The sequence below is a fragment of the Mustela nivalis genome, assembly GCF_964662115.1.
Source record: "Mustela nivalis genome assembly, chromosome: 9".
NCBI classification, from domain to species: Eukaryota; Metazoa; Chordata; class Mammalia; order Carnivora; family Mustelidae; genus Mustela; species Mustela nivalis.
In genome coordinates this window covers 101,613,149-101,683,902 of record NC_139028.1, presented here as the reverse complement: position 1 = coordinate 101,683,902, position 70,754 = coordinate 101,613,149, and the positions used below count along the sequence as shown (strand labels likewise).

Below are 70,754 nucleotides of genomic sequence, written 5' to 3'. Positions count from 1 at the left end.
GAGAGCCCGATGCAGGACTCGATCCCAGGACTCTGAGATCATGACCTGAGCCGAAGGTAGTGGCTTAACCCACTGAGCCACCCAGGTGCCCTGTTCCTTGCATTTTTAAGTGGGGTTTTTTCAACCTCACATGCATCCCTAGGCACTACTGTGTAGCCCTGGCCATCTATGGGACTATGGTGTGTTATTTAAGTTTCTTTTAGTCTACATATTTTTGGTCATTTCTTTCTTTCCCTTGCAGTTTTTTTGGGGGAAGAATCCAGGCCATTTGACATGTACTGATTCTCAAAGTCTGCATTTTGCTGTTTGCACACTCATGGTACACTGCCTGCAAATTGGTGGCTGGTACCAGAGAAAGGAATGGAATTACGTTTGATTCCACAAGGCTGTTGGGGGACAGAATGCCTGCCTAGAGCTCTTTATGGGGTCAACAGTCATTAATGTACAACGCGGCATCACTGAAGGCTGCAAAATGCTGCTGTTCTGTCATTCCATTTTCATTTAAAAATGGGGATACTTGGGCGCCTGGGTGGCTCAGTGGGTTAAAACCTCTGCCTTCAGCTCAGGTCATGATCTCAGGGTTCTGGGATGGAGGCCCACATCGGGCTCTACTCAGCGGGGAGCCTGCTTCTCCCCTCCCCACTTCTCTCTGCCTGCCTCTCTGCCTACTTGTGATCTCTGTCTGTCAAATAAATTTTTAAAAAATGGGGTACTTTATTTTTTTTAACGATTTTATTTATTTATTTGACAGACAGAGATCACAAGTAGGCAGAGAGGCAGGCAGAGAGAGAGAGGAGGAAGCAGAGAGCCCGATGCGGGGCCCGATCCCAGGACCCTGAGGTCATGACATGAGCCCAAGGCAGAGGCTTAACCCACTGAGCCACCCAGGTGTCTCGAAAAATGGGGATACTTTATAAAGAAATGCTTGCCCTCATCTACTATCTTGGGTAACTGCTCTTCTCCTTCTCCTTGGGTTACCCTAGATCACATGGTTTGTCTCCCCTCTTCGGTGATAGCACTGAATTTTCTTGCAGGGATCCAGCCTTCCCTAATCTCAGCCCAAGTGAGCGAAGTGGAGCTAAGCTCCCCTTCGGACTCTGGGAGCAGGCTCAGGATGCAACTCCGGCCAGGGAGAGCACCCCCCTTCCCCACCCATGGTGACTGAGTCAGGCCAGTGAAAACACTCTTCGGGACTTTTCCAGGAGCTTTTGGGAAAGAGGCACACCACTTCCTCTGGTGCACTAAGCAGATGGAAAATAAGCTGCTGGGGACCACTTTGCCACTGCTGAAGGAAAGCCTACCTGAGAATGAAGTAAGCGAGAGGGAAGCAGAGCTCGAGAGATGGAGAGTGCATCCCCGGTAGCATTCTTCAGACACCTGGGTCCAGCTGCGCCTAAAGGCTACACTTAGACTCTTAGTTATGTGAGTTCAAAAACACCCTTTTCAGGGACGCCTGGGTGGCTCAGTTGGTTAAGCAGCTGCCTTCAGCTCAGGTCATGATCCCAGCGTCCTGGGATCGAGTCCCACATCGGGCTCCTTGCTCCGCAGGGAGCCTGCTTCTCCCTCTGCCTCTGCCTGCCACTCTGTCTGCCTGTGCTTGATCTCCCTCTCTCTCTCTGTCAAATAAATAAATAAAATCTTAAAAAAAAAAAATAAAAAACAAAAACACCCTTTTCAAAAGTCAGTTTGCAAATACGAACTGATTAATAGAATTTTCTTGCTCTTTGCTCTCCTAACCCTTTGAACTGCTCTTCTCCTCACCCAGAGTACATTGTAATTCCTTGTTTCATGCCTATCATCTGTAATAACCTACTCTCCTGGAGACAGACTCCATACCTGCCTCACCGAGCAGTCTTTCCAGCAGCTAAGCCATCTTGACATGAGTAGATAGATGCTCACTTCAGAGTAAGAAAACGGAAGACTAAAATAAACCTCCTCAGAGCAGCATACACTCTTGCTCACAGCCCCCTTTGCTTCTCCCGGCTGTGTAGGACACAATATTCCCACTGGCCACCAGAGTCTGAAGGATCCTGACACAGGGTCCCATGACAAAGCAGACCCTCCAGGGGTACATGGAAAAGGATCCCCTGACTGGGGATTGAAGGGGCAGCCCTCCACCGAGTGCTTTTAAGGGGGATGATAACCCACAAGGCTGTAAGTTAGTTCTTTATACTTGTCTTACTCTACTCCTGCATTTCGTTTGTCACCTCCACCACTCTGCCTCCTGGCCTGGCCTATGTCCTCAAACTGATATGGAAAGGAAAGCTGGTCCTGCCCATAGCCCTTGGACATCAGTCTCCTCCTTCTCAGTCGGTGGGGCTGGCTGAAGGTAACATCCAGATAGGGAAATCAAGGCCTCTGTGCCTAAGGGAGGTGGGGCTTGTGGCACGTTTTCACTGCTGGTGAGGCACCTCCAGGGCTGGGAAGCATTTTTCCTATGTATCTGCCTATTTTTCCTTGTTCGATAGTTATCACCTGGCTGCTGGGCCAAATGCCTACCTCTCTGAGAGTATGAAAGGTTGTGAACTGGTCTACAAACCAGCAACAGTGGGCAGGAAACCAGCAGCTAATTCAGTCACTAGAACCTTCTCTGCTCCTCTATTTCCATGGTCATGGAAGCCATGTGACACTGTTCAGGAGTGCCTTTGGGTCCTCGGTCTCTTTCCTTCCCTCACCAATCCCCACTTCGCTGGGAGGTGGGCCATCTGTTCTCTGTGTCCAAACAAATGGAAATCGATCCCTTGGTGGGGACCCAGCAAAAGGTGAGGAGGGGACACATAAACACAAAGAAATTAATCTTACGGACTTCACTGACCAACTACCCTCTTAGTAAGGGGAACCTGAAATCTAGTGTAAGTTCTAGAATCACACAGAACAAGATCTCAGTCTACTACTTCCTAACAGTGTGACCTCAGGCAAGTTACTTACCTTCTCTAAACCTTAATGTCTTAACCTGTCAAAGAAAGAGCTTAACCCCTACCTTGCAGGGATGTTGACAAGACAAAAGGAAATCGTGCAAGTAGGTACTTCATGCAGTGACCAGTATGTGGTTAGCACTCACTGAATGGTAGCTACCATTCCTGCTGTTCCTGCCCCAGGAAGGTTTTTCACTTTTAAGCACTCGGAGCTAAGAGGCACTAAAGGCCATGAAGCTGACCCTCACATCCCCTGCTTCCTGGGTGCTAGCCCCGAAGTTTTGTGTCCCAGAAGTGGGGGCCATACCTTCCGTTCCAAATGCTTATCCAGCCGGGCCAGAGCTTCTGTCTCTCCTCCTTGCCAAACGGCGGGGCCCAGTCCTTCAGTAGGGAACCCTACGCGAGGAGGAGAAGGTCACAGGACCAGAGGTCAGGCCATTTCAGTGATAGCTCAGCAAGTCTTGGCACCTCGGTATGGTCTTTGAGCTTTGTGGGAACTGAACCGTGTGTTCTTGGTGCTGCTGGGGCTGAGATCACCCTAACACTTCCGCATCTGCCAGGCCATCCTGGTTCTCTTTCCTCTGTGACTTTTTTTCCTGTCCTTTCCCTCATCTTCCCTATCGCAGCCACTCCTCAGTCCAGGCACAAGAGAACAATCCTGTATGCCTGCCCTATCGGGTTGGCTGGCAATGATTGCTGCTTTCAGGTGTGAAAGGATAAGTTTATTTGGGTCAAAAATGGGGACTAGGGGAGGAAGGGGAGAAAGGGTATAGTCGGGACGCCTGGGTGGCTCAGTTGGTTAAGCAGCTGCCTTCGGCTCAGGTCATGATCCCAGGGTCCTGGGATCGAGTCCCACATCGGGCTCCTTGCTTGGCAGGGAGCCTGCTTCTCCCTCTGCCTCTGCCTGCCACTCTGTCTGCCTATGCTTGCTCTCGCTTCTCTCCCTATGACAAATAAATAAATAAAATCTTTAAAAAAAAAAAGAAAGAAAGAAAGGGTATAGTCAGTAACCTGAGGGGCTGACAGACCCCCCCCCTTCCAGTGGAAGCAACATTACTTAATTTAGTATTGAGGAGCCCACTGATGCCAGCAATAGACTGTGCCTATCTCTTCTGAGTGAGAAAAGTACAAAAACAGGAGCAGAAATTAGAAACGTAACATTACATATATGAGTAGGAACAGAAAAGACTAGAGAGACATGCTCCAAAATGAGCAGTGGCTATCTCTGGGTGGTGGGGTCCTAGTGACTGTTATTTCCATTCCGGTTTTACTGTATCTTCTACATCATGGATAATATGCATCACTTTGCCAAAGACAAAAAAATCTGGTCAGTTGTTTTACAAACAAAGGGGCTCTGGGTAGGAAGTACGCACCCAGCTCCTCGAGGGAGGGCACGCCATAGGTGTCATCGTGGTTCTCCTGGATGTCGGCCCGGCAGCTCTCCATCTGCTGGCTCGTCACGGAGCCCACGGGCTTCTTGGGCAGCTCCATGCGGCTGATGATGGCCTGAAAGCGCTTGTAGGTAAGGGGTGGCTTCTGCCCGTTCAGCTCAATGATCCTGGGAATCCCAAAGCACAACTCCCGTCATGCACAAGGCCCTTCATTACAGGTCCCTGCCCACCCAGAAAAGAGCCCAGACTCTGAAGGCTTAGAGGGTGGCTTTCCTCATCCACTTAAGGGTCCCACCCCTAAGTGGAAAGGAAGGGGCAAGGGAGGCTACATCTCCATTTTACCGAGAGGGAAAATGAAGCCCAGAGAGCAGGAGCAGATGCCTCAGGTAATGGAGCAAGGCAGGGCCAAAGCTGGGACTCAATTCCAGGTTCCCTGGTGTCGACGTGGAGTCTCCTAAAGACAGAGACTGACCATATCTCTCTAATCACAGAAAAGTCCCCACTAGCCTTCTTGGTACTCAGCCTGTGTGTCCAAGTCATGGGAATCCCCATGGCGCCTTTCTCTCTAACCCAATGTAAGCCTTCAGGAAGTTCTTTGTTCTCACGATCAAGGGGAACAGAGCTGCATTCAGGTAAGAGAAGAAGATACAGGACTGAGGAGGAGAATCGAGGCCGTTTCTACAGAATGCACTGGGGCGGTCTGGAGCCAGACGCCCAGGGCTCTTCCTGTTGGCCAATAGGCAGCTTACGCAAGACCTGGCCGGCTGGGTGAGTTCACTGTGGGGCAGTAAGGCCGGCTGCAGCCTCTGCAGCACCTCCCCCACCCCACCCGCCAAGTCCTCTGGCACGTGGCTGGAGGAGGAGCTCCATACCCAGGGGCTTCTCCTGAGAACTAGCTCACGTGCAGAGATGTGTGACCTGGCTCCCTGGCAGCCGCTGGGTCCGGGAGAGGGGGGCAGGGAACAGTGACGGCTGCTGGCTTGGCGGCAGCAGCAGCAGCAGCAGCAGCAGGGTGACAGCTCTGCCAGGGAAGGGGAGGAGAGGGTTTCCTCTGCTCTGAAAGCAGAGGCCAATCTCTAGGGAACAAGGCTACTCTGTAGCTACTGGCTCCTGCAGGGAACTCTAGAGCCTCCTGCTCCACAGCTAAATGCACGGCCTGGAAACCCAGATAGCCAGGGAGCCCAGGGAGCTCGTATTAGGTACAGAAACGGCACCTATGAGAACAGAGCTCTGTTGGGAAGGGGCTAACAGGCAGGGTCCACTGAGGTGACAGAACAGCCTTCCAAGAGCAGAACATAAGTAGGAGCATGAGGAGGGGATAGGACAGCAGATTAGGAGCACATCTATGAGGATCCTGTATGGGGATTCTCACTGCTTTCATCCCTCGGCCCTAGGAAGCCTCTTCGCACCCAAACCAGGGAAAGCTCTTTATGATCTGTTCCACAGGCACCCAAATCTGGCCCATTCCCCTCTGGCTTCTAGAAAATGCCATACTTCATGTGCCAGGTGGCCCTGTTGGTAAATCTCCCAGAGTTCTGTTCAGCAGGGGCCGAAACCACCAACTCCCACAATTGGCAATCTGACCCTTGGGACCCAAGTCTTACTTGTCCAGATCATAGAGAGTATGAGAGTTCTCAGTCACCACCTCCACGCCGGCCTCCTTGGCCATCTTCATGATGGCTGCATCCCGTTCTTTCCCAAAGGGTTCGGAGTCATATTCAAAGGTCAAGCGGGTCACCCCCCATTCCTGTGGGGAGAGAAGCTATTATGCTAAGCACTGTCTGGGGAGGAGAATGCAGCTGAGGACTCAGTTCCTTCCTGGGAAGAAAGGAGTCTAGAGACCAGTCAGAATGGGCTACAGAACAAACTAGTGACAGAGATTTCTTTTTTTCCCCACCGACCCCTAGTGACAGAGATTTGAACTAGAAAGCAAACAATCTGAGATTCCCAAGGGTTGAGGAAGCCTTTGAGGTGAGGCCCCCAGCATGGCAAGAGTGGAGCCCGAGGCTAGTGGAATCAAGAGAGAGGTGGGTAGCCCCGTACATTTGCTGTGTCCCTGGGGTAGGAGAATGCAGCAGAAGACTATAAATACAATGCTCCCAGGGGAGCCGCTAGTCCCAGAAAGCAGCACTGAGTCACTGGCAGAGACAGTGGGGGGAATGATCACTGCCTCCCTCCTGCCCAGCATGCCTTTCCCAGAGCTCTTCAGAGCCCTACACACTTCTGGCTTAGTTTTCTTGGCAGACTTGTGCTATGTGAAGTGTCCTAATGGTTTCCATAGAAACACTCCCGAGGCCAGTAGCAAACAGAGCTAACAGGCTCTAGCTCTCAGAAAAGTTGGGGAAGGAGATACAATCCTTAGTCCAGAGGTCAGAGAAATCAGACCAGAAGGGCCACATATTAAAGAAGAAGGGAATTCTTTTCCAAGCCATTAGTCTTTTCTAGTAGAATATTTTAGATTTCCTTGCAATGCTGGGAGAAAGCTGGCCTAGTAAAAGGTTGTATAGATAACCCACAAAAAGCCCTAGAATATGACTAGCAAGAAGAAAACCACATTCCAACCAAAGTCTCTGGTCAAGGTCCCTTAATTCTCTAAACTCCTAGGGCAAATGTCCTGGTCATGTGGGACCTAACTCAGTCCTGTCCTGAGCAGGGCTGGCTATCCCTCATCCTGGATAATGGGACTAAGCATTTATTGAGCCCTTACTAAGAGCCAAGTTCCATGCTTAGAAATTCATATAGATGACATGGTCAGAAACTCATAAATCGGTGAATAATAATAAAAATATTATTAGATGCCATCTTCTCCAAGTAGCTTCCCTTGACCTTCGCTTTCCATAGGGTTCTCCCACATCTTGCCCTTTTCCCACCACTGCGTTTACCATATGGCAGTGAAGTTGCCCATTACTTGCCCGTTTCCTCCATTAAGAGTGTGAACTTTCAGTGCAGAAACCATGTTGTCTCATCATTACCCTAGTACCTCACTGGGGGCCTAGGACATAGTAGAAGCTCAATAAATATATGGTAGTCGTATCTGCAGGGACACGTTGCAAGGCCACCAGGGAGGCCTGCAGCTGCAGACAGTACTGAACCCCACACAGAGCGCTTTGTTTTTTCCTGCACATACTTACTTATGACAAAATTTAATTTATAACTTAGGCACAGGAGATTAACAAGACTAGTAATAATTGAGAACAATTATAAAACACACTGTAATAAAAGTTATGTGAATGTGGTCACTCTTTTAAAACACCCAGTCTTGCACCTTACACTGTACTGTGATGAGAGGAAGCGAGAGGGACACAGGTGTTAGGACACAGTGTGAAGCTAATAAGGACCTTCTGACTCTATGTCAGGAGGGGGATCATCTGCTACCAGACTCCAGGTGACAGCGGATAATGGAAACCGCAGAAAGATACGGGGAGAGAGTCGTTATATGCTGGACGACTGAATAAATGATCGATCTGTACCTCTGGGCTGTTACTGGTTGGCCTCTGAGGTGCTAGGAGGAGAGGGAGAGACAAAGCAGAGGGTGAAGACTGGCAAATGTGTTTAATGGTGTGCAGGTTAAAAACCCAAATCTGGAGCCAGAGAGCCCGGGCTTGAATCTTAGACCATCAGCTCTGGGCTTCACGACCCCAGAGTTATTGTTCCCTCATCTGCAGAACAGGGACAGCAGCACATACCTCTACGGGCTGCTGCGAGAATTCATGTATGTAAAGCACTCACTCAGAACGGCTCTTGACTCCTAGTCTGTCCTCAGAGAACACTGGCTATTTTCAGCACTGTGTGATTTCAATGTATGTGTCTGTGTGGGGAGTTTGGGGAAGTGAAGTGAATGATGAAAGATTTCCTAAGCTGCTTGCCTTGACATCAGATCTTCCCTCTGGTCTTTTCCCCCAGGAAAGGCAGGGAAAGGAGCTGGGCCGGAAAGGGGCATGAAAACGATCCCGCACTGCTGAGGACGAGGAGAGACTGTCCCAGAGCTCTCTGTCCACAAGCACTTTTGCCTCTGGGTCTTAAAGTGTGCTTTATCAAGAAAAGGGTTGGAGCAGGCGGTTGGGTGGGGGGTGGGCTAGCTACCTGGTAGGACAGACAGAAGCCTATATTGTACCCAAGTGAAGATTTTATCAACATTTGCCCCAGGGTTGCGGGGGGAAGCAGGGAGCTCCCTCAAAAAGGCTGATTTTTTCCCCCAATAAACAGAGCATAGCAAGACAGGAAACACCCCGTGCTAAAAAGGAAATCTCGTCCTCAAGCTCCTGGCATAGGAAGAGCCCTAACAAATCTCATTGGCTCAAGCCAAGAAAACATCTGAGGAAGCCAGTGGCATCCGGGGAGGAGTAACTTGCCCCATCCCCTGTCTGGACTGAGCTGGGAACCTTCCAACAAGACACTGGTTTCAGAGAATTTCTTCCTTAACCCAGTTTCCATTCTAAGTGGGCAAACTGATCAGCTTCGCTCCCAACTTCCCTACAGACCAGTGCTGCCCGGTTCCATTTTCTGAGTCAGAACATCACCTCATTCAGTCTGTGGGGGAAAGTCCAGAGAACAGAATCTCCCCGTCTTCTTTAGGACTTGGCACACTTACCTTGAATAGTCTTGGGAATACATCGGCTGGCTGTCCCCGGACTACAAACAGGCGAGAGTTCAGTTTCCTTAAACTTGTATCCAAATCTTCCAGAGACTGAAGTAAGAACCTGCAGAGCCCACACAGGCCTTTTAGTGATAATGTTAGAAGAGGCAGTCTTTTTCCTGCCAGAGCAGGGAGATGCTGGTGCATCATTAGTACGGTCCTCCAGCCAGGACATGGTGGGGGATCAGCACTGCCTCCACTGAAATTCTGGCTTGGCCACTTCCTAGCTGCATGACTTTGGGCAGTTACTTAACCTATTTAGCTTTTCTTTCTTTCTTTCTTTCTTTTTTTTTTTTTTCCTAATCTGTAACATGGAGTCGATGTTAGCACCTATCTCCTAGGATTGCTAAGAAAGGAAAATCAAACCGTGGCACAGTAGCCTGAGGTCCTGCTAGGGAGGAACAGGACTGCAACAGCCCCAGCAAAGCCTATCTACCTTGGTCCACCTTGCCTCTCTGTAACCCTGCCTCGGGCTGCACAGACGTCTACTGCTGCAGCCCCACAGCCTGGGTTGGGTCCCCAGGTCCCATGGTTTTGTTTGGCAGGGGTGTGTGGGGCTCATTCTCCAGGGCTCTGGCCACCAGATTCTCATCCCAAGAGAGAGAAAGCCTTAGAAGGTACATCTCTATAGGATATCCTCACATGCTTTTGGGGGTGGGGGCTGGGGTGGGCACCCCCAGGTACTTAAGAGGCCTAGCCTTAAGAACTGGATCACTGTGGAAAAGGAAATAGCATTTGCTGAGTGGCTTTGGTGTTTTATTTATATTTGACCACAAACATTTATCTACTGTTCAGTTAGGCACAACCACCTCTCTGAGAAATCTAACAGTACCTTTTTGTGACATGTGTTTTATTTAAAAAATTTTTTTTAAGTTTATTTATTTTTTTAAAGTAATCTCTACACCCAATGTGAGGCTCAAACTCACAACCCCAAGATTAAGCGTCACAGGCTCTACTGATTGAGCTAACCAGGTGCCCCTGACGTGTTTATTTGTTGGTTTGTTTGAAAAGATTTTATTTTTAAGTAATCTTTACACCCAATGTGGGGCTCAAACTTACAACCCCGAATCAAGAGTCACATGCTCAGGGTGCCTGAGTGGCTGAGTCAGTTATGTGTCTGACTCTTGATTTTGGCTCAGGTCATGATCTCAGGGCTGTGAGGTTGAGCTCCAGGCCCTGTGCAGAGCCTGTTTAAGATTCTCTCTCTCAGGGCACCTGGGTGGCTCAGTTAAGTGTCTATCTTCAGCTCAGCTTCATGCATGGACCCACGGCCCTGTGCTGGGCTCCCTGTCTACCAGGGAGTCTGTTTCTGCCTTTCCCTCTGCACCTCCGCTTCCCCACTCATGCTCTCTCTTGTGCTCTCCCTCACGATCGCTCTCACATAAATAAAATCTTAAAAAAAAAAAAAAAAAAGATTCTTTGTCTTTCTTCCTCTGCCCCTCTTCACTTCCCCGCCTCTCTAAAAAAAAAAGTTGCGGGGCACCTGAGTGGCTCAGTGGGCTAAAGCCTCTGCCTTCGGCTCAGTTCATGATCTCAGGGTCCTGGGATCGAGTCCCACATCGGGCTCTCTGCTCGGCAGGGAGCCTGCTTCCCCCTCTCTCTCTGCCTGCCTCTCTGCCTACTTGTGATCTCTCTCTGTCAAATAAATACATAAAATCTTAAAAAAAATAAATAAATAAAAATAAAAAAAAAAATAAAAAAAAAAGTTGCATGCTCTACCCACTACCCACTACCCACTAAGCCAGCCAGGCACTCCAACATGTGTTTTATTTTTAAAATTTTTAAATTAAATGAAATTAGCATTTTAAACAGATAATTATGTAATTCAAATTCAAATTATAAAAAGGTACATGGTAAAAAGTCTCCCCTTTATCCATCAGGAATTTAATTCCCCTCCCCAGAGTCAAACAGTGTCATCAATGTTATTATCTATCTGCTTATGCTTTTTAAGCACGTTTTCTTTTTAATTCTTTCAATACATTTTGAAGGGAAATGCTGTCTTCATTTTATAGATGAGGAAAATCAAACACGGAGAGGATGATTAATTTGCTTAAGGACATAATTATTAAGCGACAAAGCTGTGATCAGAAGCTGTGCCCCACCTCTAAAGCCTTTTTTTTTTTTTTTTAAAGATTTTATTTATTTATTTTATAGACAGAGATTACAAGTAGTCAGAGAGGCAAGCAGGGAGAGAGGAGGAAGCAGGCTCCCCGCTGATCAGAGAGCCTGATGGGCTGATCGATCCCAGGACCCTGAGACCATGACCTGAGCCGAAGGTAGAGGCTTTAACCCACTGAGCCACCCAGATGTCCCCACCTCTAAAGCCTTTCAGTGGCACACCAGACAGGACTCAGGGGCTGACCAACACAAACCTGAGTATAGGTAATCCACGCACATTTGGAACTTCTGCAGGAACTAAGCCCTGACAGGTCGGCCTGGTTCATAGACACCCCTGCTATCTACACTTCGCCATCTCCCACCCATCTCCGTCAACCACGGAAATCACTAGATTTTATTTTGAACACAATGAAGCCCTGTGCCACCTCTGCAGCACATCGCACCCCCTGACTGCTGCCGACTTACAGGAGCAGCTCCTGTTCCCAGGCTGCCACCTAGAACCAGTCCCTGCTGCTGTCTCTGACGTCAACAACGTGACACTCCCACGGCAGCGAATGCCACAGACCCACATTCCAGCAGGAGCTGAGTCCCACGCTTAGCCCAAAGCATCCTGCTAGCCTGCACAGACTCTCCAGGAGAGGCGGAGATGGGAGACTGTGGCTTTCTGAAACCCCCAGCTCGGCCTCTGTGACTTCGTTTTTGAGAAACTGACACGGTCAGAAAAGGGAAGCGAAGCCGGGAGTGACAGGAGTGACGCACTTGCACCTGTGTTGGCCTCCTCCCAGGCCACACTGTTGTTCTCCAGAGGAAAAAAGGAGAGACCTCTGTGAACAGCCTCCTTCCACCTGAAACCTGGGCCCTGCTGGGGAGAATGCCTGGATGTAACTGGCAACTTAAATTCCAACTTAAATTCAGGGCACCGGGTCCTCCGTCCAAGGCTCTCAGGAATGTCCCTGCCATGCACGCTGGTCTCCTCCCTCACAGGCCACCAGGCTGCATAGGTTTTCAGTCTGAAGCTATAAATAAGACTGACATGCACACGAGAGCTAGGATCCAGCTGCCTCCCCAGAGCTTTATTTCTAGACCTCATTTACTAAAAGGAGAAATTCCGAAGTAAGCGTCTCTGAAGCACGGTAAGTCAGATAACCCCGAGAGAGCCCTTTTCTTCTTTGACTTCTCAAAGTCTACAGCTGAGGCAGGAAGCAAAAGGCCCAACTCTGAACTCCGCAACCAAATGACAGTAATGATAACAGCAACAACTAACATTTTTAAAAAGATTATTTATTTATTTATTTGACAAAGAGAGAGAGAGAGAGATCACATGTAGGCAGAGAGAGAGAGAGGAAGAAGCAGACTCCCTGCTGAGCAGAGAGCCTGATGCAGGCAGGGCTCAATCCCAGGACCCTGGGATCGTGACCTGAGCTGAAGGCAGAGGCTTTAACCCACTGAGCCACCCAACAACTAACATTTAAAGCCACCCAACAACTAACATTTAACCAGCATTTGCAATGAACTGAACACTAGTCTACTTATTTTATATATGTTATCTCATTTCCTTCATGAATAGATCTGGGACATAGATACTATCATTATTCCCATTTCATAGATGTGGAGACGAAGGCACAGAGTTATCAAGTAATTTTCTAGTAAATGGCCACTGTTCAAACCAGGCAGTGTGGTTCAGCATCTGCATTCTTAACCACCAGCCTCCACTGCTTGACCAGAACTTACTGCCTGAGCACTGAGGCTGTGGGGTCCAGTACGCAGCCATCAAAGAGAACCGCAGCCAATGCCTTTGCCCCCAGATCCTTGCTCCTCTGAGGCTCAACAGCGGTAAATCACCCAGAAGCTTGTTGAAATGCAGAATTTCAGACCTCCAGGATAGGAATCTGCATTTTAGCAAACTGGTGATTTCGTGCACACTAAAGTTTCACAAGCACTATTCTAGGAAACTTCACTTCACTTCTAGCTTCTGTTTATAAATTGCTTTTCTTTGCTTCTAATTTGTTTCTACTAAATTTTCTCTCTTTGAGATTCTGGTTTCTGCCTCTTCTTTGGTGCTCTAGATATGATCTGTTACTTCCAACTTCCCTTTTGAGTCCAGCCCTACTGGGCTTTTTCAGGAAGGAGGCTTAAGGATTGCCCCCATAAAAGGCAACAGGCCCCTGGGAGCCCCAGCCCTAGGCAGCCAGAGAAAGAGAAGCCACTGCTATGGTGCCTTGCCTGCCAGGTGACAGTTTGGCGTAACACCAAAGAAACAGAAGCAGCGCTGCTATGGGGTCAATGCTCGCTGGGGCAGGTGGGTGCATTCTTTCACTGGAGAGAATTGTGGGCCTTTTGCCCTCCTTTAGAGCCCTCCTCTCCACATGGCCAGTTTCTCTTTACTCCAGTGAGGGTAGACTCTAAAGAAAACTGGCCTGGGCATTGGAGATGGTGGCATTTAGGGCTGGCAGCTCACTCCTGGCAGCTCCAAGCTGAGCTCACATGGCCAAAATTCAGAGCACACGGTCCTGTGCGAGCAGTTAAAGCTCACCCTTAGGATTAGACAACATGTGCAACTGAATTACATTATGTAAGTGCTCTGGAGCTAGAGGCACACAGCACTAGAGAAGACCAAACAGGGATTTCCAAAAATACAGAAAGGACTCTGTCATTCAGGCACTCCACGGGGCTAGCTAGCCCTTTAGAATAAGACAGGCAGATCTTTAGAGAAGACCTTCCCTAGAGATGGCAGATTCTGTGTTGATGAATGCTTTGCTGTTCATAGGAGGAGGGAGGACACTACTGAACTCTTTTTGGATCCAAATTGCCCTTGACCAAGTTTCTCTGCATCAAGCCAAGATTATCTAACTATATGATGATGTCATAGGCTGGCCCAGACTGGCTATGTAGGATATTAATAGAAATTAATTTATCTAAGTAAGACAGCATAAGCCCCATGGAAAAGGATGACTTAAACTCACAATCCATAGCAGGGATTGATCTCTAAGTATCACTCACTTAAAAACAGATTTATTCTTTCCTAATTTCAAAGAAAAAGATGAAGATTTTCCTCCCCTTTCAGCACATGGAAACGTTCCTCAGCAACAGAACAGCGAAATGACTCTCTTGAGTACCTGGGTGAACAGCTCAGAGAAACTTTGATGTCTTCCCCAATAGACTACAGTTCTCAATCCCCTGCTTGCTGACTGAGACCCGACCAAATCGACATTCTCTCAGTGACTAGCTCCCAGCACTGGGATGAGAGACACATTGTTCTCACCAGGCATACTGGAGTTCCTAGTTCACCTCATTTATTAACTCTGAGCTATATGGCCCAATATTTCTACCAATTCCTCCTGTTCTGGAAGCTCCTGAATGCACAGGCAGCACAGAGCTAGGGAGAAAATGATGTAAATGAAGGGTGCAATAAATTACTGTCAACACCAGTCGAAGCTGCAGGAGCAAGAGGAAGGCAATGAAAACCCACACTGAGTACCATTTTTAAATTTAGAAGCTGATCACCCCCGCCCCCTGCCTTTTGGGTGGTTCTTACTGCAGTACATCCTTCCACATAGAGCAAATTTGGGGGAGGTGGGGCTTGGAAAAATGGCAAAGGGCTTAGCCAACTAGTGCTTGACAAAAAAGTCCTGAGGCTCACTGAGCTACAATTAGCCCATCAGCTTCCCACTACCACCAAGGCAAGGAGTATGCCAGCCTTTCTGCTCTGCTAATATACATATTTCTTGGTTGCCTTTCTCTGTCCTCTTTGACTTTGGAAAGTGCTATGCATGGTTATTTTAATCGGATTCATCTGATGAAAAATGCTGTGCAGGAGCTAGCATAAGAAGTGCAGGAGGAAGACATCTGAGATCTTGATTACCCCCCACCTCTTGCAATTGGTCCATGACCCACCCTTTCTAGGGAGGCTTCTCAGAGGCAGCAACTGACATATCTGCAGAGCTAGGATGTTGTGCTGCAGCACACTTGTCTCAGATCACTCCCAGCTTCAAACACAGCCACCGAAGATTACAAAGACTGTAGTTATGGGAGGTACAGCTCGCTCTGTCACTCCTGCAAACCCCAAATGTGTGTCAAACAGTCGCAGCTCTGCCCTGAGTCTGATCGTGGGAGCAGAGTATGGTGGGGGTGGCAGCAGCGGGTCTGTTTCCAGGCCCAGAAGCAGTTAATCATATTTGATCTGTTTTGTGTTTTTTCACCCCTTTCTTCTGAATGCCAAAGATAATTAGCCTCCCTGGCGAAGCACTGCAACCCATTTCCCAAGCTGTCAGGCTCAGTCCAGTCCAGTGCTTCTCAGGCTTCATCGCACATGAGAGCTTTAAAAAGCCATAGCCTAGACCCATTAAATCAAAACTGGGGGAGGACGGAGTCAGGCATTTTTTAAAGATCCTTTAGCGATTCCCATGATGCTGCTCTAGTCCGTCTCCTATTTTATTTATTTCGTGGTATTTAGTTCTGCTAAATTATGGTTGTTTACTTGTCTCCCTCTACTAAAACGCAGGCTCTAGGAGCTCTGGACACAACTGCTTGTTCACTGCTGTGTTCTAGCAACGCCCAGATCAGTGACTGGCAGATACTAGGCACCCATTAAATCATTGTTCAATTAATATCTACATTCTTACATGGTCTCTGACTTTAGGATTTGACTAAGGCATCTGAGCTGCCACATTCCTTTGTCTCCTTCACTTGCACAGTCACAAAAGAGAGACCCATAAAAATCCATAAACACGTAGCTCCTAGCAAACCTGAGTTTAATCAGCAACAGAGGTTTTGTTGTTCATTTTTTAAAAGATTTTTATTTATTTGACGGACAAGGATCACAAGTAGGCAGAGAGGCAGGCAGAGAGAGGAAGGGAAGCAGGCTCCCGAGCCAAAGGCAGAGGCTTTAACCCACTGAGCCACCCAGGCGCCCCTTGTTCATTTTTAATCTCCACTATCACAAACATGCAGGTAGGCCTATGCAATGTCCCCCCAACCCTGGTAAAACAAAACCAAACCTCTTTCATGAGAATGTAACAAGCAAGTAGTCAGATTTATTTACTCTGCTCTAATTGGCACACTGCCATAAACAGAGGGCAAAGTCTAAGGCTTGGTTTAATGTCCATGCTAGGGCTGGCCATTTTGAAGATGTTTGTCAAATCCAACCTCCTATCTATAGAAACTGGAGCACAGGCAGAGCAATAGAGCAGCCCGAAAACTGTGTGGGCAGGCTCTCCACAGGACTATCTTTAGTTGTTCTCTCTATATAAATGGGGCAGGAGGGGGCATTTAATAGACCCACTGCTAGGGGCACTCACTTTCCTAGCAGGGCACACACCTCCGGGAGGAAAAGAATGGCGTATTGATAGCTACCATATCCTGGAAATAACGCTGCCCATCAGTGCAACAGGGACACAGGCAAACATCACCCAGAACAATGCAAACAAACCAAAGCACAGCTGCGAGGTGTTTTAAAGAGAGAAGGGTACAGGATGTTTCAAAACGCCTTGGTTTTAAACACACTGTTTAAAGAGAAAGGACATCAGCTACCTATCTGTTAATCCTTTCCCATGATTCTGTTGACTGCATCTCCTGGGAATCATCAAAGAAGGATCTTCTTGATTATCACACCTGCTCCCTAACCTCAGGCAGTGTAATCCCTAGTGGCTCAACTGTCCTTTAAAATCAATCTCAGGAGAACAGGAGGAAGGAAGTGATACTTTGGTTTCTTTACCTTTCTTTTTTTCTTTCGTCCTCTCTCTCTTTTTTTTAACTAGTGAGCTCATAGCTAGCAGTTGAGGGAATTCTTCAAAATGGGTTTAAGTACTACTCTCTAGCTCAGGACACAAAGTGCCTCTAACTGGACAAGCCCTTGGGGTCTTCATAATAAAAGGGCAGAGGGCACCTGCCTTGTCTAATGCTAATTCAGGTCTCCAGACACCTCCAGAGGCAGGAAGGTCTTGGTAGAAGGAAACCAGGATGGGTGAAAAGATGGATTCAAACAAACCAGAAGCTTACAGATGACCTTCGGGAGCCCAGCAACAGCCTCTTTTCTCGAAGAATGCCAGAAGCACCCGCTGTGCTACCAACTCAGAAACCCAGAAACCCGTCCCTGTCCTCCCATCCCAGGATCTCCTTTCTTCCGCTCCCTGAGCACACCCCGAAGAGCCATAGACCAGGAGTCCCTGCTTTGCCACTCCCTGACTCAAGTCCTCCGGCAGGCCCACTCTGCGTCTCTAGGCCTCAGGAGTTCCACCTGTACAATGGGGAGTATGATCTCTGGTCATCCCACAGGAATGCTGTGAGCCCCCAAGGGACTAATACACAGTGCAAACGCGCTCTGTCAGAGGTGGAGCCCTGGCCCAGGCCCTGGCCCACCCAGGCCATTACCAAGATGACTAACCGCTTCCCTCGTCCCGGCTTCTCCCCTCTGGAGGCCCGGCTCCGTCTCCCTGGCTCACCTCCTCAGGCCGGGATTTTCCGGCCCTGGGACCTGGTGGGGTGGAGGGGGCAGAGCTTCCCTCTCTGTAGGGCGGGGGCGACCCGGGCTGTTCGCCGGGCGCCCTCGAGGCCAGGCCGCTCCCCTTGGGCCCACGACCCCGCTTCGGGCCCCCTTACCTCCATCGGTTGATCCCCACTGAGGAGGAGGCCGCGAACCACGGGTCCAGGATGTAAACGCAGCGCACGCAGCGCGCCCCACGCACGGCCGCCAGCAGCGCAGGGTTGTCGTGGAGCCGCAGCCCTTTGCGGAACCAGTGCACCGAAGAGGCGCCATCCACTCCCGCTGCCGGCGCCGGGGCCGGGGCCGCCGCTGCCGCCGTCACCACAGCCGCCGCCATCACCACTCTGACTGCTCAGGCCTCCGCCGCTCCGCCCCCGTCGGCCTCGCGGGCCCCGCCCCCGGGCCGCCCAGTGACCTACGACGCCACCGCTCCTCTCTGTGGCCCCACCCCCAAGGCCCTGGAGCGCCCCTGCCATTGGCTGGGAGCCTCCCATCGGGCGATTGGCCCAGCAACGCGGAGTCCGGCCCCGCCCCCTCACGTTCCCACCATGTGTCGGTCCGGGAGAGGAAGCGGCGGGCTGGGCTGGTGACGCAAGTTGCCTATCCCTTCCGAGGCCTGGGCGTGGAAGGAGTCTCGAGGGACGGAGGATCTCTTACAGGCGTCCTGTGCTAAGCCTGTCACTGGAAGCTGTCTGGGCTGGTGGGGGTTGCTGCGACTCCAGCCAGTGACCTAACCAGCATTATCCACTTCTGCCTCTAGGCTGGGATATCCTCCGCAACATTCTACTATGGCTACTATTTATTCAATGCATTTTATATAGCAAGCAATGGGATAATATCCTTACATAGATTATCTCACTTACTATTCTTAACCTGGTTACGTTCACTCAACAGATCCCAGTGAAAGAACTGTTATTATTCTCAGTTTAGATACAGAGAAATCTGAGGCTGCCACAGCTTGAGTGACTTGTTCTGTATCAGAAAGCTAATAAGAGGATCCCACCGACTAGGCAGAATCTGAAGCTTCTGCTTTTATCCACAAAGCTGTACTGTTATCTGCATAGAGCTCCTTGGCATTTCAAAGTGGCAAAGTCTAAAGAGGGAGGAGTGCCCTGATGCATGACACTGGAGGGACTGGGAGTAGGAATGGGCAGTGCAGAGGATGTGGGTCAAGACAGTAATTATGCCATCAGATGAATTTTTCGTTCTTTTTTTTTTTGTTTGTTTGTTTAGTAGAATATAGAACAATGGTACCTCTGTGCTCCCGAAGCCCTGAACTGGATTCTGTGTGGGATTCAGAGATATGGAAAACACTGTCTCCACTACTCCTCTGGGGAGCCAAGAGGAGCCCTGTTATTCTTCTGGAGCCTAGCACTGGCCTTGCTGATAGACTGAATGGCAAGAGAAGCATATGAGCACCTGCGATGAAGTGTTAATGGTGAGCTAAGATAGCCTAATTAGACTGTAGCTCTGTGGTTATCGAAATGCGGTGATTGAATTTGGCCCTAGGTTGTGCCCATACTCACATCCCTTCCTGAATTTGGAAATGAGCGAGGAAGGAATTTAGCAAATTAGTGACATTATTTGGCACAGATCTCTAAACCAGAAACATTCTCAATCCCAGGTTCTCTCTCATATGTGTAAGTTTTTCCTTCAAGCCTGAATCACTCTTCACCCTGTCCCTCCCCTTTAAAATTTTTTTTTATTTTTCTCTCTTTTTAAAAAGAATGTATTTATTTGGCAGAGAGAGAGGGAGCATGTGCACACACAGCAGGGAGAAGGAGAGGGAGAAGCAGGCTCCTGGCCAAGCAGGAAGCCCAAGGTGTGGCTGGGTCCAAGGGTCCCAGGATCATGACCTGACCCAAAGGCAGATGCTTAACTGACTGCGTCACCCAGGCACCCCTTTTTAAAAAAAGATTTTATTTATTTATTCGACAGAGAGAGAGATCACAAGTAGGCAGAGAGGCAGACAGAGAGAGAGGAGGAAGCAGGCTCCCCGCTGAGCAGAGAGCCCAATGTGGGGCTCGATCCCCAAACCCTGAGATCATGACCTGAGCCGAAGGCAGAGGCTTAACCCACTGAGCCACCCAGGCACCCCCCCGTCCCCTTTTTAACTCCAGTTTTTTCCATGTCCAGTTTGTACTGTGTCACTCAGAATAGATGTCACTTCCTTGGTGTCTGGTCCCAGCCCCCATAGTGCCCATCTCATTCTGTGCTGTTTCTTATCACTGGCTTTAGTACATAGTACTGGCATTTCTTACTCATCTCTCTGTGCCATTAGATTATAAACTCCTGGAGGGCAGGGACCCTGGCTTATTCACAGATGAATTTTCAGGGTTTAGCTCAGCGCTTGGCACTTATTGATTGAGGATTCCTTGAGCAAAAGGTGAACAGAGAAACTAGTCTTAGGTCAGCAGGAACCTGAAAGGTCTATTCATTCCTGACTCTGTCCTTGTTTTTGAATCCCAAATGCTTGCTGGAAGAATAGATGCCACCTCTCATTACTTTTCTCTTGAGACTTTGTGTTTGCCCCTCTCTTATCCCCTTTTCTCTCCACAAGGTTGAGGAGGGATGGAACAGAGAGTGTAAGGATATGGTTCTTTCCCCTAGCCTCGAAGATGGGTACTCTTTCTCTGCTAAACTCCTGTAATGCTCTCTGTGTAGACTGTGGGTCCTTGAGGGCAGGGGTTGTGCTTTTCTTGCTTGTCAATGTATTCCCAGCTCCAGTTTGGTACCTGACATGTAGTAGTTGCTCAATAAATATGTGATGAATGATTGAATGCCATTTATCCCTATCTTATTGGGTTATGATGAGAGGCAGTGTGTAGTACAATGGTTAAGCCCAACATCTTGCATGTCTGGGGTGGCTGGATTCAAATTCTGCTTCTGCTTTTACTCTGTGTGACCTTAGTAAACTAGTGACCTCCTTGTTCCCCACTTTCTTTTTTTTTTTTTAATATAATTTTTTATTTTTTATAAACATATATTTTTATCCCCAGGGGTACAGGTCTGTGAATCACCAGGTTTACACACTTCACAGCACTCACCAAAACACATACCCTCCCCAATGTCCATAATACCACCCCCTTCTCCCAAACCCCCTCCCCCCAGCAACCCTCAGTTTGTTTTGTGAGATTAAGAGTCACTTATGGTTTGTCTCCCTCCCAATCCCATCTTCTTTCATTTATTCTTCTCGTACCCACTTAAGCCTCCATGTTGCATCACCACTTCCTCATATCAGGGAGATCATATGATAGTTGTCTTTCTCCGCTTGACTTATTTCGCTAAGCATGATACGCTCTAGTTCCATCCATGTTGTCGCAAATGGCAAGATTTCATTTCTTTTGATGGCTGCATAGTATTCCATTGTGTATATATACCACATCTTCTTGATCCATTCATCTGTTGATGGACATCTAGGTTCTTTCCATAGTTTGGCTATTGTGGACATTGCTGCTATAAACATTCGAGTACACGTGCCCCTTTGGATCACTACGTTTGTATCTTTAGGGTAAATACCCAATAGTGCAATTGCTGGGTCATAGGGCAGTTCTATTTTCAACATTTTGAGGAACCTCCATGCTGTTTTCCAGAGAGGTTGCACCAGCTTGCATTCCCACCAACAGTGTAGGAGGGTTCCCCTTTCTCCGCATCCTCGCCAGCATCTGTCATTTCCTGACTTGTTGATTTTAGCCATTCTGACTGGTGTGAGTGTTCCCCACTTTCTTAAGCTATACAATAGGAATGACCATAGTAGCGAGGACATAGTAAGCATTTTATGAGTCAGCTACTATTAGTCTGAACAGCAGGATCTGCGTCTGCATTTGTCTTCCTTGCAACATCTTGTTCTTGGTCTTACATGTAACGGGCAATCCATAAGTTGCTGGTGAATAAAAGATTTTAATCAGGTTTTCAAAGACCTCAAAATTATACCACTAATGAAAAATAACAACAATCCCCCAAACCACTGCAGTGTTGCATGCATTTTTAAAGAAAATATTAAGTATATTCTATATTGCTGTGTCATTGTGTTATTTCAATCACTATATTGTCCTTTATCGGGTTGATAAGGAAGAATTATTTTATTGAATGATTGCATATGGTTTAAGTATAAGAGGGTAACATTCAAGAATCAATCAGGAAGTGAATCTCCCTCTGGACAGAATACTGGAGTTCTGTGAACTTTACACTTTATAAGGGACCTAGGGAGGGGTACCTGGGTGGCTCAGCCAGTTAAGCAGCTAACTCTTGATTTTGGTTCCAGTCATGATCTCATGGTTGTGAGATCCAGCCTGGCTTTGGCTCCGTGCTGAGTGGAGAGTCTGCCTCTTTCCCTCTCCCTCGGCCCCTCCTCTCTCTCTTTCTCTCTCAAATAAATAAATGTAAAAATGGCGGGGGGGGGGTACATAGAGAAATTACTGAGAGACCAAAGAAACCTGTACATTGCTAGGGAGGTGAAATGTAATCGAGTACTATTGTATCTTTGAGAGCAGTAAGAAGGAGGTTTGTTCTCATAGCTGTATACCTCGTAATTTACAAGCGTCTCTGAAGAGTGGTTGCCATGAGGATGCCAAACAGTTGCTCCTTGTTTCCATTAGGGGTAGAGCCAGAGAATCTAGTTTGAGGGAAAAAAAAAAAAATCTAGTTTACGCTAAGAAGAGAAAGAGATTTAAGGAGAAACTTCGTATCCAGTTGTTTAGGAACAAGATAAATTAGGTAGTGGGAGATTTCTTTCTTCGCTGAGGATATTGAGAATACAGAGATCAGTCCTCCATGTTTTTGTTGTCATAGCCTCCCGTGGAGACTGGATTGGGCAACTTTTTACATTCCCTTTGAGCTGCGCTTTGGGTAAATATTTGATGATTGGTTGAAAGGTAACTAGGGGCGGGAGGGAGGGAGGTTCCTGGCGAGTTTAAGTTACCTGCGCCCTCTAGTGGTGGAACTGGGAAAGAAGCGGCTGTTCCTTGTGGGGCTGAGCACCCAGCATCTGGTGCTACCCTCCCTCCTCCCTTTGTTGTGTCAACCCACCGTGTGCAGCCGTGGCATTCCTATTCCCAAGATTTCGCACAAAGCCTATTTTGATGTTCTTTGAACCCTTCAGCTTGAAAACTTGTAAAATTTATAGGGACATATGGACCGAAAAGCCAGACTCTTTGTTCCATTTCCAGCTCTGCCATCAACTGGCAGATTACCTGGGCAAGTTACTTAGCCTTTCTGTGCTTCATTTTCCTCATCTGGAAAATGGGGATGATGATGATGGTGGGGACACACGTGCAGCATGGAACTGGAGCATGATAAATAGGCAAAAGTCTCAGAATTCAGAGACCAGGAACAGACTCGCCCATATCTGGGTATTCATTAAGGACAAAGATGTCTTTATACAGAAGTGAGGAAAGGTGGTTTTTCTTGAAATGGTAATCAATCAGATAGATATCCCCATGTAAAAAAAAAAGGGGGGGGGGGAACTTGACCCCTATCTCTGAACATACACAAATCAACTCCAGATAGATTATATATGTAAATGTGAAAAGTAAAACAGTAAATAAAGCTTTGGGAAGATTATATAGGAGAAAATCCTTATGACCTTGAGGGTAGACAAAGAATTCTTAAATAAGACATGGGACGTATTAACCATAAATGAAAAGATTGATAAACTGAACTACATTAAAATTATGAACTTCTTTTTTTTTTTTAGTTGAAGGATAGTCGACATACAGTATTATATTAGTTTCGGTATAAGGCACAGTGACCCAATAATTCTCTATATGATACATTGCCCACCACAGTAAATGTTGTCACCATCTGTCAGCATAGCAAGTTATTACAATATTTTTGACCTTTATCCCTACGCTGTACTTTTCACCTTCATGACTTATTTATTTTATAACTGGAAGTTTGTACCTCTTAATTCCCTTCTCTTGTTTTGTCCACCCACACCCACCCTCTAGTAATCAGAGTTTGTTCTCTATAATTATGAGTCTGTTTCTGGTTTTGCTCATTTGCTTTGCTATGAACTTGTGTTTATCAAAAAACATTATTTAGAGAGTGAAAAAGCAAACCACAGAATGAGACAAGATCATTGTAACCCCTATAATTATTAAAGAGCTGAGATCCAGAATAAAAAAACAAAAAGAGACAAGGCAACCCAGTATGAAACTAAGACTTAAACAGACACCTTCTCCCCAACGAAGGATAGATATGCAAGGTGCCAATGAACACAGGAAAAGGTGCCCATTAATTAGTTCATGGGGGGAATACAAATAAAAAATACACGATACCACTATAAACCCACTAACATGGATAAAGTTAAAAGAATGGACAAAATCACGTTTTGGGGAAGATGTGGGCATTTGAAACGCACACACTGCTGTTGAGAGTGTAAACTGATGCAATCACTTTAGAAAACTGTCTGGTGTTATATATTACATTTGAAAAACCAAATACCCTTATAGATTGCAAACCATATACCCTCTGACCTATCAACTGAATTCCTAGCACGTACCTAGCAGAAATTTATCTACATGTACACAAAAGACATTGTCAAAATTTCAAAATAGCCAAAGTAAAACCAACGAATCATGGAAGCAATAATTAGTAAAAATTTTTTGTGCACACGCCAAAAAGGCAGCTTACAAACCAGAGCAGTCAGAAGAGAACATGGAATGAGGTTTGGGGGGTATTGTTATAAAGCAGTTTACAGCCAGAAAGCAGAGACTGTTAAGATTGGTTACAATATTACTGTTTTCAGTGGTTACCCCATATTAACCTTGGGAAAAAGTTTAAGTTTTGCTTATCCTTTCCAGAGCAGAAGCAAGAAGCAATTCAGGTCAAGTTAGTGCAAAAAAAAATAAATTAAGTTTTGTGTGCTTGCCTATAATTGGGACTGTCTGCTCAGGGAGCCTTCAAGGCTAGCCTCTGTCTGTCCTTGACTTTAACAACTTGTATGGAAATATCCACAGCGTGATGTTCTTAGGAATAGTCTTAAACCAGAAACAGCTCAAATGTCTCTAAGCAGTAGAGTGGGTAAATAAATTAAGGCGCTTTCAAACAAAGGAATACTATACAACAATTAAAATGTGCAAACCATAGCTACATTCATACATTCAGGGATGAAACTCACAAATTTTTTTTAAAAGATCTTATTTCTAAGTAATCTTTACATCCAATGTGGGGCTGAAACTTACAACCCCCAGACCAAGAGTCGCACTCTTCATGGAATGAGCCAGCCAGGTGCCCTCAATCTCACAAATTTAATATTGAACAAAAGAAGTTGGACATAAAAGCAAACATGGATATATGCACGGATCCACCATATAGAGTTCACAACGTGGCAAAACTAATGTTTGGTGTTAAGAGCCAAAGAAGTAGAAACAACCTAAATTTCCATCCTCTGATGGACAGATAAACAAATGTGGTAGATCCATACAGTGAAATTCCACTTAGTTATAGGTAAGAAGGGAGTACCAGCAAACACATCACCGTCCATGAACCTTGAAAACATTCGCTAAGTGAAAGATGCCTGTTGCAAAGAACCACGTATAGTAGGATTCCACTTACATGAAAAGTTCAGAACAGGCAAATCCTTTGAGACAGAAAATGATTTCCTAGGACAGGAAGGGCTGGGGAGAAATGGGGAGTAATAGCCAATGGATACTGAATTTGGTGAGGGGTAAGGAAAATGTTCTAAAACTGATTATGATGATGGTCCCACAAGTCTGAATTCAACAACGGGTGAATTGTATGGTATGTGAAACGGATTTCTATAAAGCTATTATTTAAAAAATATATAGAGGGGCATTATTAAAAAAAAAAAAAAAGTAAAGTAAGGCTCAGCAGCAGAGGGAGACTTTTAAAAAGACAGGTCTTCCGTTCAGAAATGCCAAAGTCAAAAAATGTTGTTTATATCAAATTTGCATGTGTAAGTGCTGCTGCCCCTCGGAACAATTTGTTACTTAAACTGTAACCCCTGGAGGATTTTACTAGTTGCCAAGCACATTTAGATATGGCCTTAAACACTGATACTGACAACAGGTCTTTGGGGAGAAGGACGATGTACGACCGTGAAGCTGGGCAGCTGGGGATGCCCGGCTCGCTCAGGGCGGAATGCCGCCCCTTCACCGAAGCCGGGCAGCCGGGAACGCCTGGCCCGCCCAGGGCTGAACGCTGCCTGCTTCAGGGAAGCCGAGCACCCGGGAACGCCCGGTCAGCTCAGGGTGGAACGAAAACCGCCTGCTTCCCTTTTTCGTGACCGCTCCTTTCTCTTCCCAGAAGTGCTCGTTGTTAGTTAGATGAGTCCTTTGAATGTGCTTGGTTAACTATAAACATTACCCTCCGCCTTGCTGACCTGCAAGACGTGACTAACGTGTAACCTTCATTAATCCTTCTGTTGGCTATTGTTTTCTATCTAATAAAAGTGAGACTGTGAAGTTGCTCGTAGCAGCAGTCCTTTTGGACTGTTGTCCCCTACTCCCAGTCTTTTGCAGCTGACTTGTTTGTGCCTAATTGTTCTCTTGTCGCCGTCGCCGACTGGAAGCGGCAAGTAAGTTCTAGTTTTTTATTGATGTTAGGGGTCTTTTATTTATCTGAATACATTGGATTTTTTTTTTTAATACATTGGATTAAGATGTATAGTGTTTTAAACAGATGAGTGTCTTGGTGTCCATATTTAAAAGATCTTCAGGGACACCTGGGTGGCTCAGTTGCTTAAGCGTCTGCCTTCGGTTCAGGTCATGACCCCAGGGTACTGGAATCGAGCTCCGCATCAGCCTCCCTGCTCAGCGGGAAGCCTGCTTCTCCCTCTCCCACTGTCCCTACTTGTGGTCCCTCTCTCCCTGTCGTTCTCTTGTCAAATAACTAAATAAAATATTTTTTAAAAAGATCTTCAGCTCATAAATTAGAAACAAAACCAAAAGCTAACCTAATCCACGGTGCTAGACATGACATGCCAGGATGCTGGTGACTACGGACCAGGATGGAGGGATCTAGATGGGAGCACCTAGGGGAGTTTCAGGGGTGTTGATAATGTTCTATTTCTATTTCCCTCGGACATTTCCCAGACTCTACTGCTGGCCAGAAGAACTGAGGAAGCTGGACGGACAGGATCTGAGTTCTTACAGACACCCCTGAGTTTCCACCCGAGTAGGAAGCCACCTGTATTATGCTTTGTGGGGTCCTACAGAAGCCTCACTATCAGTCAACCACCAAGGGACAAGTTGGGCCTAACCTCCAAGTAGCCGTCCCAGAAACTTGTAGCCTTGAACAAAGGACCAAGGAAGTGGGGAAACAAGTGCTTTTCTGACCTTTGCCACAGGAGACCAAGAACATACAGGATGTTCCTTACGAACCACCCCACGCCCCCCAATTCTGGTGTGACCATCAGACCTTGGGCCAGGGACCCGTGGCCAGGGGGGATGGTCAGGCAACTGTGCTCCGACCTCCTGGGACTGAGACCTCAGTCACCCCCAACACTCAGAAAAGCTGCACTCCGTTCTCCCCACCCTGAGAGGCAAGGTCCCAGCCTAGATGTTGGACCACCCAGTAAGAAAGAGCAAACCCAAGAAAGAAAAACCAGGAGGAGGGGCTGCAGTCAAGATAATAGGGCTATGGAACTTGTTTAATTTCAACACTGGAATTTCAAGGTTCTTGCTCAAGAGAACAGCAACTACTCTTCGGGCTCAAGGGAGGGAAGTACAGTGTGTGTGTTTGCGGGTCTGCGTGTGACAGGGATGAGAGAGACAAAGGGCGCGAGTGACATGTCTCAGCCACCAGGAAAAGAATCTCGCTGCTGAGCCTTTCTCTGCTGATCTGTCTCTGAGGCCCAGGTGACGTATTTGAGGTGACAGATTCATGAGACACTTGCCTCAGCCTGCCCTTAATGACAAGCCTCTGCTGGAGGAGTAGAGCCCCAAGCACTTACATGCCCGAGACTGGGCTTTGGTCACTAACACAGAACTGTGGTCTTTTCTGAGATATTAGCATTTGTTGACCCTCTCTCCCCTCCATTTTTTTGTTTTTTTAAGATTTTTTATTTATTTATTTGACAGAGATCACAAGCAGGCAGAGAGGCCGGCAGAGAGAGAGGAGGAAGCAGGCTCCCCGCTGAGCAGAAAGCCCGATGCGGGGCTCGATCCCAGGACCCTGAGATCATGACCCGAGTCGAAGGCAGCGGCTTAACCCACTGAGCCACCCAGGCGCCACCTCTCCCCTCCATTTTTTAATTTAGAAGGATAAAGTGCGAGAAATGAACTTTCCTTCTCAAAGACACTGGAAATTGACTGCTTGCCTTCTGTGTGGTGGGATATACTTTCCAGAGGGGTGGGGCGCAGGCCGGGGGAGGGAGCTCACGGAGCTGCCATGCTGTGCCCCAGACCCCTCGGGCCCCTGAGTTAAGAGGAAACCGTATATGTGTGACCTTCGCCCAAATCCTTCTGGTGTCAGGTAATCAAAATTTGTGAGCTAGCTGAAGTGAAAATCAAACATACATTGAGAGGACACAGGAACATCCTGCGGGACCCCAGGGCCTAACTTGCTTCTTGCTTTTCCAGAACTGAAAGCAGGAATAATTAAAGCCACTGGATACGGGACAGCCATCCTCCCTCTGTTTCTCTTTCTCTGAGAGCCTATGGTCTCCCGTTTGCTTCTTCTTGCAACTTTCTCCACTTTCTTTCCCCACCCTGAAGTTGTGTTTTCCCGGCCTGCTCTGTGAACAAGGCCAAATATGGCTGCGCCATAATTTCCGGCTACTACTAGGGGAAGACTGCCAGGATCTTTTAGGTCCCGATTCAGGAACCGTAGGTGGCCTAGGACATTGGTCAGTCAGCAGGGGCAAGGGACGGGAGGCTGTGGTCCAAATGGGGAGTGAGGATACACCCCCATGAGCGAGGAAGGTGTGGGAGATGAAGGTTTGGGTGCTGAGGGGACATTCATTATCATTGCCCTTGCTTATGAGGGTATTCTGACCAAGTGCCTCCTGGGTCAGGCTCCAAGAAGGTTCTTGAAGATACAGGGTTGGGTTAGACATAATTCTTGCCCTTCGAGAAACTTAGAGTGAAGGAAGCAAGTGTATTAACATTTTTTTCTGTTATGTGCTTTATGAGAAGTTCAATAGTAGAGTTTTGGGCAAACTGAGATCATAAGATCACAGAGGAACATTAATAGTGAATATTTGTTGAACTTTGCTCAGCACCTGCAAAGTAGGGTCTGTTGTTGTCGTCACTCTTATGCTAGCCATGACCTCTATTCACCGAGGACACAGGCTTGGAGTGACTGGGCATCCTCCAAGTGACAGCTAGGAAGCCGGGAGCGGGGATTCCAATGCAGGTCTGTCTGAGTGGAAAGCCTAAGGTCTTCCTACTCTAGCAATGGAGATTTTAAAAGAAATTATAGATCATTTATATTTCAATAAAAAAAAAATACAGAGGATAGGGGCTCCCGGGTGGCTCAGTCAGTTAAGTGACCCTACTGACTCTTAGTTTCTGCTCAGGTCCTGATCTTGGGGGTCTGGGATTGAGTCCGACGTTGGATTCTGCATGCAGCTGGGAAGTCTGCTTGACATTCTTTCTCCCTTCCCCCTGCCCCTCCCCCTGCTTTTTTTTTAAAAAAAAAAGTAAAGAGGATAAAACTAAATTAATTAATAAATTTTTAAAAATTATGAAATAGTATGTATAGGATATATGTATAGAAAAAGGATAGGGCACCTGGGTGGCTCAGTGGGTTAAGCCTCTGCCTTCAGCTCAGGTCATGATCTCAGGTTCCTAGGATTGAGCCCTGCATCGGGCTTTCTGCTCAGCAGGGAGCCTGCTTCCCCCTCCTCTCTCTGCCTGCCTCTCTGCCTACTTGTGATCTCTCTCCCTGTCAAATAAATAAATAAAAATCTTAAAAAAAAAAAAAAAGAAAAAGGTTACATGGGTCTCTAAATTTATAAAAACAAGATAATGAATTATAACTACATTTTAAAATGTATTAGGAGTCTGGGGCACCTGGGTGGCACAGTTGATTCAGTGTCCAACTCTTGGTTTTGGCTCAGGTCCTGATCTCAAATCAAGGTCATGAGACAGAGCCCCTATAGAGCTCTGTACTCAGCATGGAGTCTGCCTGGGTTTCTCTTTCTCTCTCCCCCTCTGCCCCTCCCCCCACCTCTGGTGCTCTCTTTCTCTCTTCAGATAAATAAATCTTTTTTTTGAAAAAGGTAATGGGGCACCTGGTGGCTCAGTGGGTTAAAGTCTCTGCCTTCGGCTCGTCATGATCCCAGGGTCCTAGGATCGAGCCCCGCATTGGGCTCTCTGCTCAGCAGGGAGCCTGCTTCCCCCTCTTTCTCTGCCTGCTGCTCTGCCTACTTGTGATCTCTGTCTGTCAAATAAATAAATAAAATCTTTTAAAAAAATTGCTGTTACTACTAAAAAAAAAGAGGTAATAAGAGTCAGCACTGGGGAGGGTGACATAACTTTTTTTCAGGCTCCGGTTACTGAGGTTGGGGAGGGATGGGGCAGAGGGAAAGTTGACCCTATACGTTTCTGTACCATTTGAGTTTTGAAAACATGCATTGTTCAATTTGTGGTTAATTAATACATTTTTTCAAAAGATATCAGATTAACAAATTAGCTCAAAAAAAGCAAAAAGAAATGTCAGACATAATGACCTTGCTTAGGCCCCCTGCAAAGTTAACACGGCCCCATCCGTGGCGAGGGACTTCTTGTCAAGGGAGGAGGATTTTGCCTTCCCCTGCTCCCTACCATCTCACTCCCAGAAGCCCCGTAGCCCTGCCTTCTTTTGCAGAGGTAGGAGAAGGAGAGAGGTGATGAGGCCCTTCCACCAGCAATTGGGTGGGGTCCAGGAACAAGATTCTAGTTTCTCTAGTGGAGGTTCTTAACTGCAAGCTTTCCAAGGTGTTCAAAATGCAGATTACCTGCAGAGTCTGACTCAGGAGGTCTGGGGCAGGGCCTGGGAATTTGTATTTTGAACCATACATGGGACAACGAAGATGCAGAGGGTTCTGCGTGGACCACATTCTGGAAAACACTGCTTTAAGCCATGGGTGGGGCATTCCGTGTCCCCAAGACTCTGAGGCCCCTCTGTCAAGTCAAGGGAGACAAGCAAATCCCCCGAGCTAGGGCGAGGCCTACCATTATCCTGTGTCCCTAAGCTTTTAATCCCTATACACCCTGCCTCCACTACCCTGAGACACAGGGGGAAACACCCTGGGGCTTTGGGAACACTGTCTGGGGGAGGGAGAGGAAGCCAGCACCCAGAAGAGCCCTCTCTGGCTTGGGGTGTGGCTGGCGAAGATGACCGTAGTAATAAGAATTCATAATAACATAGTAACAATTCCTCTACTAGGAAACGGATGTGAATATACTTAAGGTCTTATTCTTAGAAAAAAACCAATGAGGTTGGTATTATTATCTTTTCCTTACATAGGAGGAGGTTGGGGCTCAGAAAGATATTGGAATAATTTGCCCAGGGTCACCCAGGGGCAGAGCCAGGAATTGAACCTGAATCTGGCTGAACCAGAGAAATGAACCACAGGGCTGACAGTGATCCTCACAAGGGTCTCTCGATGGGTCAGTGTGGTTTTCAAAAAGGATCGTCTAATGGAAGTGTAAGAGAGCAGTGGGAGAAGCTTGGTTACAAGGCAGGGAACACTGCAGGAGCCCAGGCTGTAGGGGCTCCCGTGGTCCCCCAGCGGCTGGGGTTCCAGGCTCTGGTCTATTCGTCATGGTAGTTGTTCCAGCCCCTGAAGAAGATGTTATGGGCATGTTGGTGATCCCTTATAATCTGTCTTCTTCCCCAACCAGAGTGTGATAGGATAGTTTTCCGGCTGGGAGGTCTCATGGGATGGGCCTAGATCCCTCAGGGGACTTTAATGGGATTTGGAGTCAGGTAGACCTGGATTCAAGTCCCAACTCTGATACCTGCTGTGTGGCCTCGGACAAGTTACTTAACTTCTCTGGGCTGCAGTTTCCTTGTCTACAAAACATACAATACTCTTTCCTCCCTCTCAGGGTGATTGCAAGGATTTTGTCCCCTAAATCCTGTAATGTACCCTGCACAGTGCCTGGCACACGAAATAGTGATTGGGACTGGGACTACTGGTGTTATCGTGATTGGCCCAGGCACGTGCTTGTCTCAACCTTGGTGTTTTGGGTCAAATAATTCTTTGTTGTGGGGGATGTCCTGAACACTATAGGATGATTTAACAATCCCTCAGTTGTGACACCCTCATGGCCCCTGTGAGGCAGTACTCCCCCCAACTCCGAGCTGAGAGCCTGTGAACACAGGGTAAAAGCATGAGAATGTCTTCATAGGGAGCGATCCTGGAGGTTGATCCAAAACATCTGGGCCAAATGAGAGGCCTGATGTTGGGGGGGGGGGTGTGGAAAGGGAAGGAAAGGGTGTGCGCTCAGGGTATAGGAACATAGTCAAGCTGGGAGATCCCAGCTGAGCCGAGAAGGGGAGGGCTCCGAGCTAGAAGGGGCCAGAAGCCCCTGGAGATGGCACAGCCAACAGCAGCATCTGGGGTTCTATTTCTTTGTGTAGTGGAATTTTGTTTTTCCAGTTGTACCAGCAGTACAAGTTCCTCTTAGACGATTCAGGAAAGGGCACTTTCCAGAAAATGAAGATCTCCTGTCATCCCAGCACCTCCCAGGCTGAAGTCCTCATTTGTTCTCTTCATTCAGAAATGTTTATTGGGTGCTCACTGGATGCAGGCCCTGTCTGGGTGCTGGAGGTTCTGGGGGTGTCTGTGTGGGCCGGGGGGATGGAGACTGGCTGTTGGCCTCTCTTCTGCGGCCCCTGCCTTGGAGCATCTGTGCAGCATCCTGACCCTGGCTCCTTCTCCTGGATCTTTCTGGAATCTGCTAATTTCTCTCCATCTGGGAGGCCTTGCTTGCACTGCCCCAGTCCCTCGTCCTTCTCTTGCCACCAGCCACTCTAGTGTTTTTTACTGTTTCATTGTCCTTTCCTTTTCTTTTTTTCCCTAGTTTTTTTTTTTTTTTTTTTTTTTTTTTAATTGGGGTTAAGTGCTCGCTTCGGCAGCACATATACTAAAATTAAATTGGGGTTAAAATATACTTCATATAAATATACCATTTTTTGATTTTTTTCTTTTAAAGATTTTATTTATTTATTTGACAGACAGAAATCACAAGTAGGCAGAGAGGCGGGCAGAGAGAGAGGAGGAAGCAGGCTCCCCGCTGAGCAGAGAGCCCGATGCGGGGCTCGATCCCAGGACCCTGGGATCATGACCTGAGCCGAAGGCAGAGGCTTTAACCCACTGAGCCACCCAGGCGCCCCCCATTTTTTGATTTTTAAGTATACAATTCACAGCCATTAGGTACATCTATGATATTGTGTGACCATTACCGTGATCCCTTTCTAGAACTTTAAAATCATCTCACACAGAAACTCTGTATCCATGAGCAATAACTCACTCCCCATCACCAGTCCCTGGTTGCCTATATTCTATTCTCTCTCTCCCTCTCTCAATTTGCCTTTTCTAAGAACCTCATTTGAGTGGAATCATGCCATATTTATATTTTTGTGTCTGGTTTATTTCACTTAGTGTAATGTTTTCAAGGTTCAGCCACACTGAAGTAGATATCAGAATTGTATTCCTGTTCAAGGCTAATACTCAGCCTCATACATACACACCACGTTTTGTCTATCCATTTATCTGTCTTTGGACTTGTGGGTTGTTTCTACCTTTTGGCTAATGTGAATAATGCTGTTCTGAACATTGGAGTACTCTTCTTTTTAAACAATTTTACTGAGATATAATTTGCCTGCCCAAAAAAATGCGGCTGTTTAAGTGTGCAATTCACTGATTTTTGCTACATTCACAGACCTGCAGACCTACTACCACAGTCTAATTTTAAATATTTTTATTTATTTATTTGAGAGAGAGAGAGAGCACGCACACAAGCAGGGGGAGAGGCAGAGGGAGAAGCGGGCTCCCCGCTGAGCAGGGAGGGAGCCTGATGTGGGACTCAATCCCAGGACACCAGGATCATGACCTGAGCTGAAGGCAGACACTTAACCTACTGAGCCACCCAGGCGCCCCATACCATATTCTGATTTTAGAACATTTTTCCTGACTGACTCCAAAAAGAAGCCCACAAACCCATTAGATGTCATTCCCTGTGCCCTTACCCCCTGACCCTAGCCCTGAGCTGCCACTGATCTCTTTCCTGTCTCAAGAGATTTGCCTGGTCTGGACATTTCATATAAATGGAATCATACATTATGTGGGCTTTTCTACCTGGCCTCTTGCATTTAGCATCATTTTTCAAAAAAGATTTATTTATTTATCTCAGGGATAAATAATTTATCTGAGGGAGGGTGCCATAGAAGGGGAGGGAGAGAGAGAATCTCAAGCAGACTCACTGAGCTCAGAGCCTGACCCCATGACCCTGAGATCATGACCTGAGACAAAATCAAGAGTCAGATGCCCAACCAACTGAGCCATCCAGGTGCCACCCATGGAGCATAAAGTTTTTAAGTTTCCTCCATTGCTACTTGTTTTGTAAGTAAAATGTCCTTAGAAACCAGTCTTGCTCACTTGTTTACATACGGTCAGTGCGTGCTTTGAGTTATAAAGGCAGAGTTGTTGCAGACACTATGGACAGAAAAGCCAAAAACAGTTACTGTCCAGGAGTGCTGGGGTGGCTCAGTTGGTTAGGTGACTGCCTTCGGCTCAGGTCGTGATCCTGGAGTCCTGGGATCGATTCCCACATCGGGGTCCCTGCTCTGTGGGATGTCTGCTTCTCCTTTCCACCCTCCTCTCCCGTTCTCTCTTTCTCTCTCAAGTAAACAAAATCTTAAAAAAAAAAACAAACAAAAATTAGTTACTATCCAGCCCTTTTTTTAAAGATTTTATTTATTTAGTTGACAAAGATCACAAGTAGGCAGAGAGGCAGAGAGACAGGGAAGCAGGCTCACCGCTGAGCAGAGAGCCCAATGTGGGGCTCGATCCCAGGACCCTGAGATCATGACCTGAGCTGAAAGGCAGAGGCTTAACCCACTGAGCCACCCAGGCGCCCCCTATCCAGCCCTTTTTAGAAAAAGTTTGCAGACTCCTGATTTAGGTACTTTGAGTTGTTAAGTTGGGTTTTTTCGTCATCGTTGTCATATTGTTGTTTGTTAGTTTTTGGCGTCTACGCTGAGAAAGGTCCTTAAAAAGAAAAGAATAGAAGGAGGAGAAATTGATGCCAAGAGCCCAGGTCAACAAAAGCCACCACTCTTGGGCCCAATCTGTAGAGGAGAGCAGTCTCCCAATTAGCCAGGCAGAGAAACACTGTGCAGGCAAGCCCCCATGGCCTGGGAACAGGAGGCAGAGCCCCTCAACAGGAGAAGTGACCTTTTCTACCAGGTGATGATCTCTTGGGGCCCTGAACAATATGGTGAAAGCTACAGGCAGGAGAGGCTTGTTATGGGAACTGTGTTGGCCTTTTCCGTGGAAAAATAAGTGGAAAAGTCAGTGAAGTTTCTCTTAGGGGCAAAACCTTCTGCAGGCTCTGGATGCTGGAGCCAGAGAGGTGGTTCCGCTCAACTTCCCCGCAAAACTTGGAACATCCTGAGACAGCAAACATTTCTCCAGGGCTCTCTTATCTTCTTCCTCAGTTGCTATCAGCTGTCTGCACGCTGAAGGTCATTTACATGATACTTAGGAAGGGCCACCTTAGTCCTGTTCCCAGGGCTGGGGATTCAGACTGGAGCAGGAGAGGCTCCATTGCTGCCTTCAAGGACCTTACAGTCCAGTGGGGTAGACGCTTTCCTCCCCATGGAGGAAGGGCATAGGGACTCAGAGATCATGTCACAAGAGTGAATGATTATTAAGTGCTAACAGTGTCCCAGAGGCCTGCTCAACTCACTTGATCCTCAAGACTGTTTGTGAGATGGATCATTATGTTAATTGCTACTTTACAGATAAGGAAACCAATGCACAGAGAGGTTAAGACACTCAGGTAAGGTCACCCAGCGAGGCAGAGCTGGGATTTAATCCAGGCAGTCCAGTTCCAGCATCCAAGTTGGGTGGGTAAAGGAGGGCTTCTCTGAGGAACTGATGTCGACCAAGGGTTCACAGTTCTGCATTTCTCACTCTGTTGTGTTGACCAAACTATAGTCAGGCTTCTCTCTTGCCTACAGGCCCATGAACTCTGCTTGTCCCAAGCCTGAGCAAGCACAAAAAAGTAGAACGTGTCTCCCCTTATCAGCTTCTGGAAATGTGCTGACCACACCCAAGCCCCTGCTCCAATAAGACCCCACTGGTCATTTCTCATTGCCTGCCTGGCTTTCCCTCTAGAGATTCTGCTTGTCTCCTCCTTTATCCTATAAAAGAAAACTTTTTTTTCTGCTGGATATTGAGATACTTACATATTTCTGAGACAGACGTGCCCTCTCTTTTGCAATAGTCTAATAAAATAATAAAATAAAATAGTCTAATAAAAGTATCTCCCTATCTATGTCCAGATTTTGTTTTGTTTTGTTTTTTAAGATTTTATTTATATATTTGACAGAGATCACAAGTAGGCAGAGAGGCAGGCAGATAGAGAGAGAGGGGGAAGCAGCCTCCCTGCTGAGTGGGGAGCCTGACATGGGGCAAGCTTGATTCCAGGACCCTGTGATCATGACCTGAGCCGAAGGCAGAGGCTTAGCCCACTGAGCCACCCAGGTGCCCTCAGATTTTGTTTGTACTGGACAACATTGGGGCTGAGATCAGAGCGGGTAGCAGGTGAAGCTCTATGAAGAAAGAAAGAATAGTGCTGCAGATAGAGGGAACAGCATGTACTAAGGTCCTTAGGTGGGTGGGAGCACTGAGCACTTGAGGAACTAAAAGATTAGATGTTTAGAGAAATAAGCTCCAGGTCAAGCAGCCAGGTTCCCCCTATCTTTCCACTTACCTGTCCTCAGATGTTGGCTGCTTTCTTCACGCTGGCAAAATGGCTTCCGCGCTCTACACACCTTATGGAACCCTTCCTCTTGCTCCTTTGTAGCAAAGAGGAAAAGTCTTTAGGGAAGCACCCAGCCAGACCTGCCCCCAGGTCTCATTGGTCGGAATTACATACACGCTCTTGCCCAGACTACACCATTACTGTCATGATTGAGACCAATCACAATTCGCCCTTGGGACTTGGACTCAGGGAGTGGCTGCCATTTGCATCTGCTGTGAACCTGATTATGAAACTGACGAATTTGGGGAGGAAGCTGATGGGAGGCAATGGACTCTTGCAATCTCTCAAAATAAACTAGGAAATTGCATGCAAAAGTTCCTTACAGTAGCAGAAGGCTTTGTTAGTATTATAACTGGTATGTAACCATTGCTATTATCTGTAGTAGCAAAAGCCCCCTAGAGCCCACTAGGTGCATTCCTGCTTCCCTGTCCTTTGGCATAGACAGGGTGGCGGGTAGCGGGGCGCATGATGAACTCTTTCACCTGCTTCAAGACCCCTAAACGTTTATGATATTCATTGCTGCAGGCAAGTGGTGGAAACAGCTAGAGAGACCCCCTTGGGGAAGCTTGTGTTGGGGGAGATGGGAAAGAAGGCCGCTTTAATAGGGACAGGCAAAGGGGCAATGCCGTTAGCTCCGGTTCACAGGGATACTGCCATCTCCGCCCGTGGATCCCATGTCCTGTCCACCTCTCACGGGGGTGACAGGCTGCTAAAGAAGTTATACTCTAAGGAAGAGGTGTGAAAGGTAGCCCGAGGCTGAATCCAATGCAAGCAGGAGCCACAGAGCCCATGTGGCAGCTTATACATTTGAGCCACTGTTTAAAAATCAGGAGCTTGCACGTAAAAGTTCAGATTTCCAGCTTCTTTGGGAAAAGTTGTCATTCTAGCGATACAAGCCCTCACTCCCCAATGGCAACAAGTGATGGGAACTGAGTTGTGAGTCCTTGTTTACAATGCTCCATCACAGTGCCCCCCTGCCTACCCCCCCACGCCACCCCACCTCCGCCCCATTCCCCACCCCCCCGCCGGCCAGCTCCATGTTCTCATTTACATTCCTGGTTTTCCTGGTTGTCCCTGTTGGTGCTTTCATGAAGAGTTCACTCCTGTGATTAAGAAGAAGAAGGAGGAGGAGGAGGAAGAGGAGGAGAAGAAGTTGTTTTCATCTTCCCTGCAAATGCAGCGGGAGGGAAGGAGCAGAGATCCATTGAGTAGATGTGGGCAGCAGAGAGAGAGGCAGTCCAGGTTCCAGGCCTCTCCAGCTCCTGCCAGGGCAGCTCTCTCCCACCCAGTAGGCTGGAAGGCTGCTTTGGGCGGGACTCAGAGCTGAATACACAGGCCCATGTGGCAGAGGGTCAGAGTTGCACCCTTCTTTCTGCTGCGAGCGATCACATCTGCTGTGTGTGTACTAGATGGTGTGCTCAGTGTGCACTATGCACTGTCTCACCCAGTTATTGCAGTAGCCCCTGGGAGTAGCAACTCTTATCGTCCTCACTCCACATATTAGGTCAGCAAGGCTCAGAGACATCAAGTCACTTGCCTAGGGTCACACAGCAAGGAAGTGGACAGGAGGCTGAGATGAGTGAGGCGAACTCACTCAGCTGAGGACGCCCAGACAACAGATGGTGGGGCTGGCGTTCCAGCTCAGGTCCAATCTACTCTAAAGCCTTGAAGTTGAAAGCTGGGGGCATGCTGGTTTGGCCAGCAGTATTTTTGGAAACAAGGAACTTTTTGCCCTTTGCTGGGGGCTTCCTGGTCCTGTTTGCCACAGGTCCCATCAATACCTGTGATTTGCACCTGGCCTTTTCCCTCACACATGTTACTTTCTTGGCCTCCGGAGAAGATGACAACCTTCGTGTCCTTTCCATGTTCTCCAGCCTCCTGGCAGAGTCCAGCTCAGATGACTTAGAGCTCTTGGTTCTAGGACAGATCTGGAGGTCTGCGTTTGCTTTTGCCGACCCCACCCCACCAGGCATTCTGGGAGTTGAGGACAGAGATCAATGGAATATGGTTAGAGTTCAGGTTCAAGTTCAGGTTCACGTTCAGGTTCAGCTCCATGACCATGATGTTCCATGCCTCGGTTTCCCCATCTGTGAAATGGGCATCCTAATAGTACTTGCCTCTGACGTTAATACATGGGAAGTGTTTAGAAGAGCACTGGGCATGTGGTGAGTATCCAACAAATGTTAGTAATAATAATAGTAATAATAATAATAATAATAGTAATTCTTACTTAAAAATTATTATGATGGTGTTGCATGGAAGGGCAGTAGTCTGGATTCTGTCCCATGTCGCTGTGACCTTGGGCAAACCAGTCACAGTCTCCCAGCCACAGGCTTGTCTGTGGAATCTAGAGCTGGATTCTCATTTCCATTATAAATTCTCCACTGGAGGCTCCTGCTGTCGCCCATTGCCATCGATGCCTCCCCTCCCCCACACCCACACAGCCTTCCTCCCAGCACTCCGCCAGGTGCTCCAGCTCAGCGGACTCTGCAGGCCCCATTTCAGCTAGTTTCAGACCCTAAATTTGGCCCTTTCACAGAAGCCGTGGTTTGTGGTGGGGGCAGGGCAAGAGTGAGGCCTGTGTCTGGGGACAAAGCTTCCCCACCTGACTGGTGCTGTGAGAGGCAGGCAGGGTCAGGAGGGCTGAGAGCCACGCTTGACCTTGTCATTGGCTTGGGCACGTCTTTGGACCCTTACTGGCCTCAGTTTTCTTATTTAGCAGCTAAATTTCACGTAGGTTGACTTTTTAAATCATCACATTATCTCTTCAATTAAAACAGCTTTCTCTTCTTTTGTATGAGGAAAAGCTCAGAGAGGTTAAGTGATTTAGCTCAACCCACACAACTAGTGTTTTATTCGAGTCATCTTTTAATCCCCAGTCTAACCTCCTTTTATCCTTACTTTTTTTTCCCTTTTTATCTTTAGATGGAAGGTAGAAGCCATGGTTTTATGGTTGAGAGACAGACTGTCTGGGTATGAATCCTAGTTCTGTTGAGTATTAGCAACGTGACCTCAGACAAATTGCTTAACCTCTCTGTGCCTCAGTTTTTCTCATCTGTGTGTTGGGAGATGATAACTGGACCCACACAGAGTTGTTATGAGGATTAAATAAATTAATATGTGTAAAAACACTTTCAGCAGTGCCTGACACTTAGTAAAATTTATTTAAGTATTACTGAATTAATAAGATAACTCCCCTGCCAATCAGATCTCAAGCATGTAAAAAAAACCAAACCCACTCTAGATCAGGACCAGGAGACCCGTGTTCTACTTTGGGCTTAGTGGGACCTCCTTTAAACTTTCTGTGCCTTAGTTTCCTTAGGTACAAAATGAGGAGCTTGGACAAGTTCATCGATGAGCAGCATTTTTAAAAAAAACATCAAAACTGTTTTGATCACATCTTCTTATCTATTTCCATCTATCGGGGAGAATATTTCAGTGTAGAAGATGCTGCCTGGGCTGCTGTCCCAGCACCTGTGGATCCCCCCCCCCCGGGGGGGCCCCATAGCAATGGTCTGGATAATGTATGTGACTTTACCAGACCCAATCATACCAGGAATTGTGGAAGCGGACCCCAAAGGGAGACTGAGTCATATTACGGGTAGCGTTCAGGCAGAAAGGTCATGAATTCCTGCTTAGGTAGCTGTCGGGTTCTGGTTCCTGTGTTTTTTGTTTTTGTTTGTTTGTTTTGAGATTTTATTTATTTGTTTGAGAGAGAGAGAGAGATAGTGACAGAGAGCACAAGTGAGGAGGAGAGGGAGAGGGCAAAGCAGGCTGAGCAGGGAGCCTGATGTGGAGTTCAATCCCAGGACCCTGGGATCATGACCTGAGCCACCCAGGCACCCCATGGTTCCTATCGTTTCTCAGGCTTGGCCTATCTTGAATTCCTGAAATTCAAATATCACCTCTCCCCCATTTACTTAGGCTGCCCTACCAGTTATTTATTGCTACATAATCAATCACCCCATAATTTAGAGGCTTAAAATACCAATTTCTTATTTCTCTAGATTCTTTGGTTTGACTAGGTGGCTCTTTGGCTGGGTGGCCCTTCGGCTGATCTTAGGGTCACTCGTGTGGCTGTATTCATCTGGTGAGTAGGCAGGGCTGTTGGCTGGGGTGCCTTAGTTCTCTTCCCTGGGACCTTCCCATATGGCTAGGTTAGGTCTCCTGAGGGTGGTCTCCGGATTGCCAGGGGCAAAAATGAAAGGCTAGTCAAAGCCTGGCCTCCAGAGCCCCAGAATATTGCTTTTCCTGTATTCTTTTGGTCAGAGCCAGTCACAAGTTCGGCCCTGATTTGACGACTCAAGGGACCCCAACTCTTCTTATAAAAAAATTATTTATTCATTTATTTGACACACACCTACACACAGAGATCACAAGTAGGCAGAGAGGCAGGCAGAGAGAGGAAACCAGGCTCCCCACTGAGCAGAGAGCCCGATGCGGGCCTCGATCCCAGGACCCTGAGATCATGACCTGAACTGAAAGCAGTGGCATAACCCACTGAGCCACCCAGGAGCCCTCAATGGACCCCAACTCTTGATGGGAGATGCAGTGTGTACATTGGAGGTGGGAGGAATAAAAGGTGCTGGGTGTGCAGACAAAAGCCATAACTAGCTGCAGTGGATTTCTTAGTTGCAGATGAAAGAAATGTAAGTAATATATCTTATGATTTACATATTTCCACCTAGAGCAGCCGGATTTCATTTCTTACCACCTCTCAGTCACTGGGGCCTTGCCTTTCTTCACTTACAATCGCACTCCCACCCCAGGGCCTTTGCACTTGCTGATCCCTCTGGACCCCAGATCTTCTTCTGACTTCTCCTTTGTTACTTTTAAATCTTTACCTACATCTTTACTCAGAAAGGTCTTTTCTGATCTCTGATCTAGTCCCCTCCCTGACATTGCCGGTGCCCTAATTAGGCCTTATCTTCTTCATGGCACCTACTCTCTATTATTTATTTTTTGGCTTTTTGTTTACTATTGTTCTTTTCTCAGCAAGCTCCAAGAGTGCCAGCCCCATGGTCTGCCTGGGTCTCTGACATATGCCTGGCTCATGGTAAGTACTCAGTTACTGAAAGAATGAATCTCATGCTTTTTAGACATTGTACTATTAATATGCAAAGAGTTGTGATGAGAGGCAGCTTAAATGACATGACAGATGATTCCAGGAGGTGATGCAGGGAGCTCACACTAAGGCTGGATAATCTCAATGACTCTCACCCTTTCCAGTTCTGCTAGTCCATGACTATAAGCAGTATTCAAAGTGCTTTCAAGATCTAAAGGTGAGATATAAACACCTAGTTATTACGACTGAGAGTGTGCTGGGCAGTTCTGTGAAGGACGGGGCATGGGTGTGTTCATTATACCTGCGATGGAATGGGGTTCGAAATAAACACGTGTGTGTCATCTGTATTCCCTGCACCTCATAGGTTTTCAAGGGGCTGTTGTCAATGGACAGCCGTAAGAAGGGCTGTGTGGTGGTAATGCGTATCCCCAGTTGTCTTGGACTCTCCTCCAAGAGAGAGAGAAGTGGGGACCCTGTCTCCTACCCTTGGATCTGAGTGGACTTGTAATTGTTTTAACCAATAGCGAAAGGCAGAAGTGCCATGACACTTCCAAGGCTGGATCAGAAAAAGCCAGCTAACATCTTACCTACTATTCTTGGGCCATGAGCTCTGGTGGAAGCCAGTAGCCAGCAAGGAGTCACACCACCCTGAGACCACCACACTGGAGAGGCCATGTGCAGATCAATACTTAAGTGGGATAGGCTGTTTCTTTGGTGCTTTCCGCTTCCCAGAAACATCTAGAGTACTAATGTCCCACATTCTACTTGACATTCCCAAACTGGATGATGTCTTGTTCCCACCAACCATCTGACCTCTTGGACTTAACATGTCCCCAGATAAACTTCTGGTCCCACGCCAACCTCTAACCCTTAGTCTTCCCTGTCTAATAAATGGCACCTGCTTTCCCAGTTCTGTAAGCCAGGGTCTGGGCATTGTTCTTGAATTCTCCCTTTATTCAAGAATTCTCCCTTGAATTTCTCAACTCCACATCCAATCCTTCTGAAAGGTCTATTGGCTTTACCTCCAAAATGCATCTCAAACTTGTCCTCTCCCCTTCCCTAGGGCCACCACACTGGCCTAGGCCAGCATCATTTCTTCCCTGGGCACCACTGCAGCCTCCCTACTGGTCACCCTGAGTCCTTGACTGTGCCTTTGTAGCCCTTGCCTTTTGTGCCCATCCATTCTCTTCATAACAGCCAGAAGGATTTGTTATTTTTTTAAGTTTTATTTATTTGTTTGTTTGTTTAGTATTTTATTGCTTTTTAAATTTTAACTCCAGTATAGTTAGCATACAGTGTTATGTTAGTTTCAGGTCTACAATATAGTGATTCAACAATTCTATATATTGCTCCGTACTCATCACCATATGCAGGCTCTCTAACCCCCTCTACCTCTTTCTCCCATTCCCCCACTGGGGATTGCCTTAAAATGTAAATCAAGTGATGGCGCCCCCAGTGGCTGTCCATGGTACTGAGAATAAATCTAACCTCCCTATGGTCAGTATCCTGTTCTCTGGCCAGAGCTTGGCCTCTGACTCCTCTCTTTCTACTCCTCCCCTGGGTAAGTGGAACCAAAAGGAACTCGTGTTTCCCAGTAATGTCAGGAAGTTGCTAAATCCGCTTCCACCTCTTTTCCCATGTCTGGGATTTTGTCTTCTTTTCCCTGTGAAAAGAAACCCAGTAGAAATGACTAGTTGGGTTCCCTAGCTCTGTTCCTGCTACCCTTTCCTTCACTCTGGTCTTTGACCATGCCCAGCTCTTTGTCCTCCTCAGGGCCTTTGCATGGGCTGTAAGCTCTGCCTGAACACCATTTCTCTAGCCCTTCGTATGGCTGGCTCTTTTCTATCATTTGAGTCTGAGGTTAAAAGTTGTGCTCACAGGGGCACCTGGATGGCCCCATCAGTTACAGTGGCTGAGTCTTGGTTTCTGCTCAGGTCATGATCTCAGGGACTCATGGGATCTAGCCCAGCATCAGGCTGCTCGCTCAGCATGGAGTCTGCTTAAAACTCTCTCTCCCTCTCCCTCTGCCCCTCCCCACTGCTCTCACTCTTTCTCAAATAAATAAATAAATAAATAAATAAATCTTAAAAAAAAGAAAAAAAGAGTTGTGTTCACTGAGAGGCCTTCCTTGATTAGTCTATCTAGAAGACTTTCCTCTCTGATAGTCTCCATTTTGGCTTTTTGTTTGTCTTCTCCTTTGTTCTTACCACACTGCATGGATCTGATTGTTTACCATGTCTCAGTCGCTGCTTGTCTCCCTAGTGCATGGGGCATGATTAGCATTCAGTAAAGAGGTGGTCCTTTGTTGATATTGATAATAGGGTTAGAAAAAAGAAACCGATATCCTTGCCAACTTTCCCCAGGGTGGCAGGGAAACCTCGGGAGGCATGCCTTTAGTTCTGCCCAGTTCAGGGGAAAGTCGAAAGGGTTCAGGATCTCTGGGGTCTCTTCCAAGCACATAGCTAAGATGGATCTTTTTTTTTTTTTTAAAGATTATATTTATTTTTCAGAGAGAGAGAGAGAGCACAAGAGGGGGAGCAGAAGGAAGAGGGAGAAACAAGCTCCCCGCTGAGCAAGGAGTCCCTTGTGGGGCTCAATCCCAGGACCCTGGGATCATGACCTGATCCAAAGTCAGATGCTTAACTGACAGAGCCATCCAGACATCCCACTAAAATGGATCTTTAAGAAAGTTACGGATTCGGGGGTTTGAGAGATATCAGCCAGCTGACATCTTTTGGCGGCTGTGACAGTTCAGAGCTGATTCCAAACGAACAGGGAACCCCATAATAGCGGATTCGTTCTCCTCTCTCCTTGTGCATACAATCTTTAGGAAAGGTTTGAATTTCAGTTCAGGTACAGTTTTTGACCTCAGTTTCTTCTTCTCCTTTTTTAAAAAAAGATTTTATTTATTTGAGGGAGAGTCCTTTTTTAAAAAAAGATTTTATTTATTTGAGGGAGAGTCCGAGAGAGAGAGAGAGAGAGAGAGAGAGAGAGAGATCATGAGCAGGGGAGGGATTAAGGGAAAAGTAGACTCCCGCTGAGCAGGGACCCACCCCTCCCCTGGATGTGGGACTTGATCCCAGGACCCTGAGATCATGACCTGAGCTCAAGGCCGATGCTTAAGTGACTGAGACACCCAGGCACCCTCTGCTTCTTGTTTTTATCCTATTACCTTAACCTTACTTGTTGTTACTGGAAAATTTTGGATGACGTCACAGTGAATGCTCTTTGTAAACTGCCACTTTCCTTTCCAGGGTGTCCCAATCGATCTCTCCAGGATTAGCATCTCCCTCCACTAGCACAGTGTACACCTGATCTTTGGGAAAAGCCCCCAGGCCTCTGAAGCCCAATTGCAAAGTTTAGGCTTGGTGGTATGGGCACTGAACGACACCTAGAAGGACATCCAGCACCCACAAAGGTCTGCACTTGTCAAGGAGCTGGTATACCTCCTCGGAGCACTTAGGAGGCACTGGAACAGATGTTGAAGACATTTATAGGTCCATTATTATTATTTTTTTAGGTAGTGACAGTAGTCTTGCTATCCAACCCACCCTCCTTAGCTCTCCTTGGCCTTGAGTCTGCAAGACCCTTATGAGCATTAATAGCCAGTTAAAGCCTTTGCAATTAGTGGTCTAATTGGCTCATTAGACCATATGGCCTTGATCAAGCCACTCTGGGGAGATCATTGGATCATCATGGCAGCCTCGAACTTTTGGGTGGGGCTACCTCAGGCCACACACCGCAGAAGCAGTAAGAGACTGTCCTCGGCAGCGTGACACTCTCCAGCAAGCCGTGTTCCTTTTCCAGATGGTGTCACCTGCCTGACTTGGGTGGTTGGTAAGCAGGCCACAGGTAACAAGCACATTCCCCTTGGTTGACTGCAAGGGCAATCACGCAGCCACACTGGTTGTTTTGTGGTGGTGTCAGCCTGTCAACAGGCCATGTGGCCACGGGACTGGCCCCTGCAGTTCTTGTGATTACAAGACACCCTTCAGCAATAGCCATCAGAAACTTTGAAAAAATAAAGGTTTATTACTTATAGGATCTGGAAACCACACAGCACACCTGGGGCCACACAGCAAGGTGGTGTTGGGAGGGGACAGGGAGAGAGAATGAGAGCGCACACGCAGGCCTGGGGTTCTGCTTTTATTGGGGGGTCAAGGGTTTTGTGGGCTCCCTCTTTATTGGTGAGTTCAAAATATAGGAGTGGAAATTTAAAGCGAAGGAGGAGAAAAAACAAACAAACAAATGGCCCAAATGATCAGTTACTGAAATCAACCAAGATCTTAAAAACGAAGGGGCCTCTGATGGGGAAAGTGGCCTGGCCCTGTCTCGTGCAGTGGCTGGCGATCTCTGATGTGGCTGCTTCAGCCCTCAGAGCTAAGTCAGGCACTTGCTTTGCAGAAAAGAAAAGACCCCAGCGGTGGGGGTTTACACTACAGTGTCTTACTCCCGTTTCCATTCAGGGCATCAGGCCTTACTCACTTCCTTAGAAACCACCTTGAGTTAGAAGCTCGCCCTCCCCAACCTTTCCCCCGTGACGACTAAAAACAGGAGGGCATTATCCCAAGGAGATGGAACAGAGTGCAACAGAAAGGACAGGGACTGTGAAGGCCGGCATGAGGTCACGGGGCAGGGGTGAGGGGAGGAGAAACTTCTCTCAGCCCTAACCTCAGGGAAGAAACATGGCAGTTTATCTCCTTCATCAGAGCCAGGTTGCAACCCTTGCACAAGAATCAGGATCTGGGAATGGCAAAGCACCGCAGGGGAGCGGGGGTGAGGGGCTCAGAGCCAGGACCCTTGCTCTAGCAGCCCCCTTGGGGATGCAGCTCTGAGAAGGCCAAGCTGGGAGGTCTTACCTGGGCCAGGTGCCCCTCTGGAGGGGAGGAAGGACACTTCTTTGTGTCAGGGATTGGGGTGGGTGTTAATGGCCCTGCTTAACCTCTTCAAGCTGTGTGGCTCCCCTGTGTCCAAAAGCTGGGAACACAGGATACAGATGGTGGGAAAAGGGTGCTTTCATGAGGTACCCCATTCCCAGGCCTCTTCCTAGCAGGCCCTGGGGGGCCCAGGGCCAGGGTCGGGGACAAATGATCCTCTGTGCCCTTCCATGGGGCCTGCTGGGCTGGACGCAGAGAGGAGGGAACACTTGTCAGTTTCCTCCCTCAGCCCTGTTCACACTTTCTTCTAGAGGGCAGCTGATTGGTGGGATCAAAACTCCACTCCTTGTCTTGGGACTCAGAGAGATGAGGTTTCCCCAATCCCTTTAGTTGGTTTGTGGTGGAGTCGCACCCCCATCTCCCCCGGGTGCAAGTGAAGACTTACTGCTGTCCCTAAATGGTTGTGGCCTGTCCCCAACTCCAAAGGTCACGTGGAGGTAGAAAGCCCTGGAAGGGGGACAGGAAGGGGTGCTGCCTCCCTGAAAGTGAGGGTTCTTCCAGAGAACCCAAGTGGCCGTTCCCATGGGGTCCCATCCTCCCTAGAGGAAGACAAAACCCAGAAACAGGGCATGGGGTTGAGATAGGATTGGCCACTTTCTGACATCCCTTGACAACACTGGTTTCATTTTAACCACCAGACTGTGATCAGGTTTGTAAACAATACCCCCTCCAGACCCCCTACTCAGGGTCCAGAGAGATGTCTTCATGGCTATTTGGGCCCTACCCTGGGCCTTTTCCCTGACTGGGCCATCCCGAGGTTCCTGGAGCAGCTCACACCCCCATGCTGCTTTTCTCCTCCTCTTTGGGGCTGGGCTCCTCCTGAATCTTCTTCATCTCCCAGCCCCGGACCCAGGTGTAGGCAGAGGAGCCCCCCAGCACCATCATGTTGCTGGTCCACCAAAGGAAGCTCTTGGTCTCCTCGTAGTAGAGCACCGCCAGCACCGTCTGGGCACAGGCTTTGGCTGTGCCCGACACATTATGGGTCAGGGGGCTGGTGAACTTGATCTGTAGACCGGTTACGTAGCCGATGGCAAAGCCGAACAGGCCGCCCAGGGTCATCATGCCCCAGAAGTGGGCGCTGCCCAGCTGGGAAAAGTCGCGGAGGGCCTGCAGCTCCCCCAGCAGCAGAAGCAGGGGCAGGAAGAGGACGCAGGCATTGACATTGTTGTAGAAGGTCAGGCGCCAGATGCTGCCATCCACGGCCGGGAGCACCTTCTTGGTGTAGATGGCGTTGAGTGAGACACAGAGGCTGGCCAGCACGCCGAAGAGGGTGCCCGTCCAAGACAGGGTACCCTCTGCCCCCTCCTGGTCCACACCAAGCCAGAAGCCACCTGCGAGGGGAGGTAGAGGGGAGGGTCAAGGGGGATGAGGTCAGGGAGGAAGAAGGACAGAGAATTTTGCCACTGGAGTTCACAGAGTGTAATGCAGTCCTCACCCTCCCATCCCTCCCTGCCCTGTCTGCAACAGAGGCGTCCAAACGCTCGAATACATGCAAAGCACCATACGAGGGCTGGGAAGTGGCCCAGGACACGAATGCTTTCTCGGGAGCTTCCATTCTAGCAGAGCGGGAAGACATTAAAACGATTCATTTCCCAATTATTTCTTTAATTACAATTGTAATGAGGGCCATAAAACAGTGCAGTGTGCTCTGAGAACCCATAATCCACGACTGTGCTGGCTTGAGGCATCTGGAAAGTTACGTTGGAAATGAGCTCCAAAGGGTTGAGCACTTCGTGGTTAAGGTGACTTGGGGCAAGTGACTTTAGGTCCCAGAGTCTCGGCTTCCTTGTCTGTAGAATGGGAGCCTGTAATGAGTTTGAGTCACTTGTGGCCCGAGGTCTTTGGGGACAGTCCACTCTTTTGGACACTCGGTCTGTGTTACCTCCTGCTCACAGAGCCTCCATGGCTCCCCATTGCCCCCCAAGACTGCACTCTTCCATCTGGCACATTGGCCTTCCTGGACCTTTGCCTGTCTCTGTCCCATGATTGTCCCAAGTTGTCTCTCTCATTTTCCTGCTTCTCACACTGGGACGCAGTGTTCTTGTTTGTGTCCTGCACCAGAAACGCCTTCATCCTTCTTTCTGGGGGATTCTACTCAAGCATCAAGGTCAAAGCCACCCCTCCAGGGAGTAAGTCTTTCTTAATACCAGACCTCCCTTTGGCCTCTTCCTGCCTGGGCTTCCCTGCCAAGACCCCTTGCCTGTCCTGAGCTGTTAGGCCTCTGCCCTTGGGAACGACTATACCATCTCTTTAGCGAGACCCCACCTTCTGGGGAGGCAGGGGCTGAATTCTGGTGTCAGAGAGATTTGGGCTCTAATTGGGTTCTGCTGTTGAGAGGCTGGGTGGCCTGAGGAAAGTCGGCTAAAGTTTCCTAAGCTCCCATTTCCTTCATCTGGAGAGACCTGAGTCATTTTCTTGACCCCCTCCTCCAACCAAACTACTTCCCACTTGCAACCAGAATGATCGTCCTCAAGTACAGATAGATCTGCTTAAAGCCCTTCCTCGCCTACAACCCTCAGGAAACCTTCCAGACTCACTTAATTTGGGCAGCCTCCTGTCTGGGGAGTCCCACTCTGGTCCAAACAGGAAGAAATGCATGGGTACTTTTTTTCTGTCTAGAACATTCTCTCCTCACCCCTTCCTTATACCTATCTAGTCCTTCCTCCAGAACGCCTGCTTGGATCACCCCATTCCCGACACCGTCCTCCTTTCCACCCCCACTGGGTTCTCTTCTCCACCCCAATCACAGCCTCACCCCTGCAGCAGAACTCACGGCCAGGCATCACCACCATGCCCGTCCACCTTTGCCAGATTCGTATCCCCAAAGTTTGGCATGATCTCTGGCATGTGCCCGGCTGTCAGTTAGTGTTTGTTGACTGACTGAGTGACCACAGGAATGGAGGTTGTTCCAGAGGTGGCTTTGAGGGCTGAAGGAGATCAGGCGTCTACTACAGTGTCGGCCCTCATGTGCGGTACTCTCTTTCTTGGCAAACAGCTATCTGTACACCTGCTCCAGGGGTGTGGAGGGTTGCCCAGAGCACCTGCCATCCGCCTGCTTGCTACTTTCCGAGTCCAGGAGGGACACCTACCACAAGTTTCTGCATCCTAGAGGGGCTCGCACTTTAAGGGGGAGCCCAGCCGAGAGGGGGCCAAGTCTGGGGCCCGCAGGAAGCACCAGCTGACCCAGCTCGGCCTCATCGGTATGACCAGTGAATATGACCTTTCTTAGGAGCTATCAGGTCATCAGCTACTTTGATTACTTTTAGGACCTGGGCCCAATTTCCCTAGCGATTCACCTTTCTGTATGCAAATTTCCTTCCCATCCCAGATTCCCCACACCCCATACCCCACCTCCTGAGGTCTGTGGGCTCAACTGGAGATTCCTGGGGCATTCCAGAACTCTGCATCAGCTCTGGAGGGACCGGCTTTGCAGAGCAGGGGGAGTGCAGGCAACTGATACTCTGCCAGGGGCCTCAGCAGCTCCTTCTGCTCTAACCCCAGCCTTCTCCCCTCTCCCATCTTGGGGCTGGACAGAGGAGTCTGAGACCCAGCAGCTGCTCCATGAGGGTGACATTTTCTAGGACGGGTGGTAGGGGAGGGGCCCTCAGCCTGGGACTCTGAGATGCCAGCAAAGAATATGTAGGTCAATCAACACGAACTTTACGGCACTAGGAAAAACAGGTTAGAAGAAAAGGTGACATTCCTGGATGACAGATCACTGGGCGGATTCTGAGGGAAGTGGGTGCTCCTTTACCCAGAATGCTGCAAAAAACCATTTTGTGATCATGAAAACATTCTATCATCTGTGCCATCCAATACAGTAGCCACTGGCCACATGAGGCTACTGGGCACTTGAAATGTGGCTACAGAATCAGGTTATAACACCTGCAACTAAAGAACTGAATTTTATGTATTTATTTAAAAAGATTTTTATTTATTTATTTGGCAGAGATCACAAGTAGGCAGAGAGGCAGGCAGAGAGTGAGGGGGAAGCAGGCTCCCCACTGAGCAGAGAGCCCTATGCGGAGCTTGATCCCAGGACCCTGAGATCATGACCTGAGCAGAGGCTTAACCCGCTGAGCTACCCTGGTGCCTCCCTGAAGAACTGAATTTTAAAAATGTCACTGCATTTGAATAAACTTTGAAATAGACACATGTGGTCAGTGGCTAGTGTGCTGGCTAGTGCAGCTGCAATCCTAGGGCACAAGAACAGAGCAGAGGGGTTAAAAACATAGGCCTGGGAGTCTGGCCAGTCTGGGTTTATGCCCCTGCCTGGCTACTTCCTTGCTGTATGGCCTTGGACAAGTAACTTAACCTCTCTGAGCTTCAGTTTCCTTGTTGGTCTGGAGTTGATGAGGGTGATGTTACCACTCAGGGAACCTCTGGGGAACACAGGAGATGCTCTGTGAGAATGATCAGCACAATGTCCCCATCAATAATTCTTCCTTTCTCAGGGCCAAGTGTCAAAAGACAGCTAAGACCTCTCAAAGCTTATGGTTTTCTACTCTCCTAGCCATTACTACAAGCCTGCAAGGTCAGAGGGTGATGGTATATTTAGTGCAAGATGTATTCTCCTCTGGAAATAGCACTGGGTGGGGGAGTCAGGGCACTTGAACCCTTGAGAAGCAACACAGTGGTCAAGCATAGGGAGTCAGACTGCTTGAGGTCAGATCCCAGCTCTGCCGCTTATTAGCTGTGTGATCTTCAACAGATTACTGGACTTCTCTCTACCTTGGTTTTTTCCCTCACCCTGTGTGATGTAGATTATAATCCCATCTCATTGTTATGAGGGGCCCACGTTGGGCCCCTAAATTGCTGGGCGACCTCAGGAAGCTTATTCTCTCTGGGCCCCAGGCTCTTCTTCACATGACTCTGGGCAAGGGAACGGGGACAGATAAAGTCCAAAGATGCTTGGCAGGGTTGCTCTTTGGGGTTTTGGTCCCCTGTGCCCCCCTCCCTCCCCGTGGCCCTCGCTGGCTACTCACCAATGATGACTCCGCAAGTGAGCAAGGCATAGAAGGAGGTGGTCTGCTTGAGCAGCAAGTAGGAAAGCAGCACGTTGAAGACGGTGGTAAGTGAGCGGCCCACATTGTAGAAGGCCACCCCGACATACTTGAGGCACAGGTTGTTGAACGTGATCATGCCGATGAAGACCACGGACAGGGGCAGGACACTGCGGGCCACCCTGAGGTCCAGGCGCAGGGAGGGAAAGTCCATGGTGCCGGGGCAGAGCGTGGCCAGGGTGCTGAGGCTCTTGCACAGCACCGTGGTCACCAGGCACTGGTAGAAGGTGACGAAGATGGGGGTGTCCAGCTGTAGGGAAGGGCTGTCCAGCAGGTACTTGTTAAGGAACACCATGGAGATAGAGGTGGCCCAGTAGAGTGACACCACCAGGGCGATCTGCAGTGCCCGCAGCAGGAAGGGCTTCTCCTTGCTGGCCTCTGCCTCGCCCGAGGGGTCGGAGGTCCCCATCAGTGCCATGTGCAGGATCCGGGACCGCTTCAGAGGGGCCCTGTTCATGATAGCAGAGGAATTGGGTCACCCTACCGCCAGAACTAGAGTACTGGGCAGTCCACTCCTGCCTGCTATCTGCCAGCCACAGCCCTCAACTGTCACATGGGGGGGTGGCCTAGAGGCCTCCCCATCCAGAGGTTGTTTTGGGGAGCCCCACAACCTGCTCCCACTCTGAGGGGGCGCATGAGACAAGACACGGGGAGGGGTGAGGAATGGGCTAAGGTTAGAAGACTTGTCAGGAGAGAAGGGCCTTGTGCCTGGTAGGGATGTGTCTCAGGAAGAAGGGTAGGGAGAGGGAAGAAGAAGGGGAGAAGGAGGAAGGCAGGGCGAAGGTGCTGAAAAAGGGCGGAGGACAGCCTGGGGGGAGAGAGGGAGTCTTGGGCATGTGCAGGGAGAAAGGGGAGGCATGCAGGAAGCTGAATGGAAGGAGGGCGTGCGGGGGCGCTGGGAAAGAGGGGTGCAGGGAAGGTGAGAGGCGCTCAAGGCGGGGTCTGAAGGACGCAGGAGGAGGCCGGGTCGGCCCAAGCCCGCAGCGGGAAGCCCTCCACAGCCCCAGCTCCCGTTCAGCCGCGGAGCCTCCGGACATCCGAGGCCGCGCTCCCCCGCGAGGCGGGCCCAGGACTCATTTCCTGACACGCCCCCGACCCCTCCTTAAAGGGCCCGCACGCCTGGCGTCACCCTTAAAGCCACAGCCCGCGAGAATCAGCCTTCAGAGTCAGGCTTGCGTGTGGGCCCCCAACCGCCTCTCCGCTTCTGCGCGCTCCTAGCTCGGGGATGGTGGGGGACGATCGGCTTCCACAGAAGGTTCCTATAGGTGCTTGAGCCTCGACCACCTTCCTGAAAGCCCTCCCCCAACCCCAGCTCCGTCTCCACCAGAAGCTAACCCCGACTCCGCTCACCTGCAGGTCCGCCGCCCCCTCCCCCATCCCGGGCACGACAGCACCCCCAGAGCCTCGGCAGCGCCTCGCGTCCCTGGGCGCCTAGACAACCCCTACCAGCTCCCTCTATTAGCCCTAGCTCACTCTTTCCCTTGTCGCATTCCATTCCTTTCCCTTACTGTCACTTACCCCATCCCTCTTCCAAACCAGAGGACCGCCCCCACCCCAACCCCGTGGCGCTCCCAGAGGCCGGAGGCCACAATACCCTTTCAGGACACTTCAATCAGTCTGCGCGATCTCTCCGCCCCTCCCCCCCCCAATCTGAGAACAGCCTTATGCGAGCCTCGAGGCAACACACCCCCCGGCTCCATCCTCCTTCTAACAAACCCTTTCTTCAAGAGAGGCCCAGCCGCCAGCTCGGGCCCAAGGGCAGGCGTTCCCGGGCCTCCGTGGGGACCCGGCGCTCACCTCCTCTAAGGCACTGGCCTCCCGCCGGCGCTACTGAGAGCTGCACCTGCAGCGCCACACCTGCAGCACCGCGCCTAGGGCGCTCCCGCTGGAGAAGACTTCCTGCTCCCCGCCCCGGGCGCGGGCGCCCAGCCAACCTCTCCCGCCTGCTCCCCATGTGGGCCCCGCAGGTGGTGGCGGGACGACCCGGGCCCCAGCCTGACCTTGGCCCCGGGCTGTCCAGCCAGTCGTGGGAGCACGGGTCCTTCTGTTTCTAAGCCCACCCGAGGCCCAGTACCCTTGCCCGGCGCGCCCGGGATACCCCACTCCAATTACCGCCGCTTCCACGTCCCGGGACCCGGCTTCATCCCTGGCCTGCTGCGCGCCCCGCGCCCCGCCTGCGCTTACCGGAGGGCGCGCGGGAACCGCTTCCTGCTCGTAGTAAGCGGAGGGTTCTCTGCCCTCCTCCAGGATCCGGGCCTGGGAAGTCTGCACCAGCCCGGGTCGGTCACTCACCAGGCAGCCTGGAGGGCCGACTTCTCCCTGGTTCTTCCTCTAGCACCAGTGTTGGGCGGCTCACCTCAGAGTTCTCTTTGTTGTAAAAAGGAGGGGGCTGGCAGGACAATTCCAGGGGGTTCCAACGTCCTTGCTCATTACTCTGGCTGGTTTGGTTGAACGTAGGGACTACCATCTGTTTGTAGTATTTCAAACACCATTTAATTAGTACCATTTAATTTACAGGTGAGATGTCTTAGATCTGCTTTAAAATACTCAGAATACTCACCAGAGAACGAGGGAGACGTGGATAGATAAGTAAAACAAGATAGGCAAAATGCTGATAATTTTATAAGAGTCATTTTACTTTTGTGTACATTTGAAAATTTCCATAAGAGGGTAAAACCTATGGGGTACATTTAAAGTCTCACGTGCTAACTGATAAACCCTGGGCCCAGTTTAACACAGTCCTTGGTGGGCTAGGCAGAACCGGAGGGGTTACAGGGAAATAAGCACCATCGCAAGCCCCAAGGCAGGTGCAGAAGCCCCAGAGTGAGCGCTGCCCCAGGCCTACCCTCTTCCAAGATCAGGCCTCTGGCCCTTACTCTCTGGGACCTGCACTACGCCCCCTTCCTCCAGAGCTGGAACTTCCTGGTTCCTAGTTTTGGGCTGGTCTCCTGGTGAAGATTGCCATCTGGTTAACTTGTCACCTTGGGGATCAAGTTTCTGGGGTGGAAGGACTAAAAGGGACTGGTCATCAGAATCTTACTTGAAGAGTCTCATTCCAGGGCCAAACTTTGAAGGCTGTGGGCTTCAGTTTGTTAAGAGCAAATCAATACCTCTTTGCTCTTCTATGTCCCTATGACAAATAATTTAATGACAAACAGGGCAAACTTGTCTGCAAGAGGCCCTGGTTTCCTGGAAGGGCCCTTCTCCTTGGCACATTTAACAGAATTAATTCATCTGATGAATGTGCTGCCACTTTGAGCCCCTAGGGAAGAGACGCAGGCTGTATATAGGACAGACGCTCTTCACGGAGAGAGAGCAAGGGCAGTCCCTGCTGGATATGTGGGGCACAGCCTGGGGTCTCCAAATGTCTCCCTGTCTCCAATCTCTCTCCTTACATTTTACCTGAAATTCCACCGTTAGCCTCAGTCTCCTGCATTGAGGTGGTAATAGGCCAGTAGGACAAGTTTCCCAGACTCCGATCCTTTTTGCTCCTCATGAGGGAAAGGGAAGAGGGGTGTGTTTTTTAGGGGGCCCAAGTCCCTGGGAAGTACACTCTTTGCACCATTGATTTGCTTTCTATTTTTTCTTAAGGATTCTTAATTGTCGAAACCATTCATCAGGGATGAGGTTTTAGGTCTTGTCAAGAGTCATAACCCAGTGTGTGAACTTGGTGTGAGGCAGACCATAAGATCATCAGCGTGGCAGGCGGAATGCTGTAATAATCCAGGAAGGAGGGCCCCTTAAGGGAGGAGTTCTTGCCTTGGCTGGGAGCCACTGATGACCTCAGAAGGCAATCTCTTCCAGACAGAGTGACCGGAACTAACCTCCCAGGTATAGGGGACAGTGGATCTGTATCAGTAGGGCCTGAGAGTTTCTGGGAACACACAGATGTCAACTATCTCACCCCTGAGTTCAACAAGGACTCATAAGCCTATTTTGTGGTGGTGGACACTATGAGTTGTCTACCAAAATTCATTCTCCCATTTGACTCAGATAACTGGACGGCAGCCGATCATGTGGTTGCCCAGCCAGAGACTACATTTCTCAGCCTCCCTTGTGGGGAGGTGAACCATGTGACTTAACGGATGGTAAAAGGAGGTGACACATGCTACTTTCCAGGTCTGAGCCCTATGACTTCCGGTGTGTGCTCTTCCATGCTCTTGTCTCCCTTCCCCATAACGTCGGACCCGAATATGTCTATAGCCCAGCTGTGACCATGCAAGCAAGGTGAATGGCTTGGGGGTTCTGGGAGCAATATGATGGAAAAAGCCAGGGTCCCTGATTGTGTGGAGCAGAGACACATTCACCAGCGTGGACTGCCTACACTGAAACTGTTAAACGAGAGGGAGATCAGCTTATGTTCCTTATGCACCTGTGTGGTTACAAAGGGATCTCTGTTACAGCAGTTTTACCTTTAGCCACATACCCACTGTAGTCTGTATTCCTTTATTTTTACATACATATTCTATAGGCAAAATTGAGAAGACATGACATAATTATAATGATCTCTGACTCTCTCTTGCTCTCTCTCAGTTTATTATCCCTCCCTCCATCCATCCATTCATCCATCCTGTCCTTATCCGGAACCCAGCACATACCTGCCATAGTGGTTGCTCAGTACCTATTTGTGGAATGAATGGAAGTCAGACCACCAGAAGAAGTGCTTGAAAATCAAGGCCATTTTAAGACCTTAATTGTTCCTAAGCCCTGAAAGTGGATGAGGCTCCTCATGTATCCTATATGTAATTCAAAATTAAAAATTAATCCTAAACTGTAAAATAAATGTAAGCAGAGCAAAAAGTATTGTGATTTTTCCTTTTTAAAAAATTTTAAAATTTAAACTCAATTTAGTTAACATGTAGTGTCTTATTGGTTTCAGGGGTAGAATTTAGTGATTCGTCAGTTGTATGTAACACCCAGTGTTCATTACATCACGTGCCCTCCTTAATACCCATCCTCGAATTACCCCCCTCCTCCCTCCCCTCCAGCCACTCTGTTTGCTCACTGTGGTTAACAGTCTCTTATGGTTTGCTTCCCTTTCTGTTTTTATCTTATTTTTCCTTTCATTCCCCTATGTTCATCTATTTTGTTTCTTAAATTCCATACTGGAGTGAAATCATATAATAATTGTGTTTCTCTGACTTATTATTTCTTTTAACTTTTTTTTTTAAAAGATTTTATTCATTTACTTGACAGAGAGAGATCACAAGTAGGCAGAGAGGCAGGTAGAGAGAGAGAGAGGAGGAAGCAGGCTCCCCGGTGAGCAGAAAACCCGATGCGGGGCTCCATCCCAGGACCCTGGGATTATGACCTAAGCTGAGGGCAGAGGCTTTAACCCACTGAGCCACCCAGGCGCCCCTCTCTGATTTATTTTGCTTAGCATAATACCTCTTAGTTCCATTCACATTGTTGCAAATGGTAAAATTTCATTCCTTCTGAGGGCTGAGTAATATTCCCCTATATATACATAAAACATCTTTGTTATCCGTTCATCTGTCAGTGGACATCTGGGCTCCTTCCATATCTGATTTTTCTTATGAAGATTGGGATTTTTATTGAAAATAATATAATCTTTCCAGAAAAAAAATATAACTTTCCTTTGCTGGTATTTGATGTAGAGGAGCTGGCAAACTTTTTCAGTAGATGACCAGAGAGTAAAAATTTTAGACTCTGTGATCCATACAATCTCTGTAGCAGCTGCTCAACACTGCTGTCGTAGTGTTGTAAATAAATGGGTGCGGCTGTGTTTCAATAAAACTTTACTTACAAAGATAAGCCATGGACCAGATGTGGTTTACTGCCTGTAGTTTGCTGACCCCATTTTACCCTATATTAATTTCTCCTTTTTTCCTAGTAATGTCACCCATATTTTATTTGTATGTCGTGTTTCCCCCTAAGAATACCTACTTTTCAGAGTCCTTGTTGCTGGAAAGTAGCATGTATCACCTCCTTTTACCAGCCATTAAGTCACATGGTTCACCTCCCCACAAGGAAGGCTGGATACTTTTAGCCAGTGAGTCATAAATTGAGGATTTCTGGGAAAGCTTTTCTTTTTGGATATAAATACAGTCTTTGCTGCTTCTTTTTCTTATATGTTCTCTGTGTGTGAGTGTGTGTTTAAGATTTTGTTTATTTGTGAGAGAGAGAGGGAAAGCACAGAGGGAGAGTGACAGGGAGAAGCAGACTCCCCGCTGGACAGAGAACCCCACGCGGGCCTCCATCCCAGGACCCTGAGATCATGACCTGAGCCAGAGGCAGATGCTTAACCCACTGAGCCACCCAGGTGCCCCAGTGCTCCATGTGTTCTGTCTTTAATGCACACCTGAGTTCTGGAAGGGCAGCAGCTATCTTGTCACCATGAGACAAAAGCTCTGAGGAGGAAAGCTAAGGGTGGCAGATCAGAAGCACAGAGATGAGCTGTCCTCACAGCCCTTGGCTGCCTGTTCCTTATTGTAGAAGATGAACAAACCACCGCTATCAACGCGAGCTGTTGCAGCGCCGTGCCCCGTCTTTGGCAGGCAACCCTAGTCCCAATTGCGATAGTGCTCTAATATGTAATTCATTGTTGCTGGAACTCATGCGTAAGGTTCCGGGAAGGCTTGGGATTGGCTGGTACTGGGTCTGAGCCAACAATGTAGGGGACACAAATATCAGGGAGTAAAGCCAACCTGCAGAGCTGACGGTGCGGTGGAGAAGTCCGAAGACAGAGCCCATTTGCTGGAGAAGCATGAGGAGCAGAAGAGCCAGTATCAGGATAGGCGAATCCCAAATCTTGAGGGTGCATGGCCAGGGATGAGGGCTTGTCAGCAAAAAAGAGGTCCTCACATGGGAAAAAAGCAGGAAAACTGCAGAGGATTAGTGAAGAGCTAGCTGTTCTTTAACAAAAACTGTCTGTTCTGGCTTCTGGAAATTATCTAGCTTTGGACTGTGCTGGCCTTCTTGTTTTTTGTGAGATCTAGAGCAGTCAAAAGTGTTGCTCTCCAAAGCCCCTGTAATAGGCATCTGTGTAATCTACCAGCAGGCTTGCAGTCTCCCCCAGATTAGGAGTTTATCTGTGGGGATTGAGAATCATGGTCGGTCCCTTTGTTTTATATGCAACACGTCAGTCCTTGCAATGCTGTTATTAAGGGCTGTCTCATTATCACCCCTATTTTACAGATGAGGAAACTGAGACCCAGAGATGTTGATTCACTAGCCCAAGGCCACCCAGGGAGGACGTGAGAATCAGATCTGAACCCAGACCAGTCTGATGGCTGAGCTCAAGTTCGTCCTGCTGCATGAACTCAGCTCATCCTGAGCCCAGGTTTTCCGGTCGGTGTCCTGGATTCCTGGGCCTAGGGAGTGACCCTGGTCTCAAAGGTAAAAGGCTCTGGTTCTCACTTTAGCGACAGGGGAGAGCTTGTTGAAGCGAAATGGAATTTACTGGCTCAGGTCATTGGAAAGTCCAGGGAGAGTCCTGGCTTTAAGTGAAGCTTGACCTAGCAGCTCAAAAATGTCATCAGATAGATCCTGGTCTGGGCCCTTCTCGAAGTATTGGCTTGTTCTCAGGCTCCCTGTGATGGCAAAATGGTTTTAAGCCTTCCAGAGCTTATAGCATTCAGAGTTTTTTTTTTTTTTTTAAGATTATTTATGTATTTATTTATTTGACAGAGAGACTGACAGAGCATAAGCAGGGGGGACAGTAGGGAGAAAGAGGGAGAAGCAGACTCCCCAGGGAGCAGGGAACCCGAAGTAGGGCTCCATCCTAGGACCCTGGGATCATGACCTGAGCCAAAGGCAGACACTTAAAGACTGAGGCACCCAAGTGCCCCTATTTGTCTGTGTTTAAGTAGACTATTTTTAAAAATGATTTTCTCAGGTGTCCTAAACAGACTATTTTTAAGAGCAGTTTAAGGTTCACAGCAAAACCGAGCAAAAGGTACAGAGATTTCCCATTTCCCCCCGACATTCAGGTATTCTAGTTCAGTGGGGAAAAAAGAATTCACCATCTCTCAGAAGCCGTGAGGTTAACTCTGAGTGGTCTGGCTCATGTCGTCTAATGACTCTTGACTAATCACTGCTGTCAGTGGAGCGAACCCAGACTCTGGCTGAAGCCCGGCATCGCAGGCTCCAGCCCTTGGCCCCGCAGAGGTGGTGTGAGGGTGGGGAGAGATGGCTCTGGAACTGAAATTTGGGCGGTATTGTCTGAAGCAGAGAGATGGATGTGACCAACGTGCGCTGCGGGGCGCCAGGACTGGACGGGGGCAGGGCATCGGGAAGGTTGCCCGGATCTCTTCCCTCCTCCGCTCCTGTGGTTCCGCTTTGTTCAGGGCTCTCCCACACTCACCCCAAACCTGGCTAAGTTCTTCTCCTGCAGGACTCAGTGCAGACCTGACCTCCACAGAGGACCTTCCAGTTAAGGAATATCCCCTTGATACGCACTCCTGCTGTTCCCCTCTGTCGCCGAGATGCGAAGAGACATACACTACAGGCAATGATTCTCTTTTTGAGGAAGAACGTCCAGATCTCACTTTAGAAGTGCACCCACCTCCTCTGGCTTTTGCAGTCTTGGGGGGGTGGGGAGTCAATCAGTTCACAAGCTTGCTTTCCTCCAGCCAAAGGGTACACAACACAGGCCAGGCCAGTGAACCCGTTGATTTTTCATTTGAAATGGAGCCTGGCACAGAAATAGCCGCTGCCACCACGAGACCTAACATTGGTTACCCGGGATGGATGGTAGCGGCCACCGCCGAAAGCCTGGTTTCCTGCCCCAGAGCCTCCCTGCCCGCTGTTCCTTCCCAACCCCGTGCTGCTTTTCCCTCGGTTCTGCAAGCCACTCTGCAGTCTTCCAAGTCCCTCTTTATACACGTTGGCTGGAGTCCGTCTCTGTTGCTTGCAGTCAGAGAACCCTGAGCGCTAGTGTGGGCATTTCCTTCTGTCCAAGAAGAGGGGTCAGGGTAGGAACCAGCCAGCTCCAGGGAATAAATCTCGTTTCTATAACCCCATTTCTCCCCCAAGTGCTGGGGGTTCCAAGAGCAGGGTAGGGAAAGGAAAAGGGCAGGACAGCAGGAAGTGTAGACTAGATGTGTCAACACTGGCGTGTTTGCAGAAGGCTGCTGCAGGCGGATGCAGACAAGGGTGGTTTCTTTCTTTGGGTTTTTGTGCTCAACCCAGAAGGGGGTACACAGCAGTGGTGAAGTGGGCCCATGTGGCTACCTTGGAATTTGAAATTGGTTTATTCAGCAAACATCTTCTGAATGGTCTTTGTGTAGGAGCCCTGGCTTGGGCCCCTCCCCTCTGTTGGGCTCACTTTTCATTCCCATAGGATTTATGGGACAACTTAGGCTGGTATGCCAGTGGCACACATTGGGGCCGGGATGCACCACGTCTATCCCGCACACCGCACTTGAACAGGTGACTTCTCTCTCTCCAACCAGACTCTCTTGTTTCCACGGTACCCTGGTGCCTTGCACAGAGCTCGGCATGTGGTGGCTTTTGATAAAGGTTTGTTGCTGGGCTGTAGAGCTGTTTCCGGCATGTTGGCAAGCCAAGTGCCCTGACGATTTTCTGTAAGAGACATCCCAGCCCAGATGAGAACTGTGGTAACTCAGCATGCACCCAGGTTCCCTTCCCGCATTCTGACTCAGCCAGGCTCTCCTCTCCCATCTGGGCTTCAGTCTCTGGAAGGCCGACTAGTTGAATGCTTATTTCAGGGTGGTTCCTGAGATCTGGGAGACCGTGCGCTATCTATGTTCCTATGATTAGGAGACAGACATCATATGGAACCAGTGTAATTACATCAGGAATGCAAACAAGGCGGGTCATTTGAATTTATTATGAATATCCAAACATTTTCAAATATAGGTAAACATTCTGGAAGAAACTCAAACTGAAAAATCTTCTATTATGCTTTATATATTGAATTTATCTCAATCAGTACATGAATACACATATATGTGTTATTCTAAGGTAAAATAATACAATGATGAGTGATAATTGGAAGATGTTAATTTTAGGCTCAAAATAATTGCTACGTTTCAAATATTTAAATAAATAAAAAATAGACTGATAGGAAAATAGACTCATATGCATGTTAAGAGACAATGTGTTAGCTAGGTAACTTTAGGAACTTTTCATTCTTTTGGAACCAGTAAATGTTTGTACAAATTTAAATAAGAGTTGTAGGCAGAATAATAGAGTTTCAATTATCTTTTATAATTCCAATCTTTATGGAATTGTTTGGCAGAATAGCATTTTTAACAGTAAATAAAGTAACTTCTAAGAACTGTATTTAATTTGTAGCTATTTAATTTCATTTAGACTATTAATCTTTCAAGAAAATGTCAATTTGGGAATTATTCATGTTTTGTGGGATCGATTAAAATAAAAATGGCTGTTTTGCCATCTCAGAATTTTACAAGAAACATTCTACTATCAAGTGCAAGAAAATCGGTGATAAGTTGATTTCCATTCACACATGATAAAGAATATAAAAAGTATGAAGGAAAGGGAAGGTGGTTAAAAATAAGGAGCTCTCCCCCGTATAAATACAAATATTTTGCTCTTCCCTTAAAGCTCAGTTGAAAGCGAGAGACTACTTCGTGTAGCAAATGTGCAGAAAGTTCCTTCTGGTCATCAGTGAACTGATATCTGTCCCTATCATTTTGTTTTTTTCCAGAATTTTCCAGAACACAAATGAAATCATAGCATAAATAGCCTTTTGTGCCTGACTTCCACTTAGCATAATGCTTATACCATGTTGTTTGCATCAACACTTTGACTGTGTGCCGTAATTTGATTGTACAGTCATGTTGTGGACTTCTGGGTCGTCTCCAGTTTGGAGGGGGTTATCCTTCCACCATAAATAATAATAATTTATTATATTTATAATAAATAATATAAAGCTGATTTCTGCAGCATTATCTTAAATCTTAAAGTCAGGCACTGTGAACCCTCCAATTCTGACTCCCGTTTAAACAACGTTTGACTAGCCTATATCCTTTATTTTCTCATATAAATTTGAGAATTAGCTTGCCAATTTCTTTTTTTTTTTTAAATTAACATATAATGTACTATTGGTTTCAGAGATAAGGTCTATGATTTAACAGTCCCAGGGCTCATTACATCACATGACTTCCTTAATGGCCATCACCCAGCTACCCAGTCTCTTATGGTTTGTCTCCCTCTCTGGTTTCATCTTATTTTTTTCCTCTTTGCCCCTATGATCCTCTGTTTCATTTCTTAAATTCCACATATCAGTGAGGTCATATGATAGTCGTCTTTTTCTGATTGAGTTATTTCATGTAGCATAATTACCCTCTAATTCCATCCATGTCATTGCAAATGGCAAGATTTCATTTTTTGATGGCTTTGTAATATTCCAGTGCGTGTTTGTGTGTGTACCACATCTTCTTTATACATTCATCTGTCGATGGACATCTGGACTCTTTCCATAGTTTGGCTATTGTGGACATTGCTGCTACAAACATCTGGGTGCAGATGCCCCGGCGGATCACTACACTTTTATCTTTAGGGTAAATACCCAGTAGTGCAATTGCTGGGTTGTAGGGTAGCTCTATTTTCAACTTTTTGAGGATCCTCCTTTCTGTTTTCCAGAGTGGCTGCACCAGCTTGCATTCCTACCAACAGTGTAGGAGGGCTCCCCTTTCTCTGCATTCTTGCCAACACCTGTCGTTTCCTGACTTGCTAATTTTACCCGTTCTGACTGGTGTGAGGTGGTATCTCTCTCTGTGGTTTTGATTTGTATTTCCCTGATACTGAGTGATTGGAGTGCTTTTTCGAGTTGGCCATTTGGATGTCTTCTTTGCAGTAATGTCTGTTCATGTTTTCTGCCCATTTCTTGATTGGATTATTTGTTCTTTGGGTGTTGAATTTGGGAAGTTATTTATAGATCTTGGATATTAGCCCTTTATCTGTGATGTCATTGGCAAATATCTTCTCCCATTCCGTAGGTTGCCTTTTAGTTTTGTTGGTTGTTTCCTTTGCTGTGTAGAAGCTTTTTATCTTGATGAAATCCCAATGGTTCAGTTTTACTTTTGTTTCCCTTGACTTTAGAGGCATGTCTTGGAAAAAGTTGCATGTCTTGGAAAAAGTTGCTTTGTCCACAGTTGACAGGTTAGTGCCTGTGTTCTCCCCTAGGATTTTGATGAATTCCTATCTCACATTTAGGTCTTTCATCCATTTTGAGTCTATTTTTGTGTATGGTGTAGAAATGGTCCAGTTTCATTCTTCTGCATGTAGCTGTCCAATTTTCCCAATGCCATTTGTTGAAGAGACTGTCTTTTTTTCCATTGGATATTCTTTCCTGTTTTGTCAAGGATTAGTTGTTCATAGAGATGAAAGTCCATTTCTGGGTTCTCAGTTCTGTTCCTTTGATTTATTGTCTGATTTTATGCTAGGGCCATACTGTCTTGATGATTATAGCTTTGTAATAAAGCTTGAAGTCTGGAATTGTGATATCCTCAGCTTTGGTTTTCTTTTTCAACCTTCCTTTGGCTATTTGCAGTCTTTTCTTGTTCCATACAAATTTTAGGATTAGTTGTTCCCATTCTGTAGAAAAAGTTGATGGTATTTTGATAGGGAATGCATTGAATGTGTAGATTGCTCTAGGTAGCATAGACGTTTTAACAATATTTGTTCTTCCAATCCATGAGCATGGAACTCTTTTCCATTTCTTTGTGTCTTTCTCAGTTTCTTTCATGAGTGTTCTGTAGTATTCTGAGCATGGATACTTTGCCTCTTTGGTTAGGTTTATTCCTAGGTATCTTACAGTTTTGTATGCAGTTGTAAATGGGATCGACTCCTTAATTTCTCTTTCTTCTGTCTTATTGTTTGTGTATGGAAATGCAACCGATTTCTGTGCATTGATTTTATATCCTGCCACTTTTCTGAATTTCTGTGTGAGCTCTAGCAATTTTAGGGTGGGGTATTTTGGGTTTTCCACATAGAGTATCATGTCATCTAGAAAGAGTGAGTTTGACTTCAGCTTGCCAATTTCTACAAAAAAAATTGCTGGGATTTTATTCAGATTATATTCAATCCATAGATCTATTTGGGGTGAACTGACATCTTAACAATTCTAAGTCTTTTGGTCCATGAATATCATATATCTTCTCATTTATTTAGGTCTTGTTCTCATCACTGTTTTATCATTTTTAGCATAGAGGCCTTGCACATGTTTTGTTAAATTTATCTCTGATTGTTTCAGGTTTTCTTTTACTATTATAAATGGTACTTTAAAAAATATCAATTTTTGCTTATTTATTTCTGTATATAGAACACAATTGATTTTTGAATATTGATCTTGTATTCTGCAACCTTGCTTAACTCACTTATAAGTTTTAATAGCTTTTAAAAATAGAATTATTGAGATATAAATCACACACTGTACCATTTATGCACTTAGAGTGTACAATTCAGTGGTTTTTAATATATTCAAAGGGTTGTGCAACCATCACCATGATCATTTTAGACTATTTTTATCACCCCAACAAGAGTCCCCCTTAACAGTCACTCCTCATTTCCCCCAACTCTCTCAGTTCTAAGCAGACAAAATCTGCTTTCTGTCTGTATTGACCTGTCAATTCTGGGCATTTCATATAAATGGATTCATACAATATGTGGCCTTTTGTGATTGGCTTCTTTTATTGAACATAATGTTTTCAAAGTTTATTCATTTTGTAGCATGTATCAGTACTTCATTTTCTTTTTTATGGCTGTGCATTAATCAGAATTCCCCAGAGAAACAGAATCAATAGGAGATATATATATATATATATATATATATATATATATATATACACACACACATACATACATACACATACATCTATGTATGTGTGTGTGTGTGGTGTGTGTGTCAGTATGTATATATGTATGTATATGTATATTTGGGTGTGTGTGAGAGTATGTATGTATGTATACGATATATCTATATCTATGGAAGGAGACTTATTATGAGGAATTGGTTCATTATGGAGGCTGAGACATCTCATGATTTGCCATCTGCTGGCTGGTGACCCAGAAAAGCTGGTGGTGTAATTCAGTCTGAGTGTGAATGTCTGAGAATCAGAGAATCAAAGAAATTAAAGTCTGAAGGTGGAAGATGACTGGAAATGTACAGTATGGAGATTCTTAAAAGAATTTAAAATACCATAAAATCCAGTAAATCACTACTGGTTGTTTACCCAAAGAAAACAAAAATGCTAATTCAAAAAGATGTATGCACCCTTATGTTCGTTGCTGCATTATTTATAATAGTTGTGTTATGGAAGTGACCTAAGTGTCCGTCAGTAGTTCAATGGATATAAAAGATGTAACACACACACACACACACACACACACACACACACACACAACACAGGAATATTACTTAGCCATTATTTTGTAAAATAATGAGATCTTGCCATTTGTGACAACATGTGTGGACCTAGAGGATAAGTGAAATAAGTCAGACAGAGAAAGAGAGATACCATAGGATTTTACATATATGTGGAATCTAAAAAACAAAACAAATGAGCAAACAAACAAACAAACAAACCCATAGTTATGAAGAACAAACTGGTGGTTGCCTGAGGTAGAGGGTTGGGGGATGAACAAAATAGATGAAGGGAATTAAGAGGTACAAATTACCAGTTATATAATAAAGAAGTTACAGAGAGGAAAAGTACAACATAGGAAATATAGTCAATAATATCAGAATAATGTTGTATGGTTATGGATGGTAACCACACTCATCATGGTAAATATTACATAATTTATAGAATTTTCCAATCACTGTGTTGTGCAAATAATCTAACATTATATGACACTATGCTTCAATAACAAAATTTTTTAAAGGGGGGCAAATTCCTCCTTTCTCCATTTTTTGTTGTATGCCCTCAGTGGATTAGATGATGCCCATTCATACTGGGGAGGGTGATCTACTTCACTGACTCTGCCAATTCAAAGGCTAATCTCATCTGGAAACACTCTCACAAAAACAACCAGAAATAATGTCTAATCTGGATATCTTGAGGCCAATTAAATTAAGGTAGAGCTAACCAACAAAGGCTGAATAATATTCCGATGTATGGATATACCACATTTTATTTGTTCACTCATTGTGAATGCACATTATGTTGTTTCTATTTCCTGATATTATAAATAAGGCTTTTATGAATGTTTATGTTCAAGTTTTAAAAAAAGATTTTATTTATTTATTTGACACAGAGAGCAAGAGAGACCACAAGAATGCAGAGAGGCAGGCAGAGAGAGAGGGGGAAATAGGTTCCCCACTGAGCAGAGAGCGTGATGCATGGCTTGAACCCAGGACCCTGAGATCATGACCAGAGCCGAAGGCAGAGGCTTAATCCATTGAGCCACCTAGGCACCCTGTGTTCAAGTTTCAATTTCTGTTGTAGGGTATTGTAGGGTGGAGTGTTATACACAATTTGGTTATACCTAGTTGGTATAAAGTGTTGGGTAAGTATTGGTTTCTTTACTGATCTCTGTCAAGTTGCTCTATCCATTTCTGATAGTGGAATAATTGAAGTCTCTAACTATTCTAGAACTGATATTATGGACTGAATGTTTGTGTCCTCCCCTCTAAATCCATATTTTGGAAGCTCTGCCCAGTATGGCTATATTTGAAGATGGGGCCCATAAGGAAGTAATAAAGGTTAAGTAAGGTAATAAGGGTAGGGCCCTGATCCGGTAGGATTAATGTCCTTTTAAGAAGGGACATCAGAGAGCTTTCTCTCTGTGCATACACATGAAAAGGTCATGGGAACATATTATGAAATGACAGCTGCTTATGAGCCATGAGAAGAGGCCTCAGAATGAAACCTACTTTGCCAGCACCTTAATCTTGGACTTCCCAGCCTCCATTATTGTGAGAAATAGATTTCTGTGGTTTAAGCCATGCAATCTGGGGCATTTTGTTATAGTTGTCTGAGCACACCAATACAATTTTTTCTCCCTTTAATCCACTCAATTTTGCTTCATACATTTGGGTCCCTGTTGTTAGAGACATATATGTTTATAATTGCCATACCTTCATGATGGATTGACTCTTTTATCAACATATAAAGTCCATCTTTGTCACTTGTAACAGTTTTTGTCCTAAAGTCTATTTTGTATAATATTAATAAAGCCACCCCAGTTGTATTTTAGTTACTATTTGCATGGGATATCTTTTCCCAATTTTTAATTTTCAATGTATTCCTGCCTTTGGATCTAAAGTGAGTCTCTCCTCCTAACTATAGGAAACAAACTGAGGGTTGCTGGAGGGGAGCTGTATGGGGGATGGAGTAATTGAGGGATGGGTATTAAGGAGGGCAGCTGATGTAAGGAGCACTGGGTGTTGTATGCAGCTGATGAATCACTAAATTCCACCCCTGCAACTAATAATACAGTGTATGTTAACTAAGCTGAATTTAAATAAAAATTAATAATGTGAGTCTCTCATAGTTAGAATATAGTTGGATAATGTGTGTGTGTATATGTGTGTCTGTTTTGCCAGTGGATTTCCATTTGCTTTTTTTTTTTTTAAGATTTTATTTATTTATTTGACAGAGATCACAAGTAGGCAGAGAGGCAGGCGGAGAGAGAGATGGGGAAGCAGGTTCCCCATTGAGCAGAGAGCCTGGTGCAGGGCTTGATCCCAGGACCCTGGGATCATGACCTGAACCGAAGGCAGAGGCCTTAACGCACTGAACCACCCAGGCACCCCTTCCATTTGCTTTTTAATTGGAGAACTTGATTTATTTACATTAAAGTAATTACTAGAAGGAAAGACTTCTGTCATTTTGCTGTTTTTCTATATGTTTTATGTCATTTTTGTTCCTCAATTCCTCTACTGTTGCCTTATTTTGTAGTTAGTCAATTTTTCTCTAGTGTGCTATTTTGGTTCCCTTATCTTCTCTTTTTCTGTATATATTTCAGTTTTTTTCTTTAGTGTTTACTTTCAGGATTACAATTAAAATTGTATTAAATCTACACTAAATCTAAACATCTGAACTAAATACCAGTTTAGTTGCAACAGTATTAAAAAATACTCTGCTTGTCTGTAGATCCATTCCCTTCTCTTTAGGTTGTTATTGTCACTAATTGCATCTTTATACATTGAATGCCCATTAACACAGACTTATACTTAATGTTTTATACATTTGTGTTTTGAATCTTTAGGAAAAGAGAGATTATGAATGAAAAATGCAGAAATATTGCCTTTTACTTCTTACCTTTGTAGCTATTTTTACTATTGTTTTTAAATTCTTCTTATGGCTGTAGTCTTTTTTCATTTTAGCCTGAGTGATCCCTTTAGCATTTATTTTAGGGTAGGTCTGCTAATGATGAGCTCTTTCATTTTTGGTTTATCTGGGGATGTCTTAAATTTTTTTTTTCATTTTTTGAGGGATAGTTTTGCTGGATATAGAATTCTTGGTTGACAGTGTTCTCTTTCAGCCCTTCAAATGTTATCCCACTGCCTTACAGCCACCATAGTTTCTAAAGATAAATCAGCTGTTAATTTTATTGAGAATTCCTGTATATAGTGTTTCACTTCTCTTTTGCTGCTTTCAAGAATCTCTCTTTGTCTTTGCTTTTTGACAACTTGACTGTAAGGTCTTGATGTGGATGTCTTTGATTTTCCTGCATTTGATTGTTGAAAAAACAGGTTTGAATTGACCTGGCCAGGGTCAGTCAGTGCCACAGTGAGGGTCAGTGACAGTTAGTCAGTCAGTCAAACTCTAGCCCTATTTCCTCATTCAGGGCATTTTTCACATAGGACGTTGCAGGAGGGGCATGTGCACGTGTGTGCTTGCAAATATACAGGTGTGTATGCATTTAATGTTGAGAAGCAAGTGGACTGTTGGATAAAAAGCAATTTGGTTGAACAATGAGATACAACTTCTTACCTCTCAGAATTAAAAAAAAAAAATGAAAAAGCTGAAACTAGGGAATGTTTGCCAGAATGGGGAGCAAATGGGATCCTTTTACACTGCTGGGAGAAAGTAAAATGGTATAGTCCCTTTGGAAAATAGTTTGGAAATGTCTTATATAGTTAAACATATATTTCTTACATGATCCATGAACTTATTGTTAGGTATTCATTTGAGAGAAGCTAATAATTACATTCAGACCAAGACCTATGCAAAAATCTTCATCGAAGCTTCATTTGTAATAGCAAAAAATTGAAGACAGTCCAAATATTCATCAAGAGATGAATGGATAAAAACACAGTTTGGTAGTTTCATGCAATGGACTACTACTCAGTAAAAATGAAAGAATGCTTTGCTTCAAGCAACAAAGTGGATAACTCTAAAAAAAGATTTTACTGAGTGTAAGAAGGTAGACACAAAAGGGTAGTACCAGACAAGTTGTCTTACATGAAATTCCAGGACACACAAACATAAGCTCTGATTATAGAGAACAGATCATAGGTTGACTGGGGGTGGGTGGATTGGTTACAACGAGGCAAGGGAATGTTCTGGGGCGATGAATGTGTTCGGTCTCTTATCCATGTCAATATCAATCAACGCCTTGATTGTATGGTTGTTAAATGGGTATATATGTGTCAGAACTTAAACTCTTGCACTTAAAAAACCTGTGCATTTTATTGTATGCAATTACACTTCAGGAAAGCTGATCCACAAAGGTTGGTTGAAACAGTATTTCTGGCCTGTTTTTTAAGTATTAATTTTTATGCACCATGGGGTGGCCCTGGAACTTTTAAAAAGTGTATTTTAGCTTTTATTGGTATCTCTTTATGCTCCATCTCTGCCTTAAGACTTTTGGGCTTTTAATTTCTAAATAATTTTCCAGCAATTATGCATTTGTCTAACAAAGTTATAACAAACTGTAAAGTTTTCTCCCTAGGTTCGAGTGAATCAGCCGAAAGGAATTTGGTTGGAAATGAATGTTTACAGCCATTAGATCATGTCTTGATAAGGTCGTTGCACCCTGGAGAGATTTTGCAATTTTCATATGCATTTTGAAAAGCAATTCTGTCTGCTTTCTAGGTTCTTTCATTTAAAAAATTCATTTCCAGTCATCCATGTCCACTTTACCTATTTAGCTATGTTTTCACAAATTCCACGGAATATTTCTCCTCTCTTCAAGAAGAAGACAGAATTGACAGTTCACAGAAACATTGCCAAACAAGCAGAGCGGGCATAATGAATTGAAAAGAGATTAGGACGTTAAATTAACGAACAAAAATCCA

The 70,754-nt window shown here is 46.8% G+C and overlaps 2 protein-coding genes across 12 annotated transcripts in view; both read right to left on the bottom strand.

Moving 5' to 3' along the window:
- CRY2 (cryptochrome circadian regulator 2) overlaps positions 1–17,930 on the bottom strand; it is a 37,430-nt gene extending 19,500 nt beyond the window's left edge. For 2 of the 4 annotated variants that reach the window (XR_014316099.1, XR_014316100.1), the window contains exons 1-5: positions 17,658–17,906; positions 8,898–9,006; positions 5,911–6,053; positions 4,289–4,473; positions 3,223–3,311 (exon numbers count right to left, since the gene is read on the bottom strand). Coding sequence is in view for 2 of the 4 variants with exons in the window: in XM_082747434.1 (XP_082603560.1) it covers positions 3,223–3,311; positions 4,289–4,473; positions 5,911–6,053; positions 8,898–9,006; positions 17,658–17,878 (747 nt within the window). In the remaining 2 variants the exon portion in view is untranslated. Of the gene's footprint in view, positions 1–3,222; positions 3,312–4,288; positions 4,474–4,648; positions 4,761–5,910; positions 6,054–8,897; positions 9,007–17,657 lie in introns of all 4 variants that reach the window. The other 2 variants (XM_082747435.1, XM_082747434.1) reach the window with 2 other exon arrangements.
- Positions 17,931–45,562: 27,632 nt separating this feature from the next.
- SLC35C1 (solute carrier family 35 member C1) lies at positions 45,563–53,861 on the bottom strand. 8 transcript variants are annotated; one of them, XM_082682510.1, is made up of 3 exons: positions 53,846–53,861; positions 51,476–52,002; positions 45,563–47,821 (listed from the first exon to the last, which is right to left on the bottom strand). In XM_082682510.1, exons 2-3 carry the CDS (start codon positions 51,969–51,971, stop codon positions 47,262–47,264), a joined length of 1,056 nt encoding a protein of 351 aa, XP_082538636.1. In that variant the 5' UTR covers positions 51,972–52,002; positions 53,846–53,861; the 3' UTR covers positions 45,563–47,261. The 8 variants fall into 8 exon arrangements, with proteins under 8 accessions (XP_082538636.1, XP_082538639.1, XP_082538632.1 ...); XM_082682513.1 differs by lacking the exon at positions 53,846–53,861 and adding an exon at positions 53,738–53,758; XM_082682506.1 differs by lacking the exon at positions 53,846–53,861 and adding an exon at positions 53,666–53,729.
- Between the last annotated feature and the right edge of the window lie 16,893 nt (positions 53,862–70,754).

What these genes read in the sequence shown, in the direction of transcription:
- SLC35C1 (XM_082682506.1), bottom strand. Translation starts at nt 53,697, where the DNA reads ATGAAGCCGGGTCCCGGGACGTGGAAGCGGCG. An exon ending in CCCGGGACGTGGAAGCGGCG is followed by an intron (nt 52,003 to 53,665) that starts GTAATTGGAGTG and finishes TATCATGAACAG; the next exon opens with GGCCCCTCTGAAGCGGTCCC. An exon ending in CACTTGCGGAGTCATCATTG is followed by an intron (nt 47,822 to 51,475) that starts GTGAGTAGCCAG and finishes CTCCCCTCGCAG; the next exon opens with GTGGCTTCTGGCTTGGTGTG.